The sequence below is a fragment of the Bidens hawaiensis genome, unplaced genomic scaffold (assembly GCF_021521415.1).
Source record: "Bidens hawaiensis isolate Kalapana, Puna unplaced genomic scaffold, B.hawaiensis_p1.1 tig00000536_1, whole genome shotgun sequence".
Classification (NCBI taxonomy): Eukaryota; Viridiplantae; Streptophyta; class Magnoliopsida; order Asterales; family Asteraceae; genus Bidens; species Bidens hawaiensis.
The window spans coordinates 3651880-3723968 of NW_027491034.1; the positions used below are offsets into that span (position 1 = coordinate 3651880).

General features: G+C 37.3%; 1 protein-coding gene and 1 pseudogene across 2 annotated transcripts; one reads left to right on the plus strand and one right to left on the minus strand.

The window, feature by feature from the left end:
- Nucleotides 1–14535: 14535 nt before the first annotated feature.
- LOC143635609 (kinetochore protein NDC80 homolog) lies at nucleotides 14536–18773 on the plus strand (annotated as a pseudogene). The gene is made up of 5 exons (XR_013154094.1): nucleotides 14536–15149; nucleotides 15689–16170; nucleotides 16259–16505; nucleotides 17522–17668; nucleotides 18456–18773. The product of XR_013154094.1 is annotated as a kinetochore protein NDC80 homolog (transcript).
- A 1598-nt stretch (nucleotides 18774–20371) lies between these two features.
- LOC143635355 (mitogen-activated protein kinase kinase kinase 1-like) lies at nucleotides 20372–35228 on the minus strand. Its single transcript, XM_077103214.1, has 7 exons — nucleotides 35058–35228; nucleotides 22944–23003; nucleotides 22814–22888; nucleotides 22562–22719; nucleotides 21219–21291; nucleotides 20908–21081; nucleotides 20372–20823 (listed from the first exon to the last, which is right to left on the minus strand). The coding sequence occupies exons 1-7, from the start codon at nucleotides 35226–35228 to the stop codon at nucleotides 20602–20604; spliced, it is 933 nt and encodes a 310-aa protein (XP_076959329.1). The 3' UTR covers nucleotides 20372–20601.
- Nucleotides 35229–72089: the final 36861 nt, after the last annotated feature.

The window sequence follows — 72089 nt, forward strand, 5'->3', positions numbered from 1 at the left end:
CTCGGACTAAGAAATGCAAGGGCAACATACCAAAGACTAGTCAACATGATGTTCAAGGATCAATTGGGCAAGACTATGGAGGTAAACATAGATGATATGGTGGTAAAATCGAAGAAAGCTGAGGATCACCTTAGTGACCTCGAGGAAGCATTCAATATCCTCGACCAGTATAACATGAAATTGAATCCGGCAAAATGCCACTTTGGTGTTAAGGCTGGAAAATTTCTGGGATATATGGTGACTAAGAGATGAATTGAAGCAAGCCCCGAGCAGATTGAAGCCATCCTCAATTTAAAGTCTTCTGAAAACGCAAAAGATGTCCAAAGGCTCACAGGAAGAATAGCCGCTCTCAATAGGTTCATCTCAAGATCCTCCGAAAAGTGCAAGGACTTCTATGATATCCTTAGGAAGAATAAGAAGTTTGAGTGGACAGAAAAGCATGAGGCTGCGCTTACGGCCTTGAAGGATTACTTAACCTAGGCTCCAGCTCTAATGAAGCTTGTGGATGGAGAATCCTTATATCTATATTTAGCTGTCTCGGGAAATGCAGTGAGTGCCGTCTTAATAAAGGATCATGAAGGTGAACAACATCTCGTTTACTATGTAAGTAAAAGTCTTCTAGATGCAGAAGCCAGGTATTCTCATTTAGAAAAGTTAATTCCTGCACTCATTATGACTTCTACTAAATTGAGACATTATTATGAAACTCACCCTATTATTTTGAGAAATAATTATCCTGTGAATAATGTTCTTAGAAAACCAGAGTTATTAGGTAAAATGGCCAAGTGGGCTGTGAAATTAAGTGCATATGATATCCAATACGAGCCAAGAACAGCAATCAAGTCTCAAGCACTGGCGGACTTTGTGGCTGATTTCACTAGTGACTTACAAAAAGAAGCTGACTTGGAGGTCCAACAACTAGAGAAGACTCAGGATCCTTGTATACTCTTCACTGACGGCGCTTCTAATGTAAGAGGAACAGGATTGGGGATCCTACTGAAATCGCCACAGGGGGACATATTACCCCAGTCTATAGCCTGTGAGTTTCAAGAAACAAACAATGAAGCAGAATACGAGGCTTTGATCGCAGGTTTGCAATTAGCTAAATGCATGAGGATCAGGTATCTTCAAATATATATAGATTTATTATTGATTGCTAACCACTTTAATGGCTCATATGCTGTTAAAGGATAAAAACTAATCAAATATCTAGATGTTGTGAAGGAACTAGCAAAATCCTTCGAACTGTTTAGTATTGTACAGGTACCAAGAGAAGAAAGTGCCGGGGCAGATGCTTTGGCAAATCTAGCCTCATCTCTGAAAATTCCAGAAGATACGAAGATTCCAATCATTCATGTTCTCTCACCCGCAATAGGAGAACAAGAAGTTGGAGAAATAACGAATGACAAAGAAATTGTACTCTGGGATCCATTATTCTCAAATAACCGAGAATCATGGATCCTTCCGCTCAAGAAGTACATTCAAATAGTAGAGATTCCAACTACCGAGAATCCCAAATCCTTCAAACTCAAGGTATCACAATACATTTTATTAGATGATATGCTATACATAAAATCTCTTACAGGTCCATACTTGAGGTGCATCGAGGATCCGGAAATCCAAGAAGTACTTAAAGACTTTCACGAAGGAGATTGCGGCAACCACACAGGAGGAAGGGCATTATTCTCCAGGATACTTAGAACTGGGTACTTCTGGCCAACAATGAAGAAGGATGCAAGAGAGTATTCAAAGAAGTGTGATGCCTGCCAAAGGCATGCAAATATCCTTCATCAACCAGCAGAACCAATGTATCCTATATCCACTTCATGGCCTTTCATGAAATGGGGAATGGACATTGTTGGGAAGCTGCCAAAGGCACCAGGTGGAAAGGTCTTTATGCTCTCCATGACGGACTACTTCTCTAAATGGATTGAAGCAGAAGCATTCGTACAAGTCCGAGAAAGGGAAGTTATATCTTTTATCAAAAGGAATATTATAACTAGATTTGGCATTCCTTCTGAGATTATATGTGATAATGGTTTCCAATTTATTGGGAAAAGAACAACTAACTTTTGTGACAGCTGGGGCATAAAGATGACTACTTCAACACCAGTGCATCCTCAAGCTAATGGTCAAGCGGAGTCTAGCAACAAAATCATCATCAACAACTTAAAGAAGAAGTTAGGATCCAAGAAGGGAAAGTGGGACGAAGAACTACCATATGTTCTTTGGGCCGACAGGACAACACCTAAGAATGCAACAGGCCAAACACCTTTTTCGTTGGTATTTGGATCAGAAGCAGTAATCCCAACAGAGATGGTGGTTCCTACAGCAAGAACGAGCATCCGTGATCCTGAAACCAATAAAGAAATCCTTCTTGAAGACTTGGACACTGTAGAAGAACTCAGAGACCTAGCAAAGATCAGAATGGCAACTAATCAACAAAGGGTAGCTAGGGCATACAACAAGAATATAAGAATCAGAAGATTTCAATAAGGAGGTCTAGTCTTGAGGAAAGCCTTCCAAAATACTACCAATCCGGCTGATGGAAAGTTAGCACCCAAATGGGAAGGACCTTATCAGATCGAGTCGGAAGCAGGAAATGGGGCATATCATTTGCTCACAATGGAAGGCAATAGATTACCAAGAGCATGGAATGCTATCCACCTCAAGAAGTATTTTTCTAATAAGGATCCAGTATCCTGAGAGGATATATTATCCTTAAAGGATCAAGGATCCCCGAAATTGGTAATATCTATCCAATTACTTATCCTTTTCATTTTATTATTATTAATTTAAGGATAATATATTCTTAACATTTTATCTTTTCCAAGTTTTAAGTATCAATGCAGGGTTATAATAATATGTTTGATGATCAAGAGGTTGGCCACCTCTCCCTTACATTCAAGGTACTATCCTATTTCCCTTGGCCTAGCCCACGTTTGGGTATGACCCCTGATGGTCATATCCTCTAAGGTTTAAAGGTTCTCACCTTTCTTATAAATAGAGTTTCTACACTCTCGCCTGGAGCGCACGCTATCCAACATATATCTGGGGCAGCGGGACCAGTACACGCTTAGTGGCTGACAATTTCGTTGTTTTCGGCTATATGGAGGATTCTACGAATTATGGTAGACGTACCATACCACCGGTTTATAACGTTTTCACGTTATCTCAAGACAAAGGTTTCTAACATTTTCATGTTAGCTAAGGTTTATAACGTTTTCACGTTATCTTCGTTTGGGCGAGTCCCCAGTTAACATTCGTATTTGGGCTTGTCCCCAGTTTCGGGCTTGTCCCCAGTTTCAGGCTTGTCCCCAGTTCACGGGCTTGTCCCCAGTTACACGGGCTTGTCCCCAGTTGCACAGGCTTGTCCCCAGTTTATTATTTGGGCTTGTCCCCAACTTAATGGGTTTAATCCCACTAACACTATAAGTTGTTTGCAACAGATTTTCTAAGTTCATTGTGAGGATCAAAATTCTAAGGATCCAGAATCCTAACGTTATTCCTTCAAGGATCACTGAGAGTTCAGTACTTATGGTAACGTAGGTCTACGTAGACCTTCTGGTATGGTCTCTGTTAATGAATTTATGTATTATCTTAGTTGCAATAATTTTGGATATTTCAAGTTAGAAGGTTATTCCTTTGAAGATATTTTATTACTAAAACTTTTTACCTATTTTTAAGGATACCTTATCCTAAAATTGTCCTTTAAGGATATTCTATTGTATAACTTTTATCATCTTTTAAGGATACCTTATCCTACTGTTTGTTTTTTAAGAATATTCTATCATATGTAATTTTCATAAGGATCCTTTATCCTAAAATCTCTTAATCAAGATTATTTTTCGAAACTATCAATAATGCTAAATTTATATCAAACAAACTTTTAAAATAAATAACAGGCAAATGCTCAAAAGATTTATATTGATTAAAATAAGCCACCAGGACTTATTCAAAATTCTTAAAACGGATTTCACCATGCAAAAGATGGACCATCCATCCGGGTTAAGTGAGTACTACTAACAATTCATAAGTGCAGGAAAATTAAAAAAAGGGACAACAAAGGCTTCATCCCCACAAACAGAGGATCCCTCCACCTTTGTCACCCCCGCAAATTGTCTTAAGGATCCTGGGATCCTTCATCCTAGTTACTATTGTTTATTAAAAACCAAAGTAATTGTTCAGAAAAACATCAACACAAAATAAAAAAAAAAGTGGGCTCGGGCCTTGTCTTCTATATCCTTCATCGCCCACCTAAGCTTCATCTTCACCCTCGGCAGCACCATCTTCCTTGCCAGCTTCAACCGCCTCCTTGACGCCACTAGTCCCAGCCTCGGTGCTTTCAGCCGTCTCCTCGTCGTCCTCACAACCAAGATCATCAAGGGCAGTCTTCCACTTCTCCACATACCAGGTCGACTTGTCAAAGGCGGGATCACCAGCCTCCTTCGCCATCTTGATCCATGCCTGGAATACCGACCTGGAAGACCACACTTTGGCCTCATCTGTAGCCTGCTCCACTGCCTCTTTACGTTAGGCTTCGGCTAAGGATAGCTGATCCTCCAACTGTTTTTTCTCCTTGGAGAGTTGGATCATGGCCTTATCCTTGGCAACCACGGCTTTCCCTAATCCCGACAACTTATTGCTCATTTGGCCGATGATCTTTTCATAATGCTCTTTGAAAGCACTCATGGCCTATACATAACAAAGTAATCAAAGTCAGAAGGATATTGGATCCTACAAATCAAAGTGTCAGGATACAGGATACTTACAGAGAGGACAATGTCATAATGGGTCTCAGGATCAGAGGACCTCTTCCTCTTGGAAGCAGCGGACTTAGCCCTGGTTGTAGCAGTCTTGGTCTCGGAGCTAGTGCCTGCCTTCGAAGCCTCCTTCTTGACAACAGGGGAGGTGACCATACAGTCAATGTCTTCTAAGGAGAACTTGTCGGCTGACTTCTGGGAATTCTTGGCGCCTGAAAAGGAAAAAAGTTAACAGATAATTTTTCTTATTCCAATCTTATTGATATTAAAATTATTAACTTACTTGACATGCTTGAACTCGAGGAGATATCACAAAAACCTTCAACAAAACGAGCTTGAAAGGTCCTAATCTCGGTATCCAGTGCTAGGAACCGTTTTGTCTTTTCTTCTGTACCAGGTAACTTGCCCAGAGAAGCAAAGTTGTCAACTGCAAACAAAAAGGAAAACTCCGAATTCAAATTAAAGCATCAAGGATTCTGCTATTCCTTAAGGATCCAGGATCCTACCCTTTCTAACCCACTTTGAAGGAAGGTCGATTCCTCCTGGTATCGAGTCATGTTTAACTAAGAAAAACTGATTCCTCCACAGGGAATCATTTAAGGTGACTTTCAATATCGGGTGAGGTTGTCGGGGCTTGGATTTGAAGATTAAGCAGGCAGGACCGTGGGTAGTGAGGGTGTACAAATGTGATAACTCTGGAAGGCCGATGTCCATCTCTTGCTCTTCTATGATTCTCTCGACAGTGCTGAGAACCCTCCAAACCATAGACATAGCCTGTATATAGGATATGCCGGTGGAATCAAAGAAGCTTTGAGTAAAAGACGGAAAGGGATATTTGTAGCCTATCAGAAAATGGAGTCGCCGGAAAGCAAACCCAGACCTTGGAATATACATCGCAGCGGACGCTGGATTCGTAAGGTCGGAATAGGGTTTTCGGAGGGAACAGTGAGCGAAAGTCTTCAACCTCAAGATCCGTGACTTTACAAATTTCGGCAGACGGGTTGGCCAACAGGCATTGGGGTTCCATTTTCGTTAACTCAGAATCATTGGAGGTTTGTTCTGAAGGTTTAGAGGGAGACAGAGAAGAAGAAGATGAAGCAGTAGACATGCTTAAAGAAAATAAGAAAGAAGTAGGCTGGAGGTGTGGTTATAATCAAAGATATAGGGCGGCATATATAGACAGTTATTATTATCTTGGGGGCTAAGTGGTAAATAATTCTGGCAAAACCGTCCCATCTATCAGTTTTCGCAGTAATTTTGAATTTCAAAATGACAGTTGTATTCCACTGTCACCCGCCATTTTGGGGGCAATTGTTAGGGCATGAATTTTATGCTGAGGATCCTTAATCCTTAACTATCTTATGGATAGATTATCCTTGAGATATGTTTCAGGTTATAAAGGATCGACGATCCTCGGTATTATTTGTTTACTAATGATTGCGTTTAGTATGGTGGTGTGTTAGAAAGGTATGACGATTTTAAGACGTGCTGACATCAATTATCCTCATGGAGTATTCTCTGGCTGGAATATGGATCCGGGATCCTTATTAAACGTTGCTAGTAATGGATGATTTCATGTGAAGGCTGATGTTCAAATATCAACAACGGCTCTTAGACTTATTCTTCTACTTATCTCGCTACTGGATTTCTATGGCACGTGGTCAAAGTCATGGGAGTGGCTAGTGGAGGACTTGCAGATTATTAGGAATTATTGTTAATAGTATTTTCAATATATAATCGAGTTATGAATGAATAGAAAGACACATGTACTCTCACACACACTAGAGTAGAACCAAATATTTTCTCTACTCACTAGCTTACTTTGTAACGTCGATCATAAACTCCACAACACTTGTAATCACCTTTTACCATAATAAACTTGACGGTGATAGTTTTCACCGTCCGGGGGTTTTTTGTGCCGGAGATTACTATAATCACATACTGTACGACCAAAGATTACCTTGTTAATCCTTGACCGAAACAATTCGACCAAAGATTACCTTGTTAGTTTTTGACCGAAGTAAAGATTATCGTAATTAAGGGTTTTTTCCCTCATGATCAAATCCTTGTGTTCATCAAGATTTCGATTATACGTTCACTGTTATTGTGATAGCACTATACCTCACTTGACAGATTTGGATACATTATCCTTGGCCGATTTTTATCCAAAACATTAACAGAACGAAAATTTTGGATGTTACAAACCATGAAGAGAGACGCCATGGAGTATTCAAAGAAGTGTGATGCTTGTAAAAGGCATGCAATCATTCTTCATCAATCAGCAGAACCAATGTATCCTATATCCTCTTCATGGCCTTTCATGAAATAGGGAATGGATATTGTTGGCAAGCTACCAAAGGCACCAGGCGGAAAAGTATTCATGCTTGCAATGACTGACTACTTTTCAAAATGGATAGAAGCTGAATCTTTTGTTCAAGTACGCGAAAAAGAGGTGATATCTTTCATTAAAAGAAATATTATTACTATATTCGGTATACCTTCAGAAATTGTTTGTGATAATGGTTCCCAGTTTATCGGGAAAAGAACCACTAACTTTTGTGACAGTTGGGGCATCAGTATGATTACCTCTACTCCAGTGCATCCTCAAGCTAATGGCCAGGCGGAATCAAGTAACAAGATAATCATCAACGATTTGAAGAAGAAACTAGGATCCAAGAAAGGCAAGTGGGCCGAAGAGCTACCTTATGTTCTTTGGGCTAACAGGAAAACATCCAAGAACGCAACAGGCCAAACACCCTTCTCATTGGTGTTTGGATCAGAAGCAGTAATCTCTACAGAGATGGTGGTTCCTACAACCAGAACAAGCATCCGTGATCCTGAAGCTAATAAAGAAATCCTTCTCGAAGACTTGGGTACTATGGAGGAGCTCAGAGACCTAGCCAAGATCAGAATGGCGGCATATCAACAAAGGGTGGCTGGGGCATACAACATGAGTATAAAGATTAGAAGATTTCAAGAAGGAGATTTGGTCTTAACGAAAGCATTCCAGAATACAACCAATTCGGCTAATGGAAAGCGAGCACCCAAGTGGGAAGGCCCTAATCTGATCGAATCGGAAGCAGTAAAGGGGGCATATCATTTTTTCACTATGGAAGGCAACATGTTACCAAGAGCATGGATTGTTATCCACCTCAAGAAGTATTTTTTCTTATCATGATCAAGTATCCTCTGAGGATCGAGTATCCTTAAAGGATCAAGGGTCCTGAAATTGGTAATATCTATCTGATCACTTATTCATTTAAAGTTTTTATTAGTTTAAGGATAACATATTCTTAATATTTGTTTTTTCCAAGTATCAAATAACTATACAGGATTCTAGATAGAAGATTAATGTCTAAGAGGTTGGCCACCTCTCCTTCGCATTAAAGGTATCTTACTATTTCCCTTGGCCTAGCCCACGATTAAGGTATGACCCCCGATGGTCATATCTTCCAAGGTTTAAAGGTTTTCACCTTTCTTATAAATTAGAGTTTCTACACTCTCGCCTGGAGCGCACGCTATCCAACGTATAGTCCAGGGCAGCGGGACCAGTACACGCTTAGTGGCTGACAATTTCGTTGTCTTCGGCTATATGGAGGATCATACGATTTATGGTAGACGTACCATACCACCGGTTTATAACATTTTCATGTTATCTCACGTTTGGGCTAAATCCCGTGTTGCTCGAGTCCCTAGTTAACATCCGTATCTTGGGCCAGTCCCCAGTTTGGGCTTGTCCCCAGCTTTTGGGCTTGTTCCAGTTACACGGGCTTGTCCCCATTTACACGGGCTTGTCCCCAGTTGCACGGGTTGTCCACAATTTATTTAATGGGCTTGTCCCCAGTTTGATGGGTCAAATCCCAATTGATCTTATAAGTTATTTACAACAGATGTCTTAAGTGAAACTAAGAGGATCAAACACATATGGATTCAAAATCCTTGACTTAATTCTACAAGGATCACGGAAGGGTCACTACTTATGGTAACTTAAGTCTAATTAGACCTTATGGTATGATTTCTACTTGTCAATTTACATTTGTTTGGCTAAGATCCTTATAAACCTTTTGGCTTAAGGATTTAAAATCTTTAAATTATTTTTACAAGGATATTCTATCCTAAAATTTTTACTCAAGATTGTTTCTTAAAACTTTCAAATAAAGCTAAAGCTATATCAAACAAACTTTCAATATAACAAATAACAAGCAAATAATCAAAAGATAATATTTATTAAAAACTTACTTAGAGTTACCAAAAGTTAACCCGGACTTCACCATTTAAAACATGGACCATCCATCCGGGTTAAAGTAAGTTGTTACTAACAGTTTAACTGAGTGCAGGAAAATAAAAGGCAGGGGCATCAAAGGCGTCATCCCCACAAACAGAGGATCCATCCACCTTTGCTACCCCTTGAAATTGTCTTAAGGATCATTGATCCTTCAACCTAATTAGTATTATCCATTACAAACCATTATCCATGAAAACATAATCAAAACAAATTAAAAAACGGGCTCTGGCCTTGTTTTTGATATCCTTCATCGCCCGTTCAAGCAACCTCCTCATCTTCTGTTGCAACCTTTCCTTCCTCAGTCCCGACCACCTCCTTGGCTTCGCTAGTTCCAGCTTCATTCCCATCCGGCATCTCCACATTCTCTTCACCACCAAGAGCCACCAAAGCCACCTTCCACTTTTTCACATCCCAAGCAGCCTTGTCAAAGTTAGGATCACTGGCTTCTGTCGCCATCTTGATCCGGGCCTGCAACACCGACCTTGCAACCCACATCTTTGTTTTTTCGGTAGCCTGCTTCACTTCCTCTTGGTGTTGGGATTCTGTGGTGGATAACAGATCCTCCAACTGCTTTTTGTCTTTGTTAAGCTGGGCCATGGCTTTATCCTTTGCGACCGCTGCACTTCCCATCCCCGAAAGGCTATCGCTCATTTGGCTCACAATCTTGTTATAGTGATCTTTGCAAGCATTCACAGCCTAAGACCATCAATTATGTGCAAGTTAGAAGAATACTAGATCCTCAAATTCAAAGCATCAGGATAGAGGGTACTTATAGTGAGGATCATGTCGAAGTGGGTTTCGGGCTCTGAAGATCTTTTTCTCTTGGAAGCTATTGAATTGGCCCTGTTAGTTGTGGTCCTTGGCTCGGAAGCGGTAGCTTCCTTCAAAGCTTCCTTCTTGACTGTTTGAGGAGTGATCATACTATCGATGTCCTCCAAGGAAAACTTGCTGGTGGATTTATGAGATTTCTGCACACCTGTAAAAAACCAAATAACAGATAAGTATTCTATTTTATTTTATTCAATATAAAAAATATAAATCTTACTTGACATGTCGGAATCTGAAGAGATGTCGCAAAAAACCTCAATGAATCTGGCTTGGAAGGTCCTGACTTCGGGATCCAGAGCAAGAAATCTTTTTGTTTTTTCTTCTGTTCCAGGAACTTGGCTAGGGAAGCAAAATTCTCAACTGCAAGCAAGAAAAAAGATTGAGAGTTAGATCAGTTATCACGGATTCTTTCTCTGTTAAGAATCCAGGATCTTACCTTTTTTAACCCAAGTTTGAGGTAAATCAGCCCCACCAGGTATGGAGTTCCGATTCACAAAGAAGAGCTGATTCCTCCAGAAAGAATTGTTCAAAGTTACTTTTGAAATCAGATTGGGTTGTCGAGGTTTAGACTTCAGCAAAAACCAGTTTGGGCCGTGGGTAGTTAGGGTATAAAGATGAGACAACTCTTGGACGCCAAAATCGATATTCTCTTCCTCAATGATTCTTTCAATGGTGCCTAAAACCCTCCAAATCATGGGCATGGCCTGAATATAAGACATGCCGGTAGATTCGAAGAAACTCTGTGTGAAAGGAGGAAACGGATATGTATAACTGATGAGAAAAGGGCAGGCCAGAAAACAGACCCAAGTCTGTGAGTAAACGTCACATCGGACTGTAGAATCGTATAGTTGGAAAACGGTTTCCGATGGGAACAGTAGCCGGAATTCGTCAATCTCGGGGTCAGTGAACTTACAAATCTCCATAGATGGATTGGTGATAAGGTTCTGAGGTTGCATCTCCAACAATCCGGAGTCATTGGATTGGTCGGAATGTTTAGAGGGTGAAGAAGAAGAAGAAGCGACAGGCATATTTCTGAATATTATAATAAGGAAATAAAGAGGAAGAAGGATACCTGAATAGTTGCCAAGATATGTGGTTATAAAGAACTGAGGGCATCACATATAGGCGGCGATGGTTAATATTCAGGGTTTTAGATCATAATTATTACTAACAACCATCTAATCGATTTATCTTTTGCAGGATTCAAATTTCAAAACGGCAGCTGTATTGCATAAACACCCGACATTTTGGGGGCAATTGTTAGGGCATAGAAATTATGCTAAGGATCCTCTATCCTTGAATAGTTTATGGATCACTTATCCTTGTGATATGTTCCAGATTGTAAAGGATCAAGGATTCTTGGTATTATTTGTTTACTAATAATTGTGTTTGAATGGTGTTGTGTTTAATAGATATAACGGTTGGAGGACTAAGTCATCCTCTTCTTGCGCTACTGGACGACTCCCGCACGTGGTCAAGAGAGAAGAAACGGCTAGTGGGAAGAGTGGCGTGATTATAGGAGTTATAGTTAGTTGTGATTTTTGTTTATAAACGAGTTATTGATCAACTAGGAGCACACACACTCGTTAGCTTACACTCGCATACGTTAGCTCATAATTCTCTGTAATCACACACACTTAGCTTCGTTGTATATGTTGATCATAAACTCCACCATTGTAATCCTTTTTTGATATTAATAGTGGTGATAGACGATTTGTCATCACCCGGGGTTTTTTTCCTTTGATCTAATCAAGATCAATGGGTTTTTTCTGGCAACAAATCACGGTGTTCGTCTCCATTTTGTTCATAAATTCATTATTGTCACCTTAGCACTAAACCTCACAAAACTTATTTGGTTACAATATCCTTAGCCGATTTTTGACCAAAACAATAATTTTACTAAAGAAATAAATTACTATGATTTAATCAATAATAAGAATAAGAGTTTAGAGAAATATACCATCAGTTATATTAGATAGAGGTATTCGTAAAGTAGTATTCCTAAATGTAGAACACGTCATATCCTTAAAAACAATAAAAGTCCATTATTCTTCGAAAACAATCCACTAAGAATAAAAATAATTCAAGCATTGCATATTCGAGGACATTTACTCGCTAATTTATTAAACATTGAATCTTGTACTATATTAACTTTCCTTTTTGGACATTTTAATGTGTGTTTTTAAAGATAATATGTCTTTATTTAAATAATACTTATTGATAACTAATGACATGCTTTAATTTGTTTGTACTATATCTTTATGTAAATAATGTGTGTTATATAATGGTCATAGAATTAGAGTTTCAATTGAAAGACAATGGATTACATATAAATCAACTACGTGAATCAGATTACATGATTCGGATTAAATGAATCGCATTAAAAAGATTGATTGATTGAACCTGATTGAACCTATGAATCTATTGAATCTAATTGAATATGTGTAGATGAATCGATTGACTCTGATTGAAGCTGCGAATCCGATTGAATATGTTAAGGTGAAATAATTAATTATGTGAATCGATTACAAAGGTTTGATAGTTACCTTGAATACTGATGAATTTCAATGTAATTTGTATATGGTGATTGCAAGGGTTAGAACATGTGAATTGGGATGATAAAAATTCAATAGGCATTACAAGTTTGAGTTTGTAATTGAATTAAAATAATTAGAAAATGTCATGTGACAATTTGAAGAAATTTGGTGAAAAACAAAACGAGAATTTGGTGGAAACCAACTTGTTTATTATATAGAGAGTTAAGATAATTAAAAAATAATTAGAAAATGCCATGTGGCAATTTGAAGAAATTTGGTTAAAATAAAAAGAGAATTTGATGGAAATCCATTTGTTTATTATATGGTAAGTATAAGTACTAGAATGGTGCCCGCGCGATACAGCGAGAAACATAGAATTGGTGATCACGTAACAAGTTTATGGGTGTTTATTGTTTGGTTTGAAGCCGTAAAACTGTTGAACTCGGTTAGTGGTATGATTTCACTGTTGATTTTTTTCTTTAGCTTTTGGCTAGCTGTTTTCAATTTTCAATTGTTCGGTTTCGGTTTACGACGAAAAAAATTGTTACTAACTGTTTGGTTCACGGTATAACTTGAAAACCATCAAAACCATACCGCAAACACCCAAACGCAAAATGTTATTTTTTTAACTAAAGATAAAACTATAACAATATCATACTCAAATTAAAGAGAAATATATGATCATTTTTATGGTACAATTTAAAAAAAAAAATATTTACGTACGAAAAAGTTATTAATATTTAAAAATAATGGGAGGAGTTCGGTTAAAAGTGAAAATATAAATAAAAATTAGTAACAGATTAAGGGTAATAATTGTAACTATACATTAAAATTACAAAAAGTTGATTATACTTGAGGAGGAAAAGTTATAACTATTTTAAAAGAAGTAGAAAACTCGTGAGTTTTGATGTTGTAATGACCCGTTTGTCCTTGTTTAAACTTGTACTATGTGCTTAATTACTTGTAAATCCTTTAATCCAAGCGTCTTAATTTACCCTTAGGGCTAAGGGTAGTGAGGCTTGATCCACCCACAAGTGATCTAATATATTAACGACACGTAGGCGCTGACGTGGCAAAAGATCAAGCCACTGGATCAAGCCCCAGAGGGTGAGTGGGGCTTGATTGATCCACCCCCCAAGTTTTTTGATCCACCCCCAAGTTTTTAAGCAGCAACTTCAATCAAGCACTGTGGACCGGCTCGCCCCGGCTGTCCGCGTCCCCGTCCACGGCTAAGAGGCAGTGGTGTGCATGGCGGCCACGTTGTCCGCGCCCCACTACCTTCACCCTAAGTGGTGTACTGCGTATCTATACTATATATAATGAGGGAAAGATGGGTAAATTAAGACGGTAGATTTAAGGGATTTACAATTGTTTAAACATAAGGTACAACCTAAAATGAGGGTAAATTAGTAATTGTAGCATTAAATCTCACGTGTTTTCCAATTCTCTTCAAAATAGTTACAAAGTTTTCCTCTCAACTTTAATAAACTTTTGTAAATATAAAGAATAGTTATAAATTTGGTCATTCATCTTTTAACCATCTATTCTTTATAATTTCATTTTTAACCCCACGACTTTTAAACAGTCATAACTTTTTCGTACGTTAATATTTTTTTAAAAAAAATGCACCATAAAAACGAGCATTTAATTTTCTTTAATTTGAGTATGATATTGTCATAGTTTCTTTTCAGTTAAAACAATAAAATTTTACGTATAGACATTTGTCGTCCGATTTTGATGCTTAAACTATGAGTCAAGCCAACGGTTTTTTGTCACCGAAAACTGAAACTAGACCGTTAAAAATTGAAAACCAACAAAACCAAACAATTAACAACGGTTAGGTTCCGTTTTCGTTTGTACTTCGATATTAAACTGAGTTTAAAATACGAACTATGAATCTACTTATAACAATAAATGGTTTCACGGTTACAAACAAAACAACAAGCACCTATAAGTCTGCGTGATTACCAAGGTCAGTGTTTCCCGCTTTTTCGCGCGGACACCCGTCTAGTTATATAGATAAAAGAGAGATTTATGTTTGTTTTGTTTTATTTCATATCTAGACCCTTCCCTCTACTTCCCCCTTCCATAAAGCTGAACTTAAAATTAACGCACCGGAATCATGAGAGGCCCCGCCGTTCTCAACAACCACCCGCCGCCGCCCCTCCGACACCTATCGACCCCTGGCAGTTCTCCGCCCGAGACTCCAACGCTAGTTTCTGCCGCAGCCGTCCTTCTTCCATCTACTCCGCCGGCGCAAATCAGCACCGCAACATCACCGACCGCTCCTACCAAACCCACGCCGTCAGCACCATCAACTCCTACCTCGCCGCGTCATCCTTCCCAGTCCAGTTCAGACTCAAACCCTTGCCTTCCAACAAGAACATCACCGAAACCCTCAAATTCATCCTCACGCGCCTCGACTACCCGCCCGGTAATAAGATCGAGGACGATCTCTTCGCCGTGTTGAAATGCCTCAATTGCCCGGTTAAGATGAACAAGTCCGCCTTGAAAGCCCCCGGGACGCCTCACTCGTTTCCTAGCGTGCTCGCCGTGTTGCATTGGCTTGTGCAGGTTGCCATGTACAATGATCACATTGCCAACTCCACTCACTGGCAGTCCCTTTATGCGGATGGGATGTTCAACTATAATTTGAAGTGTTACCTGCATTATATTAGGGGAGATGATGATGCCATCGAACGCGAAGATGAAGATTTCATGGGGAAGTTAAAACAGGTATTGTTTATTTAGTGTAATTAGTACTTTAATTATTATGATATATGTTCATTTTATTGTTTGTATATTGTGAAAATCAGTCGCACTTCTGTTCATGAAACAGGTCAAAATTACAGGTGCTTAGTATTTGAATTCGGCTTGAAAAACTTGAACTTGATAATCGAATGTTAATTTGTGATTTTGGAATCGATTTAATTCTAAATTTGCATTTTTTGTTTTGTTTTATTTGTACACACATAATTTAAACTTGGCTTTTAAGTTTCTGTATTTGATTTCTCATTCATTTAGTTCGTTACTTTGTTTAATGATTTGTTATTTGAGTTTGACTTATAGAGCAATTTGTCAACGAGGGGTGTTTGGTCTCCGTGTTTGAATCATATTCGAAAAACTCAGAAATCCAAATCGGATTTTGAGTTCAGCTTCAAATTTTGAATAACTTAATTTGATTCATTCGAGTATTTGGAATTCGATTCGTTGAACACTCTTAGTCAAAATTGTGTTTAATATTAATTTTGGCTAGTTTGAATTTCTGATAATAGGAGAAGAATTCGCTGTCGGAGAATGTGAATGTGTTATCAGCACAAGCTAAGGAGTTGGAGGTGAACCTCGAGGTTATGAAGAGCGCGCCGTCTTTGAAGGAGTCAAGGGAAAATGTAAAGAATGAGTCAGAAAAGGATATTGAAAAGTTTGATGCGATTATCGATCGATTGCAGCAGATGGATGCTATGATGCAAATGGAATTGGAGGATAAAGACAAGGAACTGAGGTTAAAAGTGGAGGAGAGGAATAAGATTTGTGAGGAGAATGAGGAGTTGAAGAAGAAGGTGGAAGAACAGGCGATTAATATGCGGGATGCGGAGAGGATGAAGAGGGAGTTGCAGTCAGTTGAGAGGGATATAACAGATGCTGAGATTGAGAGGAGCAAGTGGGAAGACAAGTGTTGGGATATTAATGCTGTTATTGGGTCAAAGTTTAAGGAGCTAGAGGCACTTCAGACCGAATGTAACCAAGCTATCAGAAGGTACCTTTTAATTTCATGTGAATATTATAAGAAATCTAAGTATTTTTATACTGGTGTATGATTGACAATGTAATTGATGATATTTTAGGTTGAAGTTAGGAAATGATATTCAGTATGAGTTGAATGCAAAGGGTACAATACCTGCAGAGGTACTTGGAATGGATTACAAATCAAGACTGGATCCTGTACTAAGCTCTTCGTCTGATGAAGTAAAGAGAAGTTCAATGGAAAATCTTGAAACTTTGATGTCTCTCCAGCAACAGTCCCGTGACATTGCTGCAAAGGTCGATGCAAAAAGGAACCGTATCGCGTTACTTCAATCACAAATTGATGAAGTGAGTCTCGTTTACTTCTATCTCCCTAAATACGTGTATTTTCTTGCAAAAACTTATGCACACATCTTAATCATTTTTGTGATTCCATAACTATGATGAGTATGTAGCTAGAAAAGAAGGTTAGGTTTTATTATAATAAAGCTGTATGAATACACACACACACACAAGTTAAATGTTTTTGACTTATAAAATCAAAGGTGGACTTTACTTTGAAACTAGACTTGATTATCAACAATACATATACACCTTAGGTAATAGTGGGTTATAGCTTTAGACAATTTGTCAAGTATACATGTCTTTGAGATATTTGCCCGAAATTTTGCACTCAAATGTTGTTTCTAGTAAATTCTAGAATGTATATTTGTCAAAATGGTTAATCTTTGTTTTTTATTAGTCAAATTGGACGATTATGGATGGCACGCTATAAAACAAAATGAAGTTACATTAGCAACTTAGGAAATCGCAGATCCAGATTTTAGACTCTGACTTTTAAAGTCTGAACATCTCTGATTTCATCTCACATTTAAATATGTCTCAAATGCTTTCACCTAAATTTCTCAAATGCTCTGCCACACATTTCACAACAATTAGTACTACCAATCATGAATATCTAATCATTTTAAAACTCACAGTAACCTAATTTCTACAAAGTTATAGTTATTAAATTTTTTTTACATTCATAATTCAATTACAGATTTAAACAAGCATGTAAATATGTTAATATTGTTTTTGTTTATTTGGACTGATGTAGCAGATGTGATTAGGCTTTTCTTTCATGTCTTTTAACACAACATGCGAAGTAAAACAGTGTTTAGGTATAATGTTGCCATGCTGGAATTCCATAATTTTTATAATTATTAGGTGCCTAAATACCTGATTTAGTTTTTGCATAACTAAAAGGTTTGCTATGCAATTATTAGTTAGTGTTTTGGTAAATAGATAGATACTTTAGCACAATCAATCATTTATTATTGTTGTTTAAAATTAAAATGATGCTATGCTGATTATTTTACCAGGTGGATCATCAGTTAAACTCGATAAAGAATGAAACACAAGATTACACCTCCAGATGTGCAATGGAGGCTAGGCAGTTGGTTCACAACTTTGAGATCGAGTCTAGTAAAGTTGACCTTGTTGAAAAAGAAGCTCGTGAATTTGTTGAGGTAACATTTTTATAAGTTCAATTCTAAACCAAATGTAATCATTTTTCTCGATCAAACTAGGCCATGGTGGCAAAATGAGTGGCTTCAGTCAAGTTGGGTAATGGGTCAAAAACGGGTAATATATTTAGTACGGATTGGGCTTAAAACACTTTTATCCAAAGTTCAATTTTGTTTGTTAAATAATTAGTTTGCCAATTATGATCAAATATTATGTTTATTTCAACAGTTTTCTAATCTTTTATTGAATTAAACGCTTTTAGTGTTTTAATAAACTATTTTATAATTTGCTTGTGACTGAGTTTGGATAAATACCTAATATCTCTATTTTACCTTTTTTTTCCCCAAACCCTCATTTTTAATGAAATTTTTAATAAGATCATAGCTCTACATAGCTCTTTTTATTTTTTTTTATTATTTGCTTGTAATTGAGTTTGGTAAAATTAAATCTTTATTTTACCATATTTCTTTTTAAAAAAAAACTCAATTATGATGGACTTTCCAAATAAGGAATTTAGTATTAGAAATTCGTTCAAAATTTTTTAAATTGTTATTTTACTAATTTGTTCTTATAGGTGTTTTGACAGAGTTTCTTATAATCAAATATTTTTTCCAAACCCATTATCTCTAGTGTGTCATCTTTTACCGAAACATTTTGTAGCTTGCAAATATTTTATATTTTCAACCATGCAAAGATAAACGGTAAATAAATTTGTGCATTTTTTCAGACATCTGTTATTACTGATTGTTTATATTGCGATAACTAACTTTTATGTGTGTATTTGGGAAGGGTTCGAAGGCGAAGTTGCATGAGACAACTATGCAACGTGAAAAGGAAGTTGAGATGTGTGCACACGAGTTGTTGGCATTGATTGATATGGTATCGAAGCACAGAGAGTTTACTTCATCTAAAATATCAGAAATGAACAATGCGGTTTCAGAAACGGTTGCTGCTGTAGCACAAGTTTATAAGGGCGTGTCAACATCCTCTCTTGGATTTAGTCCTTTCTAATACTAGCATATTGTATTTCAAAACATGTGTTTTGATTCTCTCGTGTGATTGGTTTCCCTCATACATGGTTTAAGGTTGATGTTCAGTTTCCCCAAACTTTTGTTCTTGTCAACCTAGTTTTAACTTGTATTTCAAACTGTTTAATCCTATCATAAAAGATAACGTTAACTGCACATTTACATTATTATGGTACATGCTTGCTAGCAATTTGAGTATAGGTGTACAAAACTGTTTTTCCCCCCCAAACAGAACTGGTTTCAGATTTCAGCGTTGTACAAGTTGAACTGATCCAAACCAGTTCGGTTTGGTTTAGAACCGGTTCGATTGTGAAATGGATGAACCGCTATATGAACCGGCAGTTCGGTTCAGTTTAGAAACTGGTTTGACTAAAACCGGATTAGATGTGAACCGGTTCGGTTTGGTTTTTTGTTAACCGGTTTTCGAGTGGGTTTTTTTACACCTCTAATTTGAAAAAGTCCAAAAATTTTAATTCCTAAATACCTTCACACCATTTAGGAACAAAAGAACTTTCTAAATACATGTAAACAGTGCTAAAATATCTTTTAGCCCACAAAACCTTTTGGTTTCAAAACAGCATTTCAGGTGCAAACGAGACGTGTTTGACTAGGCTTGAGCTAGAGATCGGCTCAATTTGATCTTTATATTTAAAGCTCGAGTTTGGCTCATGAGTAGTTTTTCAATCTCAAGCTCAGCTCAAGCTCGATAAGTGAAGCCTAGGCTCGTTTAATAAAGACAAAATGGCAAAAGTAAAGTTGAAGAGTTATATTTCGAAAATTATACTTATAATTAGACTTATTTTTGGTTTATTATATCTACTTATGACAATTGCCATCAACATATACTAAAAGGCAGAATAAACACATCTTGTATAGACTAAATATATAATAAAAAATAATTTTTTTTTTTATTTTTTTCAATGTCAATTTCTAACGAGGGGTAGTAAGATTCTCACTTAATTTTCTAGGGGTTTTGTTTTAATCTATACACATCCTTCTTTTTTTTTATCACTTTGTAAAGTCTTTTTATAATATCCTTTAGGAATATATTCTCGTATAAAAATGCATTGTCAAACATCAAGTCGATCTAGAGTATTTGACTCGATAAATACATCATCATGAGATGATGTCATTTCATCCACTAGAAGCTTAACATGATTCATCTCCTCGTAATTGACCGTGTGACTACCATCTTTTTCTCTTCAAAAGACTACATTTTTGAACTACAGATTTTGAGCGCCCAAAACAAGTACATAAAAATGGCCTTTATATAAAAAAGATTCTCAAAAGATCAACGGTAATTGTAATACTTCATTCTAGGCGCAGACTTTTTAGACTTGTTCAAATTTTTTTGACCCTTAATGATTTCTTTAGGGCCAATTATATATTTAATTTTGGGCCCTTATCAAGACCATGCCCTAGACGCCGATCAGATCCTGAGACGACCCTGTAAACTATTCAAATCATTGAGACTGTAAACTATTCAAATCATTGACACTCTGTTGATGACTAGTTGTAGTTTTAAACAAAAAAACAATTCATGAGAAAGTAAATAGTCAAAATTTACTTTTACCTTTTCTTTATATAGGTAATGTGTACTATTAATTGAAATAACATAAAACGATTACAATAAAGTGACGGACATTATTCTTATGTTCACCCTCTACACTTGTCAACACAATTCTTACCTGACACATGATCAACTATTGAAAAAAACATGATTAAAAATGTAACAATGCCACATAATAATAGAATGACTACACAAGAAAAGCCACTTTAGGATATTTCTTTTGTGTATGCTATCTTTATTTCTCTTCAAACGAAAATACACTAAAATGTTATTTACACTTTGATCTTACAACATTGATCTACCTATGACTACAAAACTTACAAAAACACCATGAAACTTACATTATTAGACCGCGTATGCCACCACAAAGTGGAGAAACCGGGCTTGAGTTTGTGGAAACCGGTGTCTGCATAAATGGGTGGTCCAATAACGGGGCCGCAGTGGGCCGATCATTCGGGTTAATTTGTAAGCATGCAAGTATGAAATCACAGGCCTCAACCGACAATGTTTTAGGAATACTAGGGAGTTCACCGTTTCCAATTCTGAATAATGCTTGCATCTATCGAAACCAACGACAACTTAGTATCAAAATTGGTATATATCAAAATTAATAAATTAATAAAATGATAAATATCATGTGTACCCCTTCTAAGTTGGAGTATGGAACTCGACCCGTTAGCATCTCCAACACGGTGCAACCGAGGCTCCATATATCAGCTGCAGGCCCATAACCCTTGTTCTTCCTATTATTAACAACCTCGGGTGCCATCCAAAATGGAGTCCCCTTGCAAGATTTGATGTCATTTAATTTGGTTGCCTGTTGATACAGATGGGAGTTAGATTTTTTTATCAGATTGTAAAAGAAAAAGAAAACATGTAAAGCAGCTGCTACCTTTGCCAAATTTTTTTTATCAGATTGTAAAAGAAAAAGAAAACATGTAAAGCAGCTGCTACCTTTGCCAACCCAAAATCTGCAAGCTTCACGGACCCACTCACATCAACCAATATATTAGCACATTTTATATCCCTGAAAGATGAATATGAATTGCTCATGAGACACTCCGTGACCATATAATCAAACAGCACTAGACCCACCAACACACTGCTGATCAAGGGATCACATAAAACACACGCAATTTGCCAGCTAAAGGTGCCTTCAAGTAGGGCTGTTTAATAAGCTCACGGCTCGCTCGATAAAAGCTCGTTTGTAAATGAGCCGAGCCCGAGCCAGGGTTGGCTCTGCTCATGACTCGCTCGATTGGCTAGTTTGAATTAATCCCTAATTTTAGAATATAATAATAATAACAACCTATAAAGATATCAAGAAGAAACAAAAATAATACTGTACATATTAACTTTTTAAACCTGTCGATCTTTAAAAACATTTGAAAACACAATTATAAAACATACAATGTTACAAAATTCTCTAGTTTATAAGTTTTGTATTATACTATTATGTGTATGTTAAAAAATTAAATTTTTATTTTGTCTTTTTATATATCAATATGTGCAAAAAAAAAAAGTTAACTAGTCGAGCCAGGTCGTTTAAGTTTGAGCTGGAGCCCGATCCCAACCTGGCTCGGCTTGTTTACAGCCCTATCTTCAGGGGAGCTCAGGCTCGAGCTTGAACTTAAACGAGCCGACTTGGGCTTTGCTTGTTTATTTTAACAAGCTGAAAATTCAAGCTTAAGCTCGGGTCGTTTTAAGCTCGTTAATTTTTACTTTTTTTACAAATAATGATATATAGAAAGACAAAAAACATAATTTATTAACACGTAATACGAAATTTATGAACAAGAGAATTATAACGTTATACGTGTTAATTTTGTTTATTTAAAACATTCTTACAGATGAAGATTCATATAATATGTATTATTTTTGTTATCTTTTCATATTTTTATATGTTATCTGTTATATGTTGTTGTTGTTATTATTATTATTATTACATATATTAAAATTAAAAATTGGGGTAAAATCCAAACAAGCCTACGAACCCGTTTTTGAGTGAGTCATGAGCCGAGCCAACCTTGGCTCATGCTCAGGCTCGTTTAGAACTGAGTTTTTTTCGAGTGAACACCGAGCAAGCCACGAGCCACAAAACTAAAACTTTAAAACTGAAAAGGAAATAAAAACTAACAATGTGGCTCATGTGACCACTTCATATTCAAACTCTTATATTTAAAACTGTATAGTAGTTCAAAAAAACAAAAGGAGGAAAAAAAAGAAGAAAAGAGCATTTCCTTTTATTTTGCTGTGAGAAGGAATGAAATAAATCTTTTACATAGCGTTGTTTGTACCTATGAACCACGTTTCGGTCATGCAGATAAGTCAAACCGCTCAAAATCTGCCTTGTGTATGTGGAGACTTGGGAGTCGTGTAAGCGATGCTTGTGATAGAGATTTGCTAATGAACCTTTGGGAACAAGCTCAAGGAAGATATATAGTTTGGCGTCATCCTGAAACACCATTTCGTTACTCTTTTATCACCTTATTACATGACATGACATGTGTATGTATATATATAAGAATTAAGAAGAAATAGAATGATACCTTATCTGTCCCAAGATAGCGAACAATGTTATCGTGTTGGAACTGAGTTAATAAAAAGATCTCCTGAAACAATAAGGAAACATGATAACAGGTAAATGTTAATCAATGATGAAAATAATAATAAGATTACCTGTTGAAGTTGAAGAATGCTCTGCTTTCCTTGGGTTCCATGATCAAGCAAAGAAACCTCCTTGACAGCAAAAAAGAAGCCACAATATGATTAAAGCGCAAAGTATATAAATGAAGATGATAAGATAACAACTGAACTTACTCATTGAAGGCTTCATAAACAGTTCCAAAGGAGCCGCTCCCAAGAAAATCCCCCTTCTGCCATGGGGGATTTGTCACAGCAAAAAAGAAGCCACAATATGATGTACTTGTTTTGTCCACGTCAAATACAAAAATGGATGGTGTCGTTGTTGCTTTACCATGGCATGATGGTTTACAATTCAAATCTTCGCATGCGTCATATTTTTGTCATGATCTTAGATTTGTCACATGCGGTGATTGGTGTCTACCGTCATTACTCTTCTTTGGCTACATTAGTCTTTGATTTGAGTCAACTTAAGCTTTAAATGAGTATGATTCAAACTCAAATTTAGTTAAAGTTTTCAACATGAACTGACTTGTTTAAATTTGGATGTGAGCTTAAGATGGCTAGGGTATTCTAATAGTCAAGTCAATTAAGAGTTTAAGATGTGAATTTTTATAAATGAACACTTTATTGATTTAAGCAAAAGGCAAGAATACTTGGTGTTTACATGCATGGTCATTCAACCTTAATTGATAGAAATAATGTAGGTAGGTAAAATCGGCAAAGCAAGGTTTAATCAAATTTTACTTCATTAAAACAATAATCCGATTTTATAGCCCTGCCATTGAGCTCATGAAAACTCTCATACTCGCAAAGCCCGAGGAACCAAGGATTTATATTTAATAGAATAGGCTTTGCGATTCAAAAGGAGATAGCGGTGCAGCTTGTTGTTCGCTTACCCATTATCCAGATGTAGCTCGGTTTGTGTTATAATCAAACTAAATTCCAAATAAAAAAAAACAATAATATTTTTATTTCATAAGTTTCATTTATTATTAAATTTAGTTTTCTTTAAATATACATTTATATATTGTCGATAAATTAGTCTTTATAACTCACATTTCATTCATCAAAATGTAATGTTTACTGTTTGCATCGATACATAAAGTAATTGGGCTATTGCCTTGAACAAAATTTAATATTTAAACTTATATTAAATATTAAAAATTGCAAGCTATAAAGAAACTAAGAGTACCACTACTTAAACCGTAAGTATAGATTATTATTGTTAAATAACTATAATTTGGGTCGTTAAATTAGAAACACACGAATTAATCTGGTGAACTATGAAAATATGGCTAACCTGTAGGGACTTGAATGCAAAATTAATACACACGAAAACCATGATGTTTGTTTAAGGTAAAACAACTTGCTTGAAAGCGACTAAAGTTTGTCTTCAAAAAATCAAGTAAATTAAGAAGGAGCTGCCACGTGGAGGGCTGAGCCTAGAGGTTTACGAATACTGCCAAATGCCAACAGCCAAAAAAACCTTCTATTTTACATTTGGGTCATGTTTTGGGCTTTGTCGGCGTAACCCGGAAATATTGGACCAACATTAGGTGACTAGGTAGATTAAAAATCATGTAATGTAATACCAATGCTATCATTTTTACCCGAAACTCGATCCGATAAATCCCAAACCTGAATCCAAACTAACCCGTCCCAAAAAGCCCCAAACCCAGGAAAAAAGACAACCCGAACCAAAGTAATTCAGGTCGGTTATTGGGTCTGATTTCTAGGTTTCAGGTCAACCCGAATAAACTATTTGTTTAAAAACATAATATTATTATTAGGCATATACATTGGATACAGAACACTCTACACATTTCACTTGTTTCTGTTCTACCTATTATGGTTGATCGACTGACAATTTTTATTTAGGGCTAATAACAACAATAATCGAAGAATATGTTTTATCGGGTTATTGTGTATTTATTATTTGATTATTTACATAACGAATAAATAAGAATATTTTGTTTTAGTTTTTGTGTTATAGCTTTTTCTTACTTTTTTTTTCTTCTTGATTTCTTAGATACCCAAAACTTGATTATCCCAACCGAAAAAAGCGAACCCGAAAAAACCGTGAGAAATTAGGTTGGGTTTCGCGTCCAAAACTAAACCCGGTCTGAGAAACCCAAAACTTGAAAAACAAACACAAAAAACGCCCCTATAGTGTACACATCTGAAATACATGTTTTTTTAATTAGCTCCACTAGGGCGAGAGCCCATTGAATCAATTGATCCAATTCGATGTGTTCAAAGGCTTTCTATCTTTGAAAGATTTATTCAGTGGATAGATGATAGGAATTTGCTTCTCCATCGATCAAACTTATATTAATACTTATAATAGAAAAATATTTTGATTCCATTTATGAAAATTGTATCGATTTTCATAAAAGAAATACAATTGTTTTCGAAATCACACACTTTCAAGATTGCTCTTCTAGTGAAGACTTTTTTTTAAGCTTTAATAATGATTAAATATAATTAATTAAATGCTCACATTAATTTCTTTACCTTAGATTGAATAATCTAAAGTATAAAATCCACACAAGCGGGTACGTTCTCATTTTACCATAAAAATGTTTTTATTTTGCGCTTAAATGACCATTTTTAACGGTTAATTTGATTAATGACGGAACACTGATCTACTCCTTCATCTCCATTTTGTTCAAGTACGGCCAAGGTCTTCCTCAATAATCACAAAGCATTATGGAAAAATTGGTTTGGCTCGTTGGGAGTTTATATACGAAAGACTGGTACGGTTGAGAATCCATGGATTACCATACCAATACATCTCTGGGATCAAGCTAATATCAACCAAATTGGTAGCGGCTTCGGGAGATTAATTCTTAGATCTAATGCTTCCTGGAAAGATGTTGATCTGTCAAGGAATGATGCATATGTCATAACTGATCAATTGATGAGGTTGTCAAGATTTGTTGGAATGAACACATTTTCTGGGTCAGGGTTTGTGAAGAAAATGATGAGTTGTTGAAGAAGTTCATATTGGAGTGTCTAAAAGATAATCCGTGGAAACTGGCCGGAGATATGAGCACATCATCGGAAAATTTTCAGGCAGCTTTGGGAGGGGAGATGGTTCAGGAAAAGTCTGCGCATGGAAAATTTACGACGTGGACAGATGAAGGCGCTAAGGTGCACTCTTGTGCTTCCGAGGCAATAGGAATCAGAGATTTTGATGGGACAACTCAGAATGAAGATTTTTTTTTTGAACAGCCAGTTTAATATCAATAAGTAAAACAACCAAGATCAGTAGCTCAGCCAAGAGAGCTCCACTACCAAGCCAAAAGAGACCACAAGAACAAACTTACAGGAAAAAATAAAAACACATAATTACAAAAGACCTCCGCAACTTGACCTATGGTTTATCCAACAAATAATGTCCTCCTTGATCAGTTCCATCACCTTGTAATAGGATTACCCCAGGTTATTAAAGATAACCGCATTTCTTCTATTCCAACGATTCCAGAGAGTTGCCATAAAAACAACCATAATCGTCTTCTTTTTTTCTTTACTACCATCTTGGGACAAACCAAACTCCAACATCTGTCTCACTGAACTAATATTAAGAGGGATCGGGATATTTAGCCAAGTGCAAACTTGCCACCAAATATTACTAGCAAACATACATGAAACAAGCAGATGGTTAGAGGACTCCAACATGGAACCACAATTAACACATAATTGGTCTTCAAAGTAAACTCCACGGGTTGCAAGTGCCTCCTTAGACGGGATTCTATCGTTTGCGAGGTGCCCAGTTATTCCAAGGAAAGCACCAGGCCTGATGACTACCCATCAAACTTTTCTCCATATCCCTTCTAACAACTTTAGTGCTAAACTCACCAAGACCCCCCTCGGTAGACCAACCACATTTAACCGAATCGTTAGCAAAACCGAACTTCCCAATGTCAGCCATGAGTGCCCCTATATCTCTCCATTCCGCATCAGTTCTAGGATTTCTCTTCCACCTCCATGACCATTGGACCACCGATCCAACTAACGTATAGTAAGTGTTAATTTTGGCCTTTTTGTGTTTTGCAAGCTCAAAACTAATAGGAAATCTATCACACAGGAGCCCCTCTCCTGTCCAATTGTCTGTTAATAATATTCATAATGATTTAGACTCTAGAGAGGAACCCGATGAGGGAAGTGGGACAATGTTCAGACCTTGGCTGTCACAACAAGCAACCAATCAGTTCCAGTCCCAAGGGCAGGTAAAACGAGGCCTCGACGGATGGGATAAGGGGGACCCACTTCCCGCACCACCTCCTCCCCCCGGATATTGAGGATAGTTGTTTGGGCCTAAGGAGTCTTTTTGATTCTATTGGGCCAGTTTTGGATAGTGACCCATTCAGTCTTATTGAACAAATCGTTATGGAGTCTAAGATACCAGAACCCTATCAGTATCATATCTGACAAGGCGTAAGGGTCGGTGGTATCAAGAAGGAGAGCCAAGGCTGCAAATCCAAGGCCTATTCACTCGATTAAAATTAAAGATAAATTGTGGGTACACAAAGCGGCTATTACCTCTAACATGAGAACTCGTTTAAATTTTAATGATTCTGGTTCAAATAGCCTGGAAGTACAATCTAAGTTCAATAATGGGGATTTGGAAAATGAGGTGAACTGCACAATAATATTTTAGTTGGGGAAGATGTTGTGTTCAGGGTGAAGAGAACTTATTTTAGGGGGAACAGGAGGCTAATGTTCATTAATGAATATTTTAGAGGGGTGGGGGATGTAAACAAGGTGGATCTAGTGAGATTGATTAAAAGAGAACACAACATTGGTTTATTGGGTTATATGAAACACAAATGGTGGATTCTTCCAAGATTCCATTGTCTAGTTTGTCTATGGGATACCAAGACGTTTAAGACGAAAGAGTCAAGCTGCTCAAGGTATTATATTTTGGTGATTGGTAAAATTAGAGGAGTAAGAGAAGATGTTTATTTAATTAGCATTTATGTACCACAAGAAACGAGTCTGAAAAAGGCCTTATGGTGTGAGCTAAGCAATTTAAAAAATAGGAAAGAAGGTATTTGGATTTTCATGGGTGACTTCAATTGTGTTAGATGTCCAGAAGAGAGAAAGAACTCGGAATTTTGTTTAACAAGTGCTAATGATTTCAACAATTTCATCACAGAGATAGGCCTAACGAAATTTAAAATGGGTGCTAGTATTTTTATTTATTCTTCGAAGGTGGGGAATAAGCATAGTAAAATTGATCGGGTGTTAGTGGGTCATGATTTCATCAATAGGTGGCCGAAAACAACGCTGATGGCGCTACCGAGAAGATATTCTGACCATAGACCACGGGTTCTCTCTTGCGTGGATCTAAATTTTGGACTTTGTCCCTTTAGATTCTATAATTCATAGCTTAGGAATGATGATTTAGAAGAGGTTATTAAGAAAACAGTGGATCAGTGCAACATAATTAAACAACCTGATCTTATTTGCTAATAAGCTTAAGAGGTGTAAAGTGGCAATCAAGGATTGGAGAAAAAAAGTGGAATTGGAGGAGCAGAGTAGTGTAAAAATGGCTATAATGAGGATTAATGAACTAGATAATATTGCAGAATCTCGGGATCTCACGGATGGGGAGGCTAATGAGAAATTGGAATGTTCACTATTGTTGGGAGAATTTGAAAATTGCAAACGTATGGATCTAAAACAAAAGGCTCGAATTCGGTGGGTCACTAATGGAGACGAGAACTCCACATTTTTCCATGGTATAGTTAATTGCCACATGAAAACTGTGACATTCGTCAATTTCGGGTCCTATTTGTATTCGTTTATCATGTAAACCGACCCGTTTTGTAAACCGAAACCTTTGATATAATCAAAATGATGGATTTTATGTTACATTATTGTTTTATACTTGTCGAGTCTCAAAAACATCCTTTTCGGTCCTTAAAACGCCTTAAAAACGCTTTAAAACAACTCCAGGGGCCAAATTTGCCATTTTTGCAAAGTTTGAAAAGTCTGGCGTCCACCCCATTGCGATACGCGATGGGTGAGGTCCTATGCCCATCGCGTGGCGCGACCACCTGCAGGTCAGCATGTTTGTTTGTTGGTTGTTTGTGCTATTATCCAATCCGAATTTTTACCCATTAGACCTCATGCTTAACCCTTTCAATCTTATCCTATTTATACCTACCCTTATGCTTCATTAATTCCTGCTCATACTTCATCTTCTCTCTCAAATTCAAGAGTTTTAAGGTGTTTTTCTTTGTTCTTGGCAGTTTGACTTTCAAAAGTCAAACTAACCATAATACTTGATTATAAATAACATAATACTACATATAACATATGAAAAGAGTTTAAATAAAAAACAATTGTTTCGTGAGAAGTATGAGAAGAGCTTAACTTCTGCTTACTAAATAGTTATATATATAACTTGTTTATGCTTACTAACCATGCTTAATTTCTTCTCAGTTTAGTTTGTATATCATATTTATGAAGTTCTATGGTTATGGGAATGTAGAGACTAGCCTCGGTTTAACCGTAAATAGCTCTAAACCGTAAACTGAACTTTGTTTACTAGTTTTGTTAAATAATAGTATAAACATGTTTTATGTTAGATTTAAGTTTCTAAAATCATTTTTATGAGTTCTATGGTTATGGGTTTATAGAATCTAACCTCGGTCTTAATCCGAAACAAGATCCGAACCGAAAACCGAACTTTTGTTTAAAGACTTTATTGTTGACTTTTTGAGTGTAAAACTTAAGTATCATCATTTATAAATTATTATACAAGTTATTTGATGTTTGAGCATGTACTAACCATTCTTGATCTTATTCCGAGATGGAAACCGAACCAAAACAAACCCAACCGATTTCACTCGCTTAAGACACAAGTGTGTTTCTAGCTATCAAGACTTGTATATTTCTTTAAAAATACTTTATAAACTGAATTTTATTAGTTTATTAAAGTACTTGGAATGTGGAACCCAACTTGATCCTATAACAAAGTTTGGACTGACAAAACCGAACATCCGCTTAACGGACGTTGTTAGTTCTAAAACAATAGAACTACATAGTTGGTTAAGTCTTATTAAATTTTATTGAGTTATCTCATGAAATTTATTATTTGGAAAGTTGACTTTGGGTTTGACCAATTATCAAGACCCAAACCAACAACCCGAACACTCGTTAAAACCCGTTTTAGTATCTATATTTTAATGGGACTTGCATTCTTGCATTTTTACCCACCTTATTACATAACATAGGTTGAGTAAATATTAAGGGCTAGATACTTCAACCCGGTTTCGAGCAAACTTATATTTGTAAAAGACTATTATTATAATTTCTTAATTATTTACATTTTTAAACCTTAAAGTTTAAATTGTTTGCATTTCTTATCATTACTTTATTTAAAGACTTCCAAGACAACTTTTTTAATACAAGACTTCTTTTCTTTTAGGCTTCGTTCGTTAAACCCGTCGTTCCGGTTAATCTCCAAATCATCAATCTTTCAAGTTTATTACTTGAACGTGAGTACTTTCATCCCCTGTTTTCCATCTTTCGTTTTGGGGGGTGATATTGCATACTTATTCAAACTAAATGTGTCACACCCCGACTTAGGGCCTAGGCGTGTGACCAATAGTTGGTACCTGTTTTTTAAATAAATCAGAGTTGCGAATTTGTTTTAGCGGAAGTCTTTTAATATAAAATATTCATTTGTAAAATGTTGGATTAAAATATCCTTTCAATGTTTACAAAGCATGTTTGAGAAAATAAGTTCTTGTCAACGGAAGTCTAGAATAAAATATTATTATAATTGAAAACTCGAGTTTAAATACCCGTTTGATATTTTAATACCGTTCCTTAGAAAACCTTATTCTTTATAATATTTTAATATAAAATATCGGAGCCATCAAATAGCATCTAATGACTAATTCTCCAATCTTCTATTCTGTCTTGCTTGTCTGTTCTAACCTTTCAGTTTTCCTGTAAAAATGGGTTGAAAAATACGTCAGCACACAGCTGGTGAATGACGCTGACTCTTTGTGAAAATCTTTTCAATACCTTTGTGAAACCAACAATAATACCTTTGTGACTACTCATTAGACACCCAACTAAATTAGGATCAAATTACCCTAAGTACCTTGTAAAATTAATTATATACACAATATCAGTTCTCTGAACAGTCCCGTACACTTTCAGAGGCATGTTGATGATATGCATGGCCTCGGGGAACTTCGAGTCACCATGTATGAATGGATCCAGACACATGTATACTCTGTCCATTTCTTATTATTGTAACATAAGGTTTTAAGGATTCGTAAATCCAATGCAAACATAAGGACTCTAAAAGAGTTTGTAAAGCTTTAGGGCGTATTCACCTTTTCTGTTTATAATCAGTTTCTGATACTGATTCCTGTTTTTTGTTTTCTATTTCTTTTTTTGTTACCTCGGACCTATAGTACGAGAATAACCTTTGTATAAATAACTAGATCATCGATCTAGCTTCAGACCATTAGTCTGTTTTGTATAGCTTTAACCTTGATAAAATCATTTGTTTATATAAAACATTTGGGCCTTTAGTCCATTTCTTTATTTACCAATTATATGTTCGATTCTTCTTCAGGAAGAAACATCTATACTGAGTTTCTTCTTCAAGAAGAAACATAAATTTCTTAATTATAATCTCTTGTATATATATTATATTTCTTAGTGATAAAGAAATACTATTTTGCCTATACCCTTTTTATGTACATGCTTACGTTTCTTAATCAAGAAGAAACAATCTTTTAACTATAACCTTTGTTAAAGAAAAGTTATTTTATGCTTAATTGTAATCAAGGTTCGGGCTATGCCCTCGACTATGGTCTAATCCATTTATAATAATAAAATAATAACTTAGACAGAAATCCTACCTCACACGGGTATTCGGAGTTAGATATTTATCACCTATCGGGCAACACTTCTGCTCTATGCCCCCTCTATGCCCTGCGGTAATGATTCCTCTGGAATTACGACCTTTACCACAATGATGCTGTCCATAGATCAAATTATTTAGTGGATTGGATTTCACTTGACTGTCTACGGTTCCATTGTGTGCGCTCGGGGTAGAAGTTTTGTATAAATGTATCACCATACTATAAAGCATTTTGATTTAAGTTCTTTTCTTTCTAAGAGGTGGAATAGAATAACCCGGTTGAAGTGTAATGATCATACGCCTATAATGCATTGTCTGTCCCATAATGGGTCCCATTCTTCTAGCCTTTCCCCGAAGTCGATGACTATTCATCGCGATTACCTTGACACCAAAGAAGAGTTCGACCCAATGCTTTATTTCTGTCCTAGTTGATCCTGATTCGACATTAGAAGTATATTGATTTTTCCTATATCGTGTATCGGGACTTAAACCGTCAGAACTTCGGAGCTTGGCATGTACTACGAGATTGGCACGCAAAACGATGTGCGCTGGTCGTCGTGATTTTTCGTCATGTACTTCGAGAACACGTCGGGTATTGGCACGGATTACGAGATTATGATTGTTGGGTCGGTGGCACGCAAAACGAGGTAGAGAGAATATTCTAGAGAGAGTGGAAGGTGTGTGGGAGAATGATTTCGTGGCCTCCCCTTTTATAGGAAATTTTACACTCCATCGCGATACGCGATGGAGTTCTTCATGTGGTCGTTACGTATCGCGACGCCGCAATTCTGCATGAATGCCACGTGTTGACACGTGGCCTGCCACGTGGTGGACACACGTCCTCTGTTGTCAGACCACGTCATCGCGTTTTGCGATGACGTAGTGGCTTGGGGGATCACGTATCGCGACATCGCCCAAACTTTGGGTTCTGTGAGGCTCCATCGCGTTACGCGATGGTTCCTTGGTCCTGCCCGTCACGTATCGCGAAGGGTACGATTTTTCACTTTTAGTGCTTTGTTTTCAGTAGCTTGTCACATCTGGGTCTAACTCTCGTTGTTAAAAAATACTAAGGTGCGCCATCAAAGCGTCACATTGCGCCTAACGCCCTTCGCCGGCGTCGTTGCCTTCGCCATCGCCATCGTCCTTGCCACAGCCCGAGCCCGTGTGCGTGCGTGTCGGGTGCTCCGCACCCTCCGCTTAGACCACTAGGTGCATGCTTGGCATAAAAGAATATTACTATGGAAACTCTACTCCTTATAAAGAGCTTTCATTTCTTTACCACTTTTCATGTGCGATGTATTCCATTTTCCTTATTTATACCGAAATGGAATGCTTCCACTTTCTTGCATCCTTCCATGTGTGATGGAGTTTCTTTTTCTTATTTCCTTCACGTGGGAAGACTTAACTTAGGAAATCTTTTTATTTATTTATTTATTTCTCTTATATTTCCTTACTTCAAATTTTCCCATTACTTGTCTTTGAGATTATTATTGATCCTTTAACTTAATTCTTTTGTCAAATTTGGACCGAAATTTTGTGGATGTTACATCCTCCCCACCTTGGAATGAATCTCGTCCTCGAAATTTGTTGTTTTAAGAGTGAATGGTTCTTACTTTTCGATGGATGATTAGATTCTATCTAATCTGGTTCTTGTTGTTACAATCTGAATGTAGAATTGCAGAGGTTTCTGTTTTATGGTTAAGTCACATCTTTGAATGATGCACTCAGTTAATAGTTCAGAGTATCATTAGTAATTATAAATTGATAAACACGGTGATCAGTTGTGTTTAACTATTTACCTTACCGTTTTATATTTTAAACATTTACTGATGTTAACTACATTGTTGTTTTGATTAAGTATGTCAAATATATTCCACTAAGTTGTTGTTTTGGATTCAGTCTGTCGAATATATTCCGTTTTTGGTCCTGCTCTTAATGTTCTTTTGTATTCTGGCAGTTCCTTTGTACTTTGGCTTAATTACATTTGCTATACTTAGCAATTGTATTTCTTGAATATCACTGTTTCTTTGAATTTTTGATCAACCTTAGTTGGTAGATAATCCTATCAGTTGGATTCCTTGAATATCTTGTGATTGATCGGAAATTCATTAATATGCTGTCCTCGTATATTTTAAACATTTTCTAACGTTTGACGTATCCTTTCTTTCTAGTCATCCTTCTAGATGATACGTTATTTCAACATTTTATTTGTTCTAAGTTTCGAAAAATTTTTTCAGTGTTTGAACCTCTGTTTATCCTTTAGAGGTAATGAATATAAGCATTCGTATGTATTAACACGATATGTATGCTAATATTTCATTTATAATACACGGAATTAAATACCCTTCTTTGGTTTACAAAACTCCTCGTTTGAAAACGAGTTACATTTAATGTACAAAAGTTAACTAATCTATTTGACATTTCTTTGATATAATCTTGTCATTCATTAGTCTTGACTAGCTTTTCTTTTCGGGCATTCAGTCTTAAAGTGACCCGTTTCTCCACATGTAAAACATACTCCTAACTTCTTACGACATTCTTCTATTGTGTGTCCTGCTCTCTTGCAGTATGCACAATTATTTGTATTTTCTAATCGACATTTTCCAGTATATTTTCTTCAACAAGTTTTACAGGCTGACTTTGGAGAATTTTCTTCTTTTTCTAACTTCTCAAAATTTTTAGGTTTCTTAGTTTCTTTGTCTTTATTCTTTTCTTCTTCTTGATTCTGATTAAGTATCCGGCCAATTCCATAGTTGAATCAACTGTTTCTGGCATATTGGATCGTACCATGTCTCTTATTTCTCTTGGTAATCCATATATATAACGAGCTACTTTATTATATTCCAGAGTTACTAGATGTGGAACCAGCCGTCAGTATTCTAGGAATTTAGTGTTATATTCCTTAAGATTTGTACCAACAACCTTGTGATTCCATAACTGGGTTTGAATTCGATCCATTTCATGGGTTGAGCAAAATTTCTTTAATATGAGACTTATAAATATTTCCCAATTTTATTTATACATTACCTCTCGACCCTTGTTTTGAATCAGGGTGTTCCACCATTCAAGAGCTTCTTCTTTTAACATTTGTGAAGAATATTGGATAGCTTCCTCACTTGTGCATTTGCTTATGATGATGATTGATTCTTGTTCTTCTAGCCATCTCATAGCGGCTATTCATCTGAGTTTCCATGAAATTCTTTAGGATTGTAAGTTTTAAAGTTCTTAAAGTTACATCTTTTTTGGACCTTTCGTTTCTTGTTCCTTGAATTATTATCAGATGTAGAGCTATCATAAGCTTCTTCCTTTTTTGAATCTACAGACTTACTTCGACTTCTCTTATTAGATTTTGGTTGACTTTGACTTGTAGAAATGTCCTTGATTGCATCAAGAACTGGATTTATAGCTTCCTTAATCATCTTTTGAATTCCATCTATATATTGGGTGGGAATTTCATTATTTTATTTTCAACTTTTTCTTCATTTCCAGTTTTCTTGGGAGGACTATTGTGAGAGTTTGCACTTTCTTCTCTTGACATACTATAATAAAGTTTTTAAAAGATAAGTCCAATATTCGAAGAATTCAAAACATATCTTTTATTCATGTTATTATAGTTACGAGAGTGCACACTTATTTATTACAACTACACTTTATAACTACTAAGGTTCTATTTATTTCTTGACGTTTTTGTTGATCTCCTTTTCTTTTTCCCTTTTCTTCCATCTTTACTTCTTTTCTCTTTGATGTCATTGGTTTCCTGGATCTACTTGATCCTGCTCCATGCATATTTTGGAATGACTTGTGCTAGTGGGATATTAGAATCAAACGAATATGAATCTTCCTCCATTGATGTTTGGTATGAAATTTCATTGCTAGATATAGGTATTGAGAGAAAAGATATCCCTATTAATTCTTTTCCTTTACTTGATATGTGTTGAAATAAATCGTGACTAGATTGACGATCACATTTGTGTGGAGTTAGATTCGGGATAGAAAGACGCTCCTATCTTATCCGTACTGTTATATCTTATCGTTTAATGATTGTAATTTTTTATACTTTAAATTAAGTATCTAATTTACTTGAATCAATATTTTATAATAAGTTTTTAAAACTTATCCTTAATCAAAGCCTAGGTTTAATTAAATAACTAATTCTCTAAGATTGATGGCTCTGATACCAACCTGTCACACCCCGACTTAGGGCCTAGGCGTGTGACCAATAGTTGGTACCTGTTTTTTAAATAAATCAGAGCTGCGAATTTGTTTTAGCGGAAGTCTTTTAATATAAAATATTCATATATCAAATGTTGGATTAAAATATCCTTTTAATTTTTACAAAGCATGTTTGAGAAAATAAGTTCTTTTCAGCGGAAGTCTAGAATAAAATATTATTATAATTGAAAACTTGGGTTTAAATACCCGTTTGATATTTTAATACCTTTCCAAAGAAAACATAATTCTTTATAATATTTTAATATAAAATATCTGAGTCATCAGATAGAATATGACTAATTCTCCAATCTTCTATTCTGTCTTGCTTGTCTGTTCTAACCTTTCTTGTTTTCATGTAAAAATGGGTTGGAAAATACGTCAGCACACAACTAGTGAATGAAGTTGACTCTTTGTAAAAATCTTTTCAATACCTTTGTGAAACCAACAAAAATACCTTCGTGACTACTCATTCGGAACCCAACTAAATTGGGATCAAATTACTCTAAGTACCTTGTACAATTAATTATATACACAATATCATTTCTCTGAACAGTCCCGTACACTTTCAGAGGCATGTTGATGATACGCATGGCCTCGGGGAATGTAACATCATGAAAATTTCAGGTTCAAAATGTCAAGTTTTTCAAAGACAAGGGACCAATAATATCAATTTCCAAACCTTGGGGTTTAAAAATAAAAATTCTGATTTTCTGTCCCATAGCGATACGCGACGGACAAAGGACAAGCCCATCGCGAATGGCTTAGTCAAACCTTCTAGAAGAAGGTCAACGGCGATACGTGATCGTCATGGAACCTACGTCATCGCGTATGGCGATGACGTGGCCTGACACCTCTGGCACAAGTTCTGCCACGCACACTGTCTGCCACGTGTCCCGACACGTGGCCACATGTGGCACGTCGTCCTCCACGTGTCAACACGTGCCACACCGTCTGCCACGTGGCGACACGTGGCAGACCTATATGGTGACTGGCCTGGGCGACGTCGCGATACGAGACGGGTGACCAGGAGGCCATCGCGTATCGCGATGGGCTTCCTGGTTTTGCCAATAAGTAGCAAGTCCGGGATTCTCATTCCACGTCCCAAATCAGCTCACTGCTCTCTCTCTCTCTCTAACATCTCACTAGAACTCCTTAATCAAACCCTCGATGCACCTCGAAAACCATGCCCGATTCCTCGATTTCCGTGTTCGTTTCCTGGAAGTTCGTATCATCTTCCAACGACGTACCGACCAAGAAGGTATTTATTATTCCTTTACATCATGATGGTTAATCTTGTAAGACGTGCCGACAAGTGGTGAAGCATTGGTGTTTATTGTTTGGCGTGCCAAAGAAAGAGTAACGAGGAAAAGTGTTGATCGAGAAGGTGAAGCGGCGTTGGAGTGCTTCTCGAGTAGTTAGAGTTTTCATAAGCCAACAAGGTAGGCGTAACGCCGAAGAAAATAATAATAAAATATTATAAAGGCTTAAGCCTTAACTCGAGGTTATACTCGATAAAAGAAAAGAAAAGAAAATGTAACAAAGAAAGAATAAAAGAAGAAATTATAAATATGTATATATGTGTGTAAGTATATATATATTCTTTGTTATAAATATTATTTAAGGAATAAATAACTATTCTTAAATAATAAAAAAAAAGAAAAGAATACGTTTCTTAGAGAGAAAGAAACGTAGGGTTTTATAAATAAACTAAAGGTTTATAAATTACTTTTAAACTAAAGGTTTTAAAGTAAAAGAGATTTTGGACTAAAGGTCCATCGAGGTAAAGATTATAAATTAAGACTAAAGGTCTTAAGCCGGATTGTATATCCGACTAACAAATAGTTATACTCGTACTATAGGTGCGAGATAGCAAGGGAAAGACCCTCGGACGGTGTTTGAAGCCGATCCAAAATTGAAAGGGTGAATACGCCCCCAAACTTTACAAACTAGTTTTCAAACGAGTCAAATGAGTTATATGAAAATGATTTACAAGGGACTATGTGTTCCTAAAACTGTTATAAATAAGAGTATAAGCCTAGCCCTCAGGCTGTAGTATACGTTTGTCTGGATCCTTACATATGTGGTATTACGTGTTGGGCACATCGCACCACACCTGGTCGTATGATGCTTTCCTGCGGGGAGCATGACCATGTGTATACATACATGCACTTAACTAAGTCGAACGCTGCGTTGTTTGCTGAGGTATTTAGTGTAGAGACTCGAATTTATAATTGTGTTGTGTTAGCTTTGTTATTCCTAAGCCACGATGGGCTGAGGCAGGCGTATTCTCGAGGGGTAATAAAGTAAAAGAAAATATTTTTAGCGTCAGCATATTCACCAGCATTCGTCACTGACGTATATTCTTAACATTTTGCAGGTGATCAAGGTTAGGGCTTGGAGTATTGATCCGATGGCTCGGATCTTTTTGATAAACTTAAATATTAATGAATGGTGGTTTGTAAATAACAAGTAATACTTTTATTATAACTCAAACGGGTATTTTATAATCCCTTCTTTTGTTAAGTAAATATTATAAATTAAATCCACAACTTTTAAAAGACTTTCGGTTAAACCCGTAACTCTGATTTATTTACAATTGTGGTACCAACTGTTGGTCATACTCCTAGGCCTTAGATGGGGGTGTGACAGGTTGGTATCAGAGCCATCGATCTTAGCGAATTAGGTATTACAAGATAATACCTAAGCTTCTATCCAAGTATAGGAAAATTTCATTACTTGTTTATTTGAAATAGGGATAAGATAGGCTGGTAAACCTTTTCTTTCCCTCCTCATTCTAAACCACCCAAAATGTTAGATGTCGTTTAAGAGCATGATGGAGAACTATGTACGCAAGGCTAAGGATGCTGGAATCACCGAACCGCTATGCAAGGATAACATGAGTGAAGATTATTATGAGGCATTTTTCAATCAAGATGTGGAACATGATTTAACCAAACCATTTCAATACCCCGGTATTGAACAAAACCCGATCAATCTGCCTGACTATACACCATGGCAAGGATATCAAGCACCAAGACACTCAATCTACCATCCGCCAAGTATCCCAATGTATCATCCCTCTGAAGTTCCAACATACCATCCATCAGAGATCCTCACATACCAACCATCAGAAATACCACCGTATTACCCAACTGGATTTCCAACATACTTACCTCAAAATCCTCACCCATCATACGCTTTCCTCTCCAACCGACCAATCAAGGAGGAACCAAGATCTCCCTCATATGACTGAATGCAATGCCATTCCGATCAACGAAGATGGCATACTAGAAGCTCTGCTTTCGATTCTGTTGACTCCCGTCCCAACAATGGTGAATGACCCTCTCGTAAGCCAAAGATGAAAGTAATGATGCCCTATGAAAGTTTCCGAATGCCATCGATTGTGAAAGAGACTGCTCAACTCATGGAAGAGGAGGAACCTGAGGAAGAAGAAGAAGATCCCGAGGAAGAATCTAAGGAAGAACTGGAAGAGGAATACCCTGATAATCCCAATGAGATGTCAACACCAATGGAGGAATCACTCTCTTCCCAAAACTCAAGCTATGGTTCTATTGATCCTTATGTACAATACCTCGAGAAACTCAAGAACCAAGCTTCATCAAGTTTTCCACCTTTTCAAGGCACGATCCCGACGGAAGAAGAGCAAGCCAATGAAATTCGAGAACAAAACAAAGCTGCCGAAGCTTTCTTCCACTACTCATCCGATGTGACCGCATCCCCGTATCCAGAACCAAGGAATCATTATGACATGGTGATGATGGGATACCGCGACCCACCACCAAGATATGGATACTCCAATGAGATCCCATAGTCACAGGAACAACACTTGGACCGCGCCTTTCATGAGATGAACGATCTGAGGAAGAAGATAGCCGTTGATGGGAAGAAAAAGAAGAAGATAGAAGAGACGCTTCTTCGGAAATGCAACAAGTTAACCAAGGTGGTGAGAAAGTTCATGAGAGATTGAAGAGATGATGTGATGTAGAAGTTGTATGTGTAATTAAATCTTATGTGATGTGTGAACATGTAATAAAGGGCATTAAAACGTCCTAAGTCTTAAGGATAGGAAAGTATATATATCCGATAACGATATATATACAAGTGTGTTTGATGTAAAATTATATATATCAATTTTTGACATATATAAATATTATAATAAAACTTATGTTTAAAAGAATGAAATTTGTTAAATTTCAGATCTAAAAGAAATATTGAAAACAAAAGATAATGTCTCAACAAAGTAACAACATAGAGAATGCACAAAAAGAAGCTGAAATAAGAAAAGAAAAGGAGAAAGACCCCGAGAATAAACAAGATGAACCTATCCCTGATAAATATATGAGTCAAATACAGAAAATGATAAAGGATGCAGTTAGGGATAAATCTTTAGCTAGATCTCAATCGAAACATTCCAAACATTGTCAACCTGTTAATCTTTCCCATAAATCCGTTAAATCTCGACCTAAACCATATCACGTAGAAGAAAGTGTTCATGAGTCAAATGCGGATGGTGGGGTTAGGCAAGAATTCAAAAAGTTGAAAATAAGTGGTTGTTCGTTTAAGGACTTCAAGTATTTTGGACCCAAGGAGTTTCATGGTGACAAAGGAGCCATTTCGACCGTAAGGTGGCTAGAAGAGATGGAGTCAATAGTTATTATAAGCAAATGTTCTGATCAAGAGAAGATTCAATACTCAGCTCAAATGTTTAAAGGTGAAATATTAGAATGGTGGAACACAATGATCATGAGCAAGGGACGACAAACATTGTACAATCTCTCGTGGGAAGAATTCAAAGAAATGTTGATGGAGAAGTTCTGTCCGATGCATGAGACCGATCAAATTCAAACCAAATTCCTTAATCATAAGGTCATAGGAACAAATCTTTGGGAATACAATACTAAGTTCCACGAATATTGTCGTTTAGTTCCCCAGCTGGTTAACCCTGAGTCCAGCAAAGTCACACGTTATATATGGGGATTACCGCGGGAAATGCGCGACATGGTGAGGTCACACTTGCCACAAACCGACGACTCCGCGATGGAATTGGCTGGTTATCTGATGGGCAGCATGATCCGTCATAAAGAGGAGGATAAGAAGGTCGTGTCAACTAACGACCAGAGAAGGACTGGTGGAAGCACCCGATTTAAGGGAAAAGGCGTAAACCAACACCAAAATTGATTCAATTCTAATACCACGCCGTGCAAAACATGCAACAAATATCACCAAGGTCGATGTAACTATGCCCCGCCTACAAAGGTCTGTGATTCATGCAATCGACTTGGCCACGCAACGGCAGACTGTTGGAAGAAAAAGATGACCTGCTACAACTGCAAGGAGATGGGGCATTTAAGCTTCGAGTGTCCCAAGAACAAACCGGCGACTGGTGGTGCGGGTAGAAGTGGTCAAAACAAGAAAGGAAATGCAAGAGTCTTCGTACTCGACACGAAACAAGTTGCTGACATGCCGTAAACCATCACCGGTACGTTTCTAGTCATTGACACCTATGCTAGAGTTTTGTTCGATTCAGGTGCCAATCTAAGTTTTATAGATTATAATTTTTGTAGTCTATTAAAAGAACCTTTAACAAAGTTAAATAAAACTCTAAGCATCGAGACTGCTAGCGGCGAAATTGTCAAAATCTCCGAAGCCCTTGAAAACGGAAAAATTTTCTTAGCTGGTTATATTCTGTCTATTCATTTGTTGCCTATGACTCTTGCTGGTTTTGATATTGTACTTGGTATGGATTGGTTGTCCAGCACCCATGCTCGTATAATTTGCAATAGCAAAACTGTCGAACTTCATGCCCCCGATAAACGAACTATTCGAATTGAAGGGAACAAAGATGCTGGCCAAGTTAGCATAATTTCCATGATTAGGGCTAACAAATGTTTGAATCAAGGATGCTTAGCATTCATGGCCTACGTAACTGAGGAATCCAAGCCAAAGGAGATAAAGGACGTACCTGTAGTCTCCGACTTTTCTGATGTCTTTCCTGATGAACTTCCTGTAATCCCTCCCGATCGTGAAGTAGAGTTTAGGATCGATCTTATTCCCGGTACTGCTCCGATCGCAAAGGCACCATATCGTCTTGCTCCGACCGAAATGAAAGAATTAAAGAAACAATTTGATGAGCTTCTTGAGAAAGGCTTCATTCGACCGAGTTCATCACCATGGGGAGCGCCAATTCGATTCGTTAAAAAGAAGGATGGATCTATGCGTATGTGTATCGATTATCGTGCGTTAAACAAAGTCACAATCAAGAATCGCTATCCACTCCCTCGAATTGATGATCTTTTTGACCAACTTCACGGTAATAGTTTCTTTTCCAAAATCGATCTTCTTTCTGGTTACCATCAACTCAAAGTTCAATCCGAAGATATTCCGAAAACCGCTTTCCGAACAAGGTATGGCCAGTATGAGTTCACCGTTATGCTATTCGGACTTACTAATGCGCCAGCTGCGTTCATGGACGTGATGAATCGAATCTGCAAACCTTACTTGGATAAATTTGTTATTTTATTCATCGACGACATACTTATTTATTCTAAGTCCAAGGCTGATCATGAAATTCATCTCCGAACCTTACTTTAAATACTTAGAACCGAGAAGTTGTACGCCAAGTTCTCAAAATGCGAGTTCTGGTTGCACGAAGTGCAATTTCTTGGGCATGTCATAAATGTGAATGGTATTCAAGTCGATCCCGCTAAAATCGAAGCCATCTCAAAATGGGAAATTCCAAATTCGCCAACCGAGATCCGAAGTTTCTTGGGTTTGGCCGGCTATTATCAAAGGTTCATTGAAAATTTCTCTCGTATAGCTGTTCCTCTAACCTCTTTAACTCGTAAAAATATCAAGTATGAATGGGGAACAAAACAACAAGAGGTATTCGATATACTCAAACGAAAGCTTACACAAGCACCTATACTGGCCTTTCCAGAAGGTACCGAAGATTTCGTTGTCTTTAGTGATGCGTCTCATTCCGGTTTGGGATGTGTACTAATGCAATGCAAGAAAGTAATCGCTTATGCCTCTCGTCAACTCAAGGTGCACGAAAAGAACTATACAACTCACGATCTAGAGTTAGGCGCCATAATCTTTGCATTAAAGATATGGAGGCACTATCTCTATGGAGTAAGATTTATCGTGTATACCGACCATAAGAGCTTAAAGCATATCTTCGATCAAAAAGAGCTTAATATGCACGAACGACGATGAATGGAAACCCTCAACAACTACGACTGCGAGATCGTTTACCATGTAGGCAAAGCCAACGTCGTGGCCGGTGCCTTAAGTCGTAAGGAGCATGAAAAGCCAAAAAGAGTCTGAGCTTTAAGGTTAGAACTTCAAGTCTATCTTCTCGAACAAATCAAATCTGCCCAAATTCAAGCGATCAATGAAAACAAGATCTCCGACGAAAAACACAACGACACCATTGACTCGCTAGTCAAGGGTGACGATGGTATCCTTAGACTTGGTAATAGGTTTTGGGTACCAATCGTTGTGGACTTACGTGAGAAAGTTATGAACGAAGCTCATAAGTCCAAGTATATGATGCACTCCGGTAGTGACAAAATGTACCAAAATATCAAACCGAACTACTGGTGGAATGGGATGAAAAAGGATATAGCTTCGCATGTTGCGAAATCTTTAACTTGTTTGAAAGTCAAGACTGAACACCAAAAGCCTTCAGGATAGCTTCAGCAACCTGAACTTCCCGTATGGAAGTGGGAGTTAATTACTATGGATTTCATTACCAAACTCCCTAAAATGATTCGACAACATAATGCTATTTGGGTTATCGTGGATCGATTGGCAAAATCCGCGTATTTTATACCCATCAATGAATCGTACTCAATGGATAGACTAGCGCGTATTATCGTGCTTTGCATGGTGTACTGCTGTCAATAATCTCTAAACGAGACAGTTGTTTTACGTCTCACTTCTGGAAAAGCTTCCAACAAGCCTTAGGCACAAAGTTAAACCTTAGCACCGCCTATCATCCACAAACTGATGGGCAAAGCGAAAGGATAATTCAAACGTTGGAAGACATGCTCCGCGCTTGTGTGCTGGTCTAAAACCGGAAACAATCAATTATCTGGACCCGAGATAGTCTAAGAAACCACCGACAAGATCCTCCAAATCCGAGAACAACTTAAGATGACACGTGATCGCCAAAAGAGTTACGCCGATGTCCGTCGTAAGCCGTTGGAATTCAATGTTGGTGACAAAGTTCTTTTGAAAGTCTCGCCCTGGAAAGGCGTCGTTCGTTTCATAAAGAAAGGAAAGCTAAGTCCTCGATTCACTGGACCCTTTGAGGTACTCGAACGAATTGGTACTATTGCATACCGTTTACGACTGCCCGAGGAAAATCAAAGGATACACGATGTATTCCACGTTTCGAATCTGCGTAAATGTTTAACCGATGAATCTTTATCTATGCCATTAAAAGACGTCTAAATAAACGAAAACTTAGAATTCGTAGAATGTCCAATTCAAATAGAAGATTAAAAAAAAAAAGAAATTGAAAAAGCGAACATTGAAAAATGTTAAAGTAAAATGGGACTCACGAAGAGGGACCGAGTATACATGGGAACTCGAATCAGAAATGATAAAGAAATACCCCCATCTATTTTAATGAAGCAATCTCGAGGACGAGATTTATTTCAAGGTGGGGAGGATGTAACATCATGAAAATTTCGAGTTCAAAATGTCAAGATTTTCAAAGACAAGGGACAAATTCCGCCAATTTCCAAACCTTAGGGTTTAAAAATAAAAACTCTTATTTTCTGTCCCATAGCAATACGTGACGAGAGAAAGGACAATCCCATCGCGTATCGTGAAGGGCATAGTCGAACCTTCTAGAAGAAGGTCAACGGCGATACGCGATCGTCGTGGAACCTACGTCATCGCGTATCGCGATGACGTGGCCTGACACCTCAGGCACAAGTTCTGCCATGTGTCCACACGTGGCACACTGTCTGCCACGCGGCGACACGTGGCATACCTATATGGTGAATGGCCTGGGCTACGTTGTGACACGCAATGGGTGACCAGGTTTTGCCTATAAATAGCAAGTCTGGGATTCTCATTCCACATCCCAAATCAGCTCATTCCTCTCTCTCTCTAACATCTCACTAGAACTCCTTAATCAAACCCTCGATCCACCTCGAAAACCGTGCCTGATTCCTCGATTTCCGTGTTAGTTTCCTCGAAGTTCGTGCCATCTTCCACCGACGTACCGACCAGGAAGGTGTTTGTTATCCCTCTACATCATGATGGTTAATCTTGTAAGACGTTCCGACAAGTGGTGAAGCATTGGTGTTTATTGTTTGGCGTGCCAAAGAAAGAGTAACGAGGAAAAGTGTTGATCGAGAAGGTGAAGCGGCGTTGGAGTGCTGCTCGAGTAGTTAGAGTTCTCATAAGCCAACAAGGTAGGCGAACGCCGAAGAAAATAATAATAAAATATTATAAAGACTTAAGCCTTAAGTCGAGGTTATACTCGATACCTCGATAAAAGAAAAGAAAAGAAAATATAACAAAGAAAGAATAAAAAAGAAATTATAAATATGTATATATGTGTGTAAGTATATATATATTCTTTGTTATAAATATTATTTAAGGAATAAATAACTATTCTTAAATAATAAAGAAAAAGAAAAGAATACGTTTCTTAGAGAGAAAGACACGTAGGGTTTTATAAATAAACTAAAGGTTTATAAATTACTTTTAAACTAAAGGTTTTAAAGTAAAAGAGATTTTGGACTAAAGATCCATCGAGGTAAAGATTATAAATTAAGACTAAAGGTCTTAAGCCGGATTGTATATCCGACTAACAAATAGTTATACTCGTACTATAGGTGCGAGATAGCAAGGGAAAGACCCTCGGACGGTGTTTGAAGCCGATCTTAAATTGAAAAGGTGAATACGCCCCCAAACTTTACAAACTGGTTTTCAAACGAGTCAAATGAGTTATATGAAAATGATTTACAAGGGACTATGTGTTCCTAAAACCGTTATAAATAAGAGTATAAGCCTAGCCCTCAGGCTGTAGTATACGTTTGTCTGGATCCTTACATATATGGTATTACGCGGTGGGCACATTGCACCACACCTGGTCGTAGGACGATTTCCTGCGGGGAGCACGACCATGTGTATACATACATGCACTTAACTAAGTCGAACGCTGCGGTGTTTGTTGAGGTATTTAGTGTAGAGACTCGAATTTATAATTGTGTTGTTTTAGCTTTGTTATTCCTATGCCACGATGGGCCGAGGCGGGTGTAGTCTCGAGGGGTAATAAAGTAAAAGAAAATATTTTTAGCGTCAACATATTCACCAGCATTCGCTGCTGACGTATTTTCTTAACATTTTGCAGGTGATCAAGGTTTGGGCTTGGAGTATTGAAGTGCTCAAGATATCCGATGACTCGGATCTTTTTGATAAACTTAAATATTAATGAATGGTGGTTTGTAAAAAACAAGTAATACTTTTATTATAACTCAAACGGGTATTTTATAGTCCAGTCTTTTTTAAGTAAATATTATTAATTAAATCCACAACTTTTAAAAGACTTCCACTTAAACCCGTAACTCTGATTTATTTACAATTGTGGTACCAACTATTGGTCATACTCCTAAGCCTTAGATGGGGGTGTGATAGGGATCTCCTAGTCACCATGTATGAATGGAACCAGACACATGTATACTCTTAATCAGAGTGTCTGTTTCTTATTATTGTAACACAAGGTTTTAAAGATTAGTAAATCTTATGCAAGCATTCTGACTCTAAAAGAGTTTGTAAAGGTTTAGGGCATATTCACCTTTTCTGTTTATAATCAATTTCTGATACCGATTCCTGTTTTCTGTTTTCTGCTTCTTGTTTTGTTACCTCAGGCCTATAGTACGAGGAGAACCTTTGTATAAATAACTAGATCATCGATCTAGCTTCAGACCTTTAGTCTGTTTAAATAGCTTTAACCTTGATAAAATCATTTGTTTATATAAAACATTTGGGCCTTTAGTCCCTTTCTTTATTTACCAATTATATGTTTGTTTCTTCTTCACGAAGAAACATATATACTGAGTTTCTTCTTCAAGAAGAAACATTAAATTCTTAATTATAATCTCTTGTATATATATTATATTTCTTAGTCATAAAGAAATACTATTTGGACTATAACCTTTGTATGTACAGGCTTACGTTTCTTAATCAATAAGAAACAACCTTTGTTTAAGAAAAGTTATTTAATGCTTAATTGTAATCAAGGTTCGGGCTATACCCTCGACTATGGTCTTAGCCATTTATAAAAATAAAATAATAACTTAGACAGAACCCGTACCTCACACGGGTATTCGGAGCTAGATATTTATCACCCATCGGGCAGCACTTCTACTCTATGTCGTGTATCGGGACTTAAACCGTCAGAACTTCGGAGCTTGGCACGTACTACGAGATTGGAACGCAAAACGATGTGCGCCGATTGTCATGATTTTTAGGCACTTACTTCGAGAAAACGTCGGGTATCGGCACGAATTACGAGGTGATGATTGTCGGGTCGGTGGCACGCAAAACGAGGTAGAGCGAGAGAATATTCTAGAGAGTGAGTGGAAGGTGTGTGGGAGATTGATGTCGTGGCCTCCCCTTTTATAGGCAATTTTACACTCCATCGCGATACGCGATGGAGTTATTCATGTGATCGTCACGTATCATGACGCCACAATTCTGCATGAATGCCACGTCTTGACACGTGGCCTGCCACAAGTCGCCACGTGGTGGACATGCGTCCTCTGTTTTCAGACCACGTCATCATGCATCGCGTCGCAAAGTGCCACATTGCGCCCAACGCCCTTCGCCGTCGCCTTCGCCATCGTCCTCGTCGTCGCCCGAGCCCGAGTTCGTGCGTGTGTGTGTCGGGTGCTCAGTATCCTCTGCTAGGACCACTAGGTGCATGCTTGGCATAAAAGAATAATACTATGGAAACTCTACTCCTTATAAAGAGCTTCCATTTCTTTACCACTTTCCATGTGAGATGGATTCCATTTTCCTTATTTATACCCAAGTTGAATGCTTCCACTTTCTTGCATCCTTCCATGTGTGATGAAGTTTCTTTTTCTTATTTCCTTCATGTGAGAAGACTTAACTTAGGAAATCTTTTTATTTCTTTATTTCTCTTATATTTCCTTATTAAAATTTTTCCCATTACTTGTCTTTGAGATTATTATTGATCCTTTAACTTTATTAATTTGTCAAATTTGGACCGAAATTTTGTGGATGTTAGAAAATATTTTATACTTGAGTCTTATACCACAAACGTTATTGTATACTTTACTTAAATAAATGCTAGATTTGGTGTTCAATGCTTAAATGCTTATATGCTAATGTGTTTACCGCTTTTGGTTGGTTGATTCATAAATCCGAGTATATTAGGCATCCCCTTATAGAAAGGTGTCGTTAATGTATTCTTATTAACGATTTCATATAGAAAGGGTTATAGAAAGGGTTGATTCCCAATCGCGATGATCTTCGTACTTGTATATTCGACGAAGCTCACAAGTCGTGGTATTCCGTTCATCCTGGTGCGGATAAAATATTTTCGATCTTCGTGCTACCTTTTGGTGGTCGGGTATGAAAAAGGGCGTAGTGTTGTATGTATATACATGTCTTACTTACTCAAAAGTCAAAGCCGAACATCAAAGAACTTTTGGTCTACTCGAGAAACCACCGATTCCCGTTTGGAATGAGAAGACATTGCTATGGACTTTATCACTAAACTACCCAACACCCAAAAATAAAACAATAGTATTTGGGTGATCATCGATCGTTTAACCAAGTCTGCTCATTTCATTCCGATCCGCTAGAAGTACTCTGTCGAGCAACTTGCTCAAATCTATGTTCGAGCAATTGTGTGCCGACACGGTTTACCATTGTCTATAATCTCCGATCGCAATGCTCGTTTTACTTCTCATTTTTGGCGATCACTTCAAGAAACTTTGGAAACAAGTCTCGATCTTAGCACTGCTTATCATCCTCAAACGGATGGACAATCCGAACATACAATTCAAACACTCGAGGATATGCTATGAGCGTGTGTTCTTGATTTCGGTGGGAATTGGGATTCTCTGATTCCTTTCATCGAGTTTTCTTATAATAATAGTTTTCATTTTAGCATTGGTAGGGCTCCTTTCGAAGCTCTTTACTGTCGTAAATGTCGTTCTCCGATTAGCTGGAACAAATTCGGTGAAGTTCAAATCACGGGACCTGAAATGGTCCAAGAAGCCACCGACGTTATCGATCAAATAAGTAAGAATCTAATGTTGAAGATCAAGCCGCTAGAAGTCGTCAAAAGAGTTACGCCGACAAATAGCGAAAACCGATCGAATTTAATGTTGACGATCTTGTCCTTCTAAAAGTGTCTCCTTGAAAGGGGGTAGTCCGTTTTGGAAAGAAGGGAAAACTAGCTCCTCGTTTCGTTGGACCTTTCATGATCCTCGAAAGGGTTGGGAAAGTAGCTTATTGACTTGAACTACCAGCGGATCTTACCGGTGTTCATCCGACGTTTCATGTTTCAAACCTTAAAAAGTGCTTAGCCGAGGGTAATCTCCATATACCTCTCGAAGAAGTACATGTCGATGAGTCAATGATCATGGTTGAACGACTCGTTGAGATCATGGATCGCAACGAGAAGAAAACCAAGCGTAGTCGTATTTAGTTAGTCAAAGTTCGATGGGAATCACGGCATAGCGTGAAGTTCAATTGGGAACGAGAAGACACTATGAAGGAGAAGTATCCACACTTGTTTGCATTATCATCTTTATCTTAAATTCGGGACGAAATTTCCTAAAGTAGGGGATACTGTGACATTTGTCAATTTCGGGTCCTATTTGTATTCGTTTTGTATTCGTATATCATGTAAACCGAAATCTTTGATATAATCAAAATGATGGATTTTGTGTTACATTATTGTTTTATACTTGTCGAGTTTCAAAAACATCCTTTTCGGTCCTTCAAACGCCCTAAAAACGCTTTAAAACAACTCCAGGGGCCAAATCTGCCATTTTTGCAAAGTTTGAAAAGTCTGGCACCCACCCCATTACGATACACGATGGGTGAGGACCTATGCCCGTTGCGTTGTGGGACCACCTGCAGGTCAGCATGTTTGTTTGTTGGTTGTTTGTGCTATTATCCAATCCGAATTTTGACCATTAGACCTCATGCTTAACCCTATCAATCTTATTCTATTTATACCCACCCTCATGCTTCATTAATCCCTGCTCATACTTCATCTTCTCTCTCAAATTCAAGAGTTTTAAGGCGGTTTTCTTTGTTCTTGGCAATTTGACTTTCAAAAGTCAAACTTACCATAATACTTGATTATAAATAACATAATACTACTTATAACATATGGCACAACATATATATAATATACACCCCTTGTTACCTTTGGTGGTCACTTCTCCGGTCTCGGTCGGTCGAGTGTCGGGCCTCGTAAAACAAGGCTTCATGAAGGACTCTCGTGGTCCTTGATATATATATATATATATATATATATATATATATATATATATATATATATATATATATATATATATATATATATATATATATATATATATATAACTTGTTTAAGCTTACTAACCATGCTTAACTTCTGCTCATTTTGGTTTGTATATCATATTTATGAAGTTCTATGGTTATGGGTTTGTAGAGACTAGCCTCGGTTTAACCGTAAATAGCTCTAAACCGTAAGCCGAACTTTGTTTACTAGTTTTGTTAAATAATAGTATAAACATGTTTTATGTTAGATTTAAGTTTCTAAAATCAATTTTATGAGTTCTATGGTTATGGGTTTGTAGAATCTAACCTTGGTCTTTACCTGAAACAAGATCCGAACCGAAAACCAAACTTTTGTTTAAAGATTTTATTGTTGACTTTTTGAATGTAAAACTTAAGTATCATCATTTATAAATATTATACAAGTTCTTTGATGTTTGGGCATGTAGTAACCATTCTTGATCTTATTCCGAGATGGAAACCGAACCAAAACAAACCCAACCGATTTCACTCGCTTAAGACACAAAAGTGTGTTTCTTGCTATCAAGACTTGTATATTTCTCTAAAAATACTTTATAAACTGAATTTTATTAATTTATTAAAGTACTTGGAATGTTGAATCCAACTTGATCTTATAACAAAGTTTGGACCGAAAAACCGAACATCCGCTTAACGGACGTTGTTAGTTCTAAAACAATAGAACTACATAGTTGGTTAAGTCTTATTAAATTTTATTGAGTTCTCTCATAAAATTCATTATTTGGAAAGTTGACTTTGGGTTTGACCAATTATCAAGACCCAAACCAACAACCCGAACACTCGTTAAAACCCGTTTTAGTATCTGTATTATAAAGGGACTTGCATTCTTGCATTTTTACCCACCTTATTACTTAACATATGTTGAGTAAATATTAAGGGCTAGATACTTCAACCCGGTTTCGAGCAAACTTTTCTTTGTAAAAGACTATTATTATAATTTCTTAATTATTTACATTTTTTAAACCTTAAACTTAAAATTGTTTGCATTTCTTATCATTTACTTTATTTAAAGACTTCCAAGACAACTTTTCTAATACAAGACTTCTTTTCTTTTAGGCTTCGTTCATTAAACCCGTCATTCAGGTTAATATCCAAATCATCAATCTTTCAAGTTTATTACTTGAACGTGAGTACTTTCATGCCCCGTTTCCATCTTTCGTTTTGGGGGTGATATTGCATACTTATTTAAACTAAATGTTTTATACTTGAGTCTTAAACCACAAACTTTATTTTATACTTTACTTAAATAAATGCTCGATATGGTGTTCTATGCTTACCTGCTTATATGCTAATGTGTTTACCGCTTTTGGTTGGTTGATTCATAAATCCGAGTATATTTGGCATCCCCTTATTGAAAGGTGTTGTTAATGTATTCTTATTAACGATTTCATATAAATCTTAGTCTATTTGGTATTCTCTTATAGCAAGGTGTCGTTAATGTATTCTTATTAACGATTTCATTATCTAAATAGTTGCTATTATTTATTGTTTTGTATACAAGTTGTGGAATTTCCTATTATATACATATTGATCAAAACTATGAAATTGCTCACCAACCTTTTTGTTAACAAATTCTATTTTATGCAATGTTACAGGTTTGAATTTAGGTTGACTTGAGACTCGAAGAAAAGGTTATCAAGACTATTAGGATATTAGCAAAATGAACAATATATTAATTTCTATGATTTGAATTCGGTTATTGTATGAACATGTTTTGTGACTTTTATGATTTTATGAATTTAAATGAGTTGATTAAATATTGTCACTTTAATAGTGTCTTGTGTTTTGGGTAATCCGTTGCACCCCGGCATGTTCCGCCACCTTTGGTCGGGTTGTGACAAAAACAAATCAGATTAATGGGTTGTGGTTTAATGACTTTTGGGTGACTAGTCCGGATAAGTTAAAAGATAGTATCAAATGCTTCTTTGACGAAAATTTCTCAGAACCGGTTTCTGAGAGGCATATTTTTTTCAACACGGGCATGCCTAAACTTTTAAACATACACGCTGAAAATTTAGTGGCTCCTTTCACAAATGAAGAAATTAAAAGAGCGGTATGGGATTGTGGTGGGGATAAAGCGCCCGGCCCAGACGGGTATACTTTCAAATTCATAAGACGTTTTTGGAATCTTTTCGAGAAGGATGTATTAGATGTCATGAAGAATTTCTATGAACACGATAAGATTAGTAATGGGTGTAACTCAAGATTCATTACCCTTATCCCGAAAGTGAACGATCCACAAAAAATTGATGCATTTCGCCCTATTAATCTCATTGGTTGTATTCCAAAAATAATTACAAAAGTTCTAGCAAACCGTTTGAAATTGGTGATGGGCTCGATCATCGGAGAGCTACAATCAGCTTACGTGTCAGGAAGAAACATAACAAATGGTGCTCTTATTCTTAATGAGGTGGTCTAAAGGTGCAAAAAAGTTAATAAGAGGGCTATGATTTTCAAAGTCGACATCGACAAAGCATTCGATTTGGTTAATTGGCGTTTTTAGATAGCATACTCTCCCAGATGCGCTTCACGAAAAATTGGCAGTTGTGGATTAAAGGTACATTGGTTTCGGCCAGGTCTTTAGTTTTAATAAATGGGGCTCCGATAAACAAGTTCAATATACATAGAGGTGTACAACAAGGTGACTCTCTTTCACCATTTTTGTTTATTATCGCCATGGAGGTCTTTAATGTTGCTATGAACTCTGCTTTGTCTGAGGGTCTATTCAAAGGAATTCAATTACCATGTGGCGGTCCGCTTATTTCACATCTATTTTATGCGGACTACGCTGTCTTCATTGGTGAATGGTGTGACTCGAACTTCAAAAATCTTAATCGAATTTGGGGTAGGGGTGTTCAACGAATCGAATTTCGAATATTCGAATTTATTCGAATCGAATTATTCAAGTTTTTAAATTTTGAAGCTGGATTCGAATTCGAAATAGATTTGACAAATTCTATTCGATTCGATTCGAATTCAGAATAGCTAATTCGAAATTCGATTCGATTCGAAAATAAAGTTCGAATCGAATTCGAATCGATTCGATTTCAGTTAAAAAAATATATTTCAATTTCAAAACACTATAAATTTGAGTTTTTTAACAATAAAAAGTATAAGTCTATAAAATAAATAAATCATCTAAAGTTATCAATGTCCAATTACATTAATTATTAACCAATATGATTCACTTTTTATTGTTAATATCTATAACTCGAGAGATTAATGTAGTTTATCTTTTCATAAGTATGTATATATATAATAAAAATAAACTATATAATTTGAATTCGAATTTCGAATCGAATACGAATTTATAATCATAAATTCGTATTCGATTCGAAATTTGATTACTAAAATCGAGTTCGAACCGAATCGAATTTGAATGACTGAAAATAGAATTCGAACCGTCAAATTCGAATGAGAATCGAATAGAATTTTGAGTTATTCGAGTCCGATTCGAATACTGAATACCCCTAATTTGGGATGCTTTTATATGACTTCGGGTCTAAAGGTAAATCTTAGAAGAAGTACAGTGTTCGGGTTTAAGGTGGAACCGAATATAATTAGTAACATGGCCAGTTTGATGAATTGTAAATCTGGCAAGCTTCCTTTTCTACATCTTGGACTACCAATCGGGGCAAATATGAGTTTAGTTAATAGTTGGAAGCCAATTTTGGATAAGTCTGACTCAAAGTTATCAAAATGAAAAGCAAATGTGTTGTCGTTTGGGGTTCGTTTAACCCTGATCAGATTGGTGTTGGGTAGTTTGGGACTATACTACTTCTCTTTATTCAAGGCGCCGATTAACGTATTAAAACAACTTGAAAGTAAAAGAAGAAAATTCCTTTGGGTTGGGGTTGATACGAAGGAGAAAATTAGTTGGGTGGCATGACACAAGATACTTCTTGATAAAAAATGTGGGGGTCTTGGGGTAAGAAGTATAAAGCGGCTAATACGGCTCTCCTTGCTAAATGGTGGACTCGGTATAAAAACGATCTAAATTCTTTGTGGGTGAAGGTTATATCTTCAGTCCATCAAGGATCGAACACGTAGGATTCGATTCTGGTAAAAAAAATCTTTGGGTGGTACATGGAATCAAATTGCTAGGTTGGTGATTAAAGGCCCGAACGGTTATGTTTGTAATCAAGATAAGGTAAATGTTCGGTTTGACAAGGGGGGATAAAACCCTCCTTTGGCTTGACGTTTGGGCTGGAAATTTGCTTCTGAAAGCCCGTTTTCGTCTTATTTTTTCTCTAGAGACAAAAAAGGACGTTTTGGTTATAGAATGTTTTGAGTCGATGAACAGGGTTAGAAATTGAATTTGGAGGTAGCGTAGAGCTCCTAACATTGTCCAACAAAGGTTAGAATTGGAAGAATGTGTATTACTAATTTCAAATGTGGGGTCGTTGGACATTCCAGACGTTTGGAATTGGAAGGGTGCTGATGGATCGACTACTGCCTTCTTGACGAAGACACTCAGGTGGGAGATTGACAACGTGGATCAGCAGCCTGTTGATGACGATACATGGCATAAATGGGTTCCCATAAAGGTAAATTGCTTCATATGGAGTTTGGTGCTAGATCGGATCGCTTTCAAAGAAGCGTTATCGGTTAGAGGGGTTAATGTTGGAGAGCTTGGGTGTGTTTTATGTGGTTTACAGCCAGAATCCTCAATTCATCTTATGGTTAATTGTAGAATGTCTAGATGGGTATGGTCTATCATACTCAATTGGATAAAGGTTCCTTATCTTGGTTATTTTGGCTTAGTGAAAGAACTATTAGAATATCCAGGTAAATATAAAATATATGTGGGTGAATGCCATGCTGTGAAAGCTATTGCTGTTGTGACGAGTTGGGCGATTTGGGTATCTCGAAATGACATGATTTTTAGCCAAAAAGCGTTCTCCATTGCCAAAGTGATAAATGATATTAAAGTGACTTCTTTTCTTTGGGTCAAACATAGAGGCAAAAATCCTTCAATAGATTGAGAGAAGTGGTGCAAATTTAGTTTTATTAACTTTCCCTTATTTGGAGTAACTTTGTAGGTTTGGTGGCTAGTTGTTTTTAATTTTTGTTTCCGTTTTATTTGAACGTTTGTATTTGTGTAGGGCTCTCGTCTTCTGTGAGATGCCTTTTTCTTCCATTTATTATATTTGGCCTTTCAAAAAAAAAAAAATAATAAAGGCTACACTCAGAAGAAACTCATAAGTGGTGAGAAAACCCATTGACCCAACCTAAAACCCCTTATTTCCTTAATTTTCTTTTATTACACGTGAGACTTAAACCCGTTCATCTCCATTCCCTTTTTAAATGAACTGTTAAGTTAATCAATTATATATAATTAAGAAAATATAACAATATTATTTATACAAATACACAATCAATTAATTATTTTATTTGCAACAAACAAAACTTCCAGATATATTTGTCAAAATAAAATTCGCTGGTACAAAACATGAAAACAGTTGTCTAAGAGATGAAAACAGTTGTCTAAGAGGTGAGTCGAGCCATCTTCAGTTCAACACTTCAACTTGACTAGATATCAAATTACTGGACCAAAAATGTTTTCTGAATGGCCAACAAAGTCACTTTATTAAAACATACAACTCAAGTTTACAAACATACCAACATAAGAAGACGCTATAAATGAACCTAAAAAGAAAAAAAAACACACCAGAGTTAAATACAATTACCCCACTACACTGAAAATCTAATCCAATCCGCCCATGAGATCTAAAAACCACCCGACCTATAATTAACCCAAAGAAAACAAAGCGCTTTAACATCCTTCACAACATTTTCCACCGTAACCATCAAACTATTAGACACCATATCATTCCTTGCATCCACAAGCACCATAACGTAACAAGATAAACCGCGTAAAAAACCTTCGCCTCTCTCTTTGAAAACTTAGTATATTTATGGAGCTCGATAATATCCTGGACGCCAAAAGCAAACATATTTGATACTTTTCACCATGTGGAAATAACTTGCCAATCAACACGTGACATAGACATGTCGGGTCGCTTCTTCCAACACTCCACAAGCGGGGCAGTCTAAGGATCAAATGAGATGTTCCATTTGGCCAATAAAGTCAAGAATGGACAAAAAATAGAGCGTAAACGTAGTTCAATTTTTATTTTTAAATAGAACAATATAACTACTTAAATAAAACAAGGATAATAATATGCTTAATTTGAGTTGGCTAAACAAAATGTTTTTTTCAAAGGTCAACAACAACAACCATACCCAGTAGAAATCTCATCAATAGCAAAGCCGCGAGCAGAGTCTGAGGAGGGTGAGATGTAGGCAAGCCGTACCTCCATCCCAAAGAATAGAGAGGTTGATTCCAGATAGACCCCCGGCTCGAAGACCATATGCATGGGACCAAGTAAAAGAAACACAAAGTTCAACGCTAAACCTTTAGACCTTAAAGGAAAAACATATACCTATAATAAATAAATAAATAAATAAATAAATAGATAAGTAATAGTATAATACTTAAAGTAATCTGTAATAAAAATAGTGATATTAGTAATGAATACTAACTAAGTGTTACAAAAAACTAATTTGAGAATAGGATATTATAGTAATATATCATTTATCACTCGAAATAAGGTAACAAAAGCCCCTTATGATAGGATTCTAATCCAAAGTCTACATGTCTCCTAAAAGTCCTTAACCTTAATCCTACGTCTCCAAGAATTTTTATCCTCAATCATGTCCACAGAGAGGTGCAAATCTAGCAAATCATGCTTAATCCTCTCGACCCAAGTCAATTTGGGACGTCCTCTTTCTCTCTTCCCCTCTATATTAATAGTTTCTACTGATCGAACGCAATCCGACGTCTCTCTTGTCTTCACATGTCCAAACCATCTTAATATCCCTTCTCATATTTTAACTGATATGCTAGCCACCCCTTATCTCTCTTGAAAAACAGAATTTCTTATTCGGTTTAATCTTGTGTGCCCACACATCCACCTTAGCATTCTCATCTCTACTACCTATAGCTTATGCGCATGTGACTTCTTGATGGCCCAACAAGTTGTACCATATAATGTAACATCACGAAAATATCGTATTAAAAATGCCCAATTTCAAAGTCCAAGGACAAAACTTGAAAATCTGTTTTTCTGTCTGTTCGCGATACGCGATACCTCGAGACCCAACGTCATCGCGTATCGCGATGACGTGGTTTGACAACAGACACGTGCCCCGCCACGTGTCCCCACGTGGCACTGAGTAGCCAGCCACGTGGCACACGTGGCAAAGCTATATGGCGATTCATCAAACCTAGTCGCGATACACAACGGCCTTTCTTTGGCCCATCGCGTATCACGATCCATAAAAATATTAATTAAGGATCCGTTAACCCATCACTATACGCGATGGATCCTTAACAAGACCCATCGCGTACAGCGACGGGTCACCTGATAAGCGGCTATAAATAGGGCCACCCGCCCCTCTCATTGCATCACAACTTTCATACACCACTTTCTCTCTCTAGAAAACTCACTCTCTCACCACCTAGATAAGCGTGCCTGACCCTCCTCGTAATCTGTGCCCAAAAACGACACTACCTCGAAATCCAATCCACACACCCACAATTTTGCCTTTAAGTACGTGCTATCAAGAAACGACCCGACGCCCGTCTCGAAGTGCGTGCCGACGACGATTGACGACTAGCGAACCTCGATTTGCGTGCCAAGGAAGCGTTGATCAAGATTTTCGAGAAACGTGAAGGTGTTGAGGTGCTTCCCAAGAGTCTACGAAAATCATAAGCCAAGAAAGGTAGGGGTAATGCTCGAATAAAATATTAATAAAAGGCTTAAAGCCTAGTCGAGGGTATACTAGATATCTCGAGCGAATAAACAAAATAACATATAACAAAGAAAATATAAATAAAAAATACGAATGTTACGTAATTCTTTGTTATTAATATTATTTAAGTTTATTATTTAAATAATATGTATGAGTATAAAGTATACGTTTTTCGAGAAGGAGAACCATAGTGTTAATAAATAAGTAAAACTAAAGGTTTAAACTTATAAAATAAAGAAAAGACATTTTGAACTAAAGGTTCATAAATAAAATATAATCGAGGTAAAGATTATACAAAAAGAGACTAAATGTCTTAAGCTAGACTAAAGATCTAGTAATAGCAAAAGGTTATATTCGTACTATATGTCCGAGATAGCAAAAGAAAGATTACCCGGTTAGTGAAGTGAAGCTGGTCATTTGAAAAGGTGAATACGCCCAAATTTTATAACTTATTTAATCGAGTTAAAAGAAATTGATTACATGAGATTACGTATCTCTAAAACATTATAAACAAAAGTAATCGTTGGCCCTCAGGCTATCGTGTACGTTTGTTTGGATCCTTACATATGTGGTTAGACGGTGGGCACACCGCGCCACACCTGGTTATATGCCTACGCCACTATGGGCCTGACCTAAGTTACATCCGAGATAGGGTAATCATGTGTATACTGATGGTAGCTAAGTAATCTCGAACGCTGCAGTGTTTGCTAAGCGGTTTCGAGTAGAGCTTAAGTTTGTAATTGTGTTTTATATTTTTAACTTGATTATTCTTAAGCCACGATGAGTCAAGACCTAAGTTATGTCTCGAGGGGTAATTTAGTAAATAAAAATATGTTATGCGTTAGCTTATTCACCAACATGTTTTGCTGACGTACTTTCAAACTGTTTTACAGGTAACGAAGGATAGACCCGCTTGAAAAATCGAAGTCCTCAATAGGCGATCTGATTGCTCAGATCATTTTGTTAAACTTTAAAATATGTAAGTGGTGGTTTGATAAACAAGTAATCATTTTGTAAACATTAACGGGCATTTTTAAATCCTGTATTTTGTTATTTAAATATTAATATTTTAATCCACGCAATAATTTCCGCACTTAACCCATAACTCTGATTTATTTACAAAAATGGTACCAACTGCGAGTCACACTCCTAGGCCCAAGATAGGGGTGCGACATATGACATCGCAGGTCTAACTATGACCCTATAAAATTTACCCTTTATACTGGTTGCGAATCTCCTGTCGCTGCCCTCTATTTACTTTATCCTATTTGGACACGGTGGGCCACGTCACTTTCTATTGCCCCATCACTCTGGACAAACGATTCTAGATACTTGAACCTCATTACCCGAGAAACCACTTGGTCTTCTATGGTAATCTGGATCTCCTCAGTATCGGTTATCGCGCTAAAAGTCACAATGGAGATACTCGGTCTTAGAGGGACTAATCCTTAAACCTTTCCTTTATAAAGCTACTCGTCACTCCTCTAACCTCATGTTCAGATCTTGTTTTCTCTCAGCCACTAACATAATATCGTCTATGAACATCATGCACTACATAACTGTCTCCTGAATCAACTTTGACAACTTGTCCAAGATTACTTCAAAAAGGAACGGGCTCAGTGCTGACCCCTGATGAAGGCCTACCTCCAACGTGGATAACTCAGTATCCCCCATCGGTGCATGGACGCTTGTTGTAGTGTTGGCATACATATCCCTTACCATCTCTATATATTTCCAAGGGATCCCCCTGCCATCAAGGCTATCCCAAAGCAGTTGACGTGGTACGTTGTCACATGCCTTTTCTAGGTCAATTAATACCATTTAGGAACCCATTTTAGCCAACTCAGGGTGTCATGCTCTTTCTCCCCCCCTCACCACTGTGTTGGGAGGTATAAAATAATTCGGTTTCAATAAAGTCACAATTCATAGTGGTATAGATATGATGACCTTTTGGACTATAGCAGCGGTACCCTTTTTGGTTGACACCGTAGCCGACAAAAACACATTTTTCAGCACAAGGTTTCGAGTTTAGTTCTATTGCTTTTGGGTATGTGGACAAAGACTGAGCACCCAAATCTTCGTGGTTGTAAAGTGAGGGCAGGTGGAAGTTTGGTAAATTCTGAAAGGGCTTGAAGAGGAGTTTTTAGGTCAAGAGCTTTTGTCGGTAGCCGATTGATAAGATATGCAACAGTAGCAAGAGCTTCACGCCAAAAGGACTTCGGCACATGTGATTCAATCAAGAGGGCCCGAGTTATTTCTAAGAGGATGAGATTTTTTCGTTCAACGGTGCTGTTTTGTTCCGAAGTGTGGGAGCATGATGTTTAGTGAATTATCCCTTTAGCTTGACAAAATTGTTTCATGGAATCGTTTATGAATTCCCCACCATTATCTGATCGAAGAATTTGTATATTGGTTTCAAATTGTGTTTGTATCATGGCATGAAACATGATGAATTTATCAAAAACTTCAGATTTATGTTTTAGAAAATAAATCCATGTCATATGAGTGCAATCATCGACAAAAAGTACAAAAAACGAAAGTGTTTTCCTCCAACAACTTTTGTCGGTCCCCATACGTCTGAATAGATAAGGGAGAACGGAGAATTAACCCTTGTGTTATTTGGTTTAAACGTATTGCCTATGGCTTTTAGCCAAGACACAAGTTTCACAGTTTAATGTTTTTTTAAAAGGAAATAATTTCGGAAATAAAAGATGTAAATAACCGATAGATGGATGCCCCAATCTCCTATGCCACAACCAGGTTTCCCTATTTGCAGTTCCATGAGCCAACATCACAGTCCCATGTCGAGTCATTACGTCCACATAGTACAACCCTTAACGTTCAGTGCCACGCCCAATGATCACTCCCGTATTAATATCTTGTAAGATACAAAAGGTTGGGTACATTAATACTGTGCAGTTTAATTCTTTTGTCAGGTGACTAATAGATAATAGTTTATGTGACATGGAAGGGACGTAAAGATAGTTTGAAAGTTTTAAATTCGGTGATATTTCAATAGTTCCTCCTCCCTTAACAGGAACTATTCCCCCATTAGCGGTTTTTATTTGGTTAATTTTGGGCATGACAGCTGAAACTATATCGGATTTTTCAAAGGTTATGGTATCGATAGCACCACAATAAAAAATCCATGCTTTATTTGAAAAATCACATGTCTCGACCATATTAGCTTCTCCCCTAATTTTATTAGGGTTATTCAAGTTATTTTTGTAAACAAAAGAGTCTTGTAAGCTTTGATTTTCAACTTTTTGGCCAGAATCAAATTGAACCGAATCTTTAAGGTTATTATTAGTTTTAACATATTCTTCATGGACTTTATTACTAGAAAAAGGTTTTTGAAGTGTTTTTTTTAAAAGATAGGTTCTTCAAGGGTTTTATTGCAAATATTTGTTTTTTCGATGGACCCATTTAATTGTTTTTGAAATAAATGAAATATTGCTAATAACTAGATCAACAGAATACGTATTGCAATTGAAAAAATCAGGGTTTGAGATTAGTGTCTCAACCAGTTACCTCCGCCGTGAAGGTTATCGGCCGACGTTATGCCGCCGAGTCCGCCATTATGTGTTTTAACCCCGTTACCTCCGCTGTGAAGATTATCGGCCATCGTTATGCCGCCGCCGTTATCTCTTCCAATTCCATGTTTGTTTTTGGTGGCTTCTAAGACGTCGTTATCTTTGTGGTTTTGTGGTTATCGTTCCGCCTGTCAGGGTAACCGACAAGTTTAAAACATTGTTCTTTTATGTGTTTTGACATACCATAATGGCCGCATTTTGACTTTGCTTTTATCGATTTGGGATGATGAATCGGTATTTAAGCTTTTCTGGCTCGTTCGTCCCTTGGACAAAAATTCTAGACTCTCCGATTCGCGTGACTCGTTGGAGATATTCTGCTTCTGGGTTTGATTTTGGGTGTTTAGGTTGTTTTTTAGGAGGTTTGTGATTTGTAGGGCAAGATCGTTGCTACTGGTCTTGTCATCCATTGTGGCTGAATAAAAAAACATGTTGAAACGAGATAAGTGAGGAGTCGGTATTTCGAGAGAATTAATTTTAAGATCGTGTACACCGCTCTAATACCATGTCAAGAATTGAAAAAGTAAAAATAATTGTATATTGAATTCTTCTGTTTCTTGTACAATATTACAAAGAAGAAGATGAAACATAAATACATGGTTTCTAGTTTAAACATGGTAATGCTATCAATAATAATTGGTTATAATATTTTCTTGATATGGTGCAATGGTCGGTCAATGATATGCATAATAAAGGAAATGGTTTCTTAACTTATGCTTTTATTTTTTTACTTTCTAACAATAACTCCTTCCTCCCCCCCCCCCCCCCCAATACACTTTCACACCTCGATAGGTATGTTATCTTGGCCAACTACCTTAGCCTTTTGCATCCTCCTTAGTGCATTCCTCACATCTTCCTGCGTAATTTGTCAACAATAGCAATTATTTTGTTGTTGTCGTAGGCATGTGTTGTTTTTTTCTTGGTAAGCCCTCTTATTGTTGAAAAGGTTCTGGAAGTAGGTTTTCCATCTTAACATTATGTCCTGATCCTTAACTAGTAACTGCCCATCCGCACCATTTATAAACTTCACAGCCCCTAGATCTTTCTTTCTACGCTCCCCTTGCTTTGGCAATTGATGTGTGCGTGCGTCTTAAAATTATAAGAGGTTGGATGATTTGCTTTTGCACAAGATCGTGTTTTAAATTTATAAAAGTGATTTCTACAAAGACTAAACACACACAAAACAGGCAAGTGTACCTATCGTATATGTAGAATAGTATTGGTAAGAACCAAGTATCGATCCGTGGATACAAAGGTTTCTAATAATAAATCGTTGTTTTACTTCAATCGAAGGTTTTAATCATTTTGGGGTTGATTTTTAAACTTTTTATAAAATAAAAATACTTATATATATAATATATAGGTGACCGAGAAAAGAGATTCTAAACGAGTTGTTCAATTATGCGAAGGTTACCATCTAAGATCAAGAATCCACTCCATTTTAGCATTGATAATTAATATGTAGACATGTGATAAACTTGTCATAGCAATATATGATAGATAGCTCCTTAAGCCTTAAGTGAGCATCTTCGGCACTAAGGAGATGGTATACGCATTTTAAAGTCCACCATTTCCTAATGTCATACCATCTCAATGATGTATATTTAAGTTGGCAAGTAGTTTCGTAAAGTAGAAAGATTAGGATTGACTTCGATTTCTCAAATACCAATTCTAACAACTTCGGGTGGTTGTAGTTTAGTCACACAACCTCCCCTTGGTTGATTTATGTAGGTTATAGTTACACATTCCGTTAACATATGGTTTCTTTAACTAGTTTGATATCCTAAGCAAAGCCATTTTCGGATTACCAAGGTTTAGAAAAATACACCATAACTTATATTTCATCATTTCTAAGTACAATATAAGGATCCATGTCTCAATAATGTATCAAAGTATTTCTATCTTCCAAGAACATGAATCGATCATGAACGATTGCCAAAGATATTGACAACCACCAACTTTGATTCAGTGATTTAAGATGGTGAAACATTTCTCATCAAAAGATAATTGTAATATAACCATGTACTTTACTAGACTACATCACATGTCTTGATTAATTATCAAGTAAAACAAAGCTTCTTCATAGATTTTAGATGGTAAAAGGAGTTTAGCTCATAATGAGCATAATGATGAACATTAAGATGATTGATAATAACAAATACATGATTAAACTTAGAACAATCTAACCAAATGTAGATGAATCCTTCTTCTTAATGATGGTAATGATGGTTGATGATGATGATTAGTGGTGATGACTTCCAAACCTTCAAACTCTTCACTAGATCTTCAAAGTGAGTGTTAGTGTGTGTTTTAATAAGTGAAAACTGGAGAGAATTCTTTTCAAGGCACACTCTTCAAATGGCACAAGAGACACTATTTATAGGCAATCTGGAGTATGAAGCACGACCCCGTGCATTTTTATGACATGTGCTAGATTTGTTTTTTCTTTTCTGTGACGTGGCCACGGCCCCGTGGTTGGAAGGCACGGCCCCGTGATTTTTAGTGACATGTGCTAAATTCTTCTTTGTCTTTTCTGTGTTCCCGTCCACGTCCCCGTGCATGATGAGCACGGTCCCGTGCTTTTGCTTCCAGATTTTGTCTTTTCTTGTGTCAGAAGCATGGGGGCGTGTTTCTTGAGGCATGGGGGCGTGTTTCTTTTGTGGTGGTTCAAGGGTTAATGGTAAATACAACTTCCACTTGTTTGGGAGTTTTGAGATGTCTTCAATGGTTAGCTCCTTTTTCTCCGAGAGTGTTTTTTTATATATATCTAATGACTCTTTTAAGGTCAGATCGTCAAGTCCAGTTTTATCGAGAATGTGGATCAATTCTTCCTCAATCCTGTTCTGAATATAACTTCCAACTCTAATGGATCGTTCGGCTTTGAGCCTAATAGCCCCCACCCTCATTAGTTCGGTATATTCATGCTGAGACTGAGTTTGACTTTTTCTACATCTTCCTTCGTGGGACCAGTTTCCGCAACCTAAACATCGTTCATATCTTTTTGCTCTTCTCTTCATTGCGTTTTTGGACATTCTACAGAATGGTGGCCTTTGTTCGTCTTGGCACCACTTTTTCCTTACTCCATTGCTAAAGAGAAAGATTCTCTCCCTAAGTTATGGAGGCAACCTAGGTTTTGCGAAATGTATGCAGCAAAGGAAATTGAAATCGAAAGAATGCATTTCCAGTTTTTTAGGGTCTGCCGGTAAAAGACCAGTGTTGTATTTTACCGATGAAAATGGATAAAGTGATCGGGTTTTTTTGGGTTTTGTAACGAGTTTGATGGAATGGTGTAAATATTACCTTCTTCCTTATACAACTCGCCGTTCGGTCTTGAAATTAATAATTGCAACAAGTTCTAAATCACATGAAACATATGACTCACTCAAAGCTTCCGAAAAAATATTTATACGGCATGAGGTTTATCTCATAGTAACGGAGAAATTGGGTATTAACGCCATATTTTGCATAAATTTATTCTCAATATTACAAAACCTTTTCTTACTTTTTCACTTTTAAATGATTGGTTATTTGAAAAAAATTTTCTTGGATTATAGGTTTAGAATAATCTTTGTTAACGAAATGGAGAGTTACTTGCCTACGGGTTAACAAAATTTCAACAGAGCGTCCCCTGTTTTTCGTCCGTTTTCCTGTTTTTGTACATGTATAATATAAAACTGCAAACATCCACAAACAACCAAGCATAACTACTGAAAATTGGGTATGGAATCATCCATCCCTTGCCCTTTCAGGCTAAATTAGTACCTAGAATAATGTCTTTGGCACTCATGGCCATAATAGTATCTAAACCAACACAAACACAAACAAACAAGTACGATGAAAAGTAAATTATTCAAACACAAATAATAATAAGTTCATAAAGTAACTACCAACCCATGCCCGTGCCCATGCCTAATCTACCTGTGCCGTCAGTCATCAGTTACCCGTGTCCGGGTCAAACGGTCCCCACTGCCTGTCCATGCGATAGCCCAATCGCTCAATCTCTCGCCTCGTTGCTTCCTACTCGGCTGCTCGCTGTGCATCGGAGGCAGCCATTTGCTCATTGATCCTGTTAAATGAGGCAGTAGTGTTAGTTGAGAATTGATCGATTAGTCCATATATACCCTCCAAAGAGTATCAGCTATCATGTGATGAACTGGGGCTGGCCCCTGATGAAGATGGGCCTCCTGTCTGATGGTAGGTTCAGCAGCGGTGTTGTGTGGGCGGTGATTGTCGTCTCTCATGCACATCCTGTATCATCATATCTGATGGGTCTTCTGGGTCCCAAACCTAATTGTACTTGTCACAAAATCTCCACACACCCGGGCTGATTTGCTGTACCATCTGCATGCTCTCACAGTAATGAAGGTTGAGATATATCGAGTCTGGGCTCGGAGTTCCTTCTATGTCTGCACCATAAGCCTGTAAAGGTTGTAGATCCAGGGACCACCAAATATCGGGGTATTTCCTCGGGCAGTGGCATTTGACATGAAAAGCTTGCAGAATAACATAGTGATATTGCATGGTATTTCGTTTTTCATGCAGTACAATGCCCAAAGATATCTTAGGTTGACAACCCCTTCGCTCTGACCTCTAGCTGTGACGGTATGAATCAGCAAACGGTGGATGTACCTCATGAGTGGGTCACGCAGTGCTGTGCTCTTTGAAACGCTCGGCCTATAGCTTGCTGTTCCATAACTCAACTGTTCCCAAGCTTCGTCCCTAATGGCACCTGCTTCAGCCTCGTCATCATCACCTTCATCTGTAAAAGTCGTTTTGGCCTCGAACCAGATATCTGTGTCAGTTTCCTTGGTTGTGTAGATACCCAAATCGATTCCCAGTTGAGTGAAAGAGGTTGTATGCCAAATACCCCCACATCGGAACTCTATTGCCTTGGTATCCCACATGTCGAACCTTTTCTTCTTCTTCTTCATGTTGAATGAGGCTAGGAACTCCTTTGTAAGTTTGGTTACTGAATCCCCTGTCTGGTTAAAAACTCGTTTCCACGGCCCTGTGACGATGTTCTGGTAGCGCTCCCATTGGTTAACTTGTCTGAGGGTTTCTTCGCATGCACGGAAGTGAGCTTCAGGATATCTATTATTGAGATAGGTTAATCTTTCATTTGCTGATCGGTCCTTAGTCCTCCGGTTTCCGAAGACTAGGAATGCATGAAACTCTTCCCCATACTCGTCCATCTGCAATTTAAACTTAAATTAGTCCAAACTCATGAAAAATTTCCAATTTGCTGAAACAGAGAGCAAAGCATGGCGACGTGCTTTCAGAAGCACGGTACCGTGCTGCTGCTTCTGGTTCAATTCCTTTGATGTTTGACTTTTGGTTGACCACGGCTCGTGTTTTTAATACCGATTTCTATCTTACTTAGACTCGAACCCTCGTTTCTAACCGGTTATATCAATTGGGTTTAATTGTTTGTCGGGTATTTATCTTAACACCCAAAACCCGAATTGTTTCTTTCAATTAATCCCTAACCATCAAACATTCAACAATCTATTCATCATAATCAAGCATAATAACCCATACCCTTTTCGGGTTTTGACCCGATTTGGTCGATTTGAACAAATTTAGGGTTAATCTAGACCTAAAATTACGAATTTGAATAATGCAATTGTTAAATTAACATACCTTAGGTTTAGAATCGAAGATTGGATGAAGAAATTAGCAAACTTATTAAAGGTCGGCGGTTTCATGGTTCAGAACACAGTGAAAAATAGGATTAGTGGTTGGAGAAAGTTATTTTATTAAGTTAAAACTCGTAAATGCCCTGACACCAAAAACACGGCCACGTGCTTTTGGAGCACGGTACCGTGCTGCTTAATGCAGACAGTACTGTTTTATTTATTTTGTTTGTCGAGATTAGTTCTGTTTTTACTGGGTTTTTATTTTCTGGTTATTTTAACATGGTAATTAAAAATCCTAAATTTCATTAGAACATAAAACTAAAGACATAATTAAAGATAGATGAAATGAAAAGTACAACAACAATTCTCGGGTCCTAACACATAGTATTAGCAGAAACAACTTAAACGCGAAACAAATTCAGAAATTCAACGGCCACCACCCCCGAACAAGTCCTGGATGTGTGGTGGTGCTCATTTGGCTTCCAAAAGTTCGTCAAGCTTTTTGTTGAGCGTGACGAGTTCTCGGTTGAGAAAGTTAAGTTTGGAAGTCACATATTTGTGGTGGCCATCCACAACATGGAAGTTCTCGAACCTAAGCAGGTCGACTTTGTTGATCAACTCGACTACTCGAGCCTCGGTTTGCATGTTGCTCTCAACTTGGTTTCTTATGATGCATTGGAGTCTCATGATTTGTTCCTCAAGGAAGGAAGATTCATGTTGTTTCCCCTTCTTCACTGGTTTCCATTCAACCCGTTTTCCTTCCATTTAGGTAGTTTTTGTTTGGTGTGAATGGAATAGTGGATTTATGCATGCATTATATAGAGACTGGAAAGTTGAACACGGCACCGTGTTTACTGGAGCACGGCCCCGTGATGCTAGAAGAATAAACGTTTCTGAGTCAGAGAATTGTACGAAGTCAGCGCGTATCATGCTGAAGATTCTGGGGTGACCACGGCCTCGTGCTTAGGAAAGCACGGCCCGTGCTTTTTGTCACAGTGTACTTCTTTTTTAGTTTTCAACATGATTCACGATCCGGAATTTTTAGAATGACGTTTATTCTAATAATTTGGAAGTTTGGTCATCTAAAGATTACTTTTCATTAAATAAAGATCCTAGAACAGTTACGGGATAAGCCCGGGTTTCCTAAGAAAAGAAAATAATCGGGTTAAGCCCGAAGTCCTAACACATTGTGCTTAATGCACTTTTTTTAACATATAAAAACATAAAATTAAGTTTCCTAGAGCTCTCCGAAAGGCGCTCCCCCTCCGAACGGTCCTGGTGGTGGAAAATACGTGAAACCGAGAACTTGAAACTGGAGTTGTTCGTTGATGTCTCGGATTTCCATTTTCATGTTCTCCACCGATTCGGTGAGTTGTATGAGACGCATTTCCGCGAGGACATTCATTTCGGTGAGTTCTCTCACGAGTTCTTGAAGTTTCAAGAGAAGCTCGGTTTTGGAAACATGGTGGGCATCATTTCTCGGATGTCGGGAAACGGGAATTGCTTCATTCATCTCAGTTGGCATGCTGAATTATCAGAGGTTTTTGGTTTTGGTTTTGTTTTGTGCAAGGAATGCAATGACACAAGGTGCCTTTTATAACCAAACAGGAAACCGAGCACGACACCGTGCTTATGGAAGCACGCCCCCGTGTTTTAACTCTGACAATTCTGTTACAAACCATTCTGACTGAGATTTTTGCAGCGTAGATGCCGGCCCGCATTTTTAGGCACGGGACCGTGCTTTAAGGAGCACGCCCCCGTGGTTTTCTTGAAAATTTTATATTTTATTATTATTTTTTTTAACATAACCATATTTACAAGGCCTATTTTTGCGAAGGTCTTGGCCAGACCTTGTTTTCTTAAAGTCTTATTTAAAAAGTTTGGAGGGTTAGTACCTCCAAAACTTCTTTAAGTGGACCGTCGATGTATGGTTTTAATCGATGTCCATTGACCTTGAACTTTTGACCGTTTGAACTTGAAATTTCGATGGTTCCATAGTTAAAAACTGTTTCAACTACGTATAGACCTGTCCATCGGGATTTCAGTTTTCCTGGAAAAAGACGCAAACGAGCGTTGTATAACAGTACATGATCACCAACTTGAAATTTTTTGTTTCCTTTTAAATAAGCGTCGTGTATGCGTTTAGTCTTCTCCTTGTAGGACCAGTAATTTTCGTAGGCCATTTTTCTCAGCTCCTCGAGCTCACGAATTTGATCTTCCCGGTTTGCTCCAGCGGACGTAAGATCGAAGTTCACCGCTCTGAGAGCCCAATAAGCTTTGTGTTTTAATTCCACTGGTAGATGACATGCCTTCCCGTAAACGAGCTTGAAGGGTGTCGTTCCTATGGGAGTTTTGTAGGCCGTCCTGAGGGCCCACAATGCGTCATCTAACTTTTCTGCCCAATTTTTGTGATTCATTCCTATAGTCCTTTCTAAAATCCTTTTAATTCCTCGATTCGAGACCTCTACTTGCCCACTGGTCTGAGGGTGATATGGTGTTGCCAGTCGGTGGTTAACCCCATATCGTGCTAAGACCTTGTCCATCAGGGTCTTACAGAAATGAGTACATTTGTCGCTGATGAGGGATTTTGGAGTACCGAATCTTGAGAATAAATTTTTCAGAAATAGTACAACTACTCGAGCATCGTTGGTGGGAAGATCTTGTGCTTCTACCCATTTAGACACGTTATCGACTGCTACAAGGATGTATTTATTTTCGAATGAGTAAGGAAATGGCCCCATGAAATCTATCCCCCATACATAAGAGATTTCACAAATTTGAATGCCCTTTTGAGCCATCTCATTTTTCGATGAGATGTTCCCGGCTCTTTGACAAGCATCGCATGCTTGGATCAAAGTATGTGTATCTTTGTATATAGTGGGCCAGAAAAATCCTGCACAAACACTTCCCTGACTGTGGTGGCGGTACCGTGGTGTCCGCCTGTTGGTCCTTCATGGCAGTGTTTGAGAATATCTAAGGCCTCTTTTCCTGCTACGAACCTAAGAATGATTTGATCCGCACCTATCCTAAACACGTATGGATATTCCCAGAAGTAAAACATAAGATCGGAGAAGAACTTCTTCCGCTGTTGATGAGTAAGTCCTTTTCTGAGGATCCTACAAGCTAAGTAATTGGCGAAGTTGGCATACCAAGGACTTTTTTCCTTTTCTTCAATCACTCCTTGAATGTGCATGAGAACCTCATGTGGGAAATTATCGTTGATAATTTCTTCTTGAAGCTCTTCGGGAGTTGGACATTCTAATCGTGAAAGATGGTATGCGGCTACATTTTCTGCTCCCTTCTTGTCTTTAACTTCGATGTCAAATTCATGGAGTAGTAGGATCTATCGGATGAGTCTAGGTTTGGCATCTTGTTTGTTGAATAGGTATCGTATTGCGGCATGATCGGTGTAAACTATGGTTTTGGAAATAACGAGGTATTATCTAAATTTTTCAAAGGCAAAGACTACTGCTAGTAACTCTTTTTCTGTTGTGGTGTAGTTTTCTTGTGCATCATTAAGAGTCTTACTAGCATAGTAAATTGGGTGAAAGTGTTTTTCCTTGCGTTGTCCGAGTACAGATCCAACTGCAAAGTCACTTGCATCGCACATGATCTCGAATGGAAGGGTCCAATCGGGTGTAGTCATGATTGGTGCGTTGACAAGTTTGTCTTTCAGTGTATTGAATAACTCAACACGTTCCTCAGAGAAGACGAATGGTGCGTCTTTCTCTAGAAGTTTGGTCATAGGTCTTAAGATTTTTGAGAAGTCTTTTATGAAGAGGCGGTAGAAACCGACGTGACCTATAAAACTTCTAATGGCTTTGACTGAAGTTGGTGGTGGGAGTTTGGATATGGTTTCTATTTTGGCCCTATCAACTTCTACTCCGTTTTGAGAAATCTTGTGACCTAGAACAATGCCTTCCTTTACCATAAAGTGGCATTTTTTCCAGTTGAGCACTAGATTTACTTCTTCGCGCCTAGCTAGCATTTTGTCTAGGTTTTTCAGACAATGATCGAAGAAATCTCCAAAGACTGAGAAGTCATCCATGAAAACTTCCATAAAGTTTTCGATCATTTCATGAAAGATGGCCACCATGCAGCGTTGGAAGGTGGCTGGAGCATTACATAATCCAAATGGCATTCTTCGGTAAGCGAAGGTTCCGTATGGACATGTAAAAGTGGTTTTCTCCTGATCTTCAGGAGCAATGGGGATCTGAAAGTATCCCGAAAATCCATCAAGAAAACAGTAGAACATTTTTCCAGATAATCGTTCGAGCATTTGATCTATGAAAGGAAGTGGAAAATGATCTTTTCTTGTGGCATCATTAAGCTTCCGGTAATCGATGCAAACTCGCCAGCCTGTGATGGTCCTCATTGGTATTAGTTCGTCCTTCTCGTTCATTACGACTGTCAT

What these genes read in the sequence shown, in the direction of transcription:
- LOC143635355 (XM_077103214.1), bottom strand. Translation starts at nt 35,228, where the DNA reads ATGATTAAGGAAGCTATAAATCCAGTTCTTGATGCAATCAAGGACATT. An exon ending in CAAGGAACAAGAAACGAAAG is followed by an intron (nt 23,004 to 35,057) that starts GTCCAAAAAAGA and finishes TTTGCTGTCAAG; the next exon opens with GAGGTTTCTTTGCTTGATCA. An exon ending in CATACTCCAACTTAGAAGGG is followed by an intron (nt 20,824 to 20,907) that starts GTACACATGATA and finishes TGGTTTCGATAG; the next exon opens with ATGCAAGCATTATTCAGAAT.